The 72,089-nt window shown below is 46.9% G+C and overlaps 2 protein-coding genes across 2 annotated transcripts; both read right to left on the reverse strand.

Moving 5' to 3' along the window:
• Positions 1-15,134: 15,134 nt before the first annotated feature.
• LOC130406572 (alpha-2-macroglobulin-like protein 1) lies at positions 15,135-46,270 on the reverse strand. Its single transcript, XM_056612239.1, is given in 34 exon segments — positions 15,135-16,113; positions 16,321-16,362; positions 16,458-16,563; positions 16,646-16,714; positions 16,922-17,012; positions 17,692-17,810; positions 18,560-18,775; positions 18,975-19,160; positions 19,162-19,171; positions 21,003-21,084; positions 21,592-21,768; positions 22,077-22,163; positions 23,192-23,243; positions 23,659-23,780; positions 27,211-27,337; positions 27,868-28,096; positions 28,665-28,782; positions 28,914-29,034; positions 29,583-29,720; positions 31,662-31,811; positions 32,089-32,234; positions 32,607-32,670; positions 32,789-33,025; positions 33,324-33,488; positions 33,713-33,828; positions 33,914-34,028; positions 34,341-34,464; positions 34,585-34,669; positions 34,821-34,989; positions 35,250-35,270; positions 35,637-35,689; positions 43,896-44,052; positions 44,673-44,853; positions 46,121-46,270. Coding segments are annotated over 34 exon segments (4,032 nt in total). The 5' UTR covers positions 46,198-46,270; the 3' UTR covers positions 15,135-16,033.
• A 7,558-nt stretch (positions 46,271-53,828) lies between these two features.
• On the reverse strand, positions 53,829-56,647 carry LOC130405662 (uncharacterized). Its single transcript, XM_056610835.1, is given in 3 exon segments — positions 53,829-54,189; positions 54,191-55,885; positions 55,980-56,647. Coding segments are annotated over 3 exon segments (2,724 nt in total).
• Between the last annotated feature and the right edge of the window lie 15,442 nt (positions 56,648-72,089).

Here is a 72,089-nt window from a genome sequence, read left to right on the forward strand (position 1 = left end):
CCGGGTCACTTCAGGCATGAATGCCCCAATGCCTCCCAATCTCCAGCTGTGTCGACAAGCCGTCCTTCCAGCGCACCTTTAAACTAGCCAGCCCACGTAGAGAGAGGGATAGCGTGGGCAGTGATGGAGTAACCCTCATTGGAGAACGAGATTTGCAATCTGTCTATGTAAATAGTTGCAGCCAGCTTTCTGAGGACAAGACGGTCATAATGGTGGGGTCGCAGAGAGTGGACAGAGCTAGTGAGTTGTTTTATGCTCCAGTGTCAGTCGGTGGCCAGTCTATATTGAAAGGAATGTTAGATTCGGGCAGCATGTCATGCACGCTTAATGAGGAGGCAGAATCCAAATTGAGAGCTGCCGGTGTTCTCCCTTGTCCTCATCCTGTGCCTGGTAATGTGGTGCTGATCGGTTGTGGTGGCCTCACTACACGGCCAAAGTGTATCTACGATCTGGATGTTGATGTCTATGGATTTAAGTTCATTGTGCCGTCATTCGTTGTTCCTGGACAGAGAGATGAGTTCATACTTGGGAGCAATGTAATCAGACCTATCATACAGGAGATGAAGTCCACTGAGAGGTACTGGGAGCTCATCTCCTCCAGTAGCAGTGACCCAGAGTGTGAGCAATTCCTCCAGCTCCTGAGCTGCGTTTCACGGTGGTCGGGCCCTGAGCTGCCGAGTAAGATAGGCACAGTGAGGCTGAGGCAGGCCGTCACTCTCCTTCCTCAGCAGGAATATGTGGTCTGGGGGAAGTTGCCGAGCAACGCTCCTGTGTCCCCAGGGAGCACTGTGATTGTGGAGCCCACCTCGGCGCGGTCAACCCCAAAGAACATTCTGGTGGGGCGTCTCGTGACACCCATGTGGGGGGATCGTTGGATTCCTGTCAAGGTCCTGAACCCCACACACAGCCCTGTGACGCTCCGCCGCAATGCCAAGCTGGCTGACGTCTCTCCCTGTCTGGCTGTGGAGGACCTGCCCATCACTCAAGGTCTGTGCGAGACACAGTCTGATGTTTGTGGTTCTCCTACTCCTTCGAAGTCCATGCTTGATCCTGTGCAGCTGCTGAAGGATCATGGGTTAGCAGACATAGACATTGGTGGCTGTGAAGTGTCTGCTGATTGGAAGAAGGAGCTGGCTGAGCTGTTGTTAAAATTTCAGGATGTCTTTTCCAAGGGCAAGCTAGACTGTGGGGAGGCAAAAGACTTCGTCCACCGTATCCACCTTTCTGACGACCGCCCCTTCCGACTGCCCTACCGTAGAGTCCCTCCTGCTCATTACCACCACCTGAGAGAAGTACTGTCTGAGATGGAGATGAAAGGTATCATCAGCAAGTCTCTGAGTGAGTACGCCTCTCCACTAGTCATGGTGTGGAAGAAGAACGGGGACCTGAAAATCTGCACTGACTTTCGCTTGCTCAATGCAAAGACCGTCAAGGACGCCCACCCACTGCCCCATCAGGGTGACTGCCTTGCCGCCCTTGGGGGAAATGCCTTTTTCAGTACCATGGATCTGACATCAGGGTTCTATAACGTCCCTCTCCATGAGTCTGACAGGAGATTCACAGCCTTTACGACACCTCTGGGCTTGTATGAATACAATAGGCTCCCCCAGGGCCTGTGCAACAGTCCAGCGTCCTTCATGCGGATGATGCTTAGCATCTTCGGGGACCTGAACTTCTCCAGCCTCCTTTGTTACCTGGATGACCTGTTAGTCGTTGCTCCCTCTGAAGGCGAGGCCCTGAGTCGTCTGGGGGAGGTCTTCTCCCGGCTGAGGGCCAACAATCTGAAGCTGGCTCAAAAGAAGTGTCACTTTCTAAGGAAGTCTGTGAAATTTCTTGGCCATATGGTGGACAGCAGTGGCGTCTCAGTTGACCAGGAGAAAGTCAGAGTTATCTCTGGTTTCAGTAGGGAAGATCTGATGAAAGCTGATGGCTGCACACCATCACAGAAGAGGGTGAGATCTTTCCTCGGAATGGTCTTGTACTACCAACACTTCATCCCTGGGTGTTCCTCCATCGCAAAGCCCCTTTTTGCCCTGACAGCGGGCCAGAAACGCAAGGGGAGAGGCACTGGTGGTACCAGGAGAGCTGGCACCTTCCGTGAGCTGACTCCACAGGACTGGACCCCTGTCTGTGAGAAGGCGTTTGATGATTTGAAGAGGGTGCTCCTCGATTGTGTGGTGTTGGCTCACCCAGATTTCGATAGGCCATTCATCCTCTCCACCGATGCTTCATTGGATGGCCTAGGTGCAGTCCTTTCGCAAGTTCCTGCTGGCGAGGAGAAGGCCAGGCCCATAGCGTTTGCCAGCAAGTCCCTCAGTCGCAGCCAAGCAAATTATCCTGCCCATCGACTAGAATTCTTGGCTCTGAAGTGGTCTGTGTGTGACAAGTTCAGCCACTGGCTCAAAGGTCACAAGTTCACTGTCTGGACTGATAACAATCCTCTCACGTACATCATGACCAAACCGAAGCTAGACGCCTGCGAGCAGCGCTGGGTCTCTAAGCTTGCACCATACTCTTTCGAGATCAAACATATTCCAGGGAGACTGAATGTGGTGGCTGATGCCCTCAGCAGGGACCCCTTTGTGAAGCCTCTGAGCCAACGTCTTCTGTCTGAGCCATACTCCGGGCTGCTGGAACAGGTGTGTGAAGTGGAGGAGGGATGTGTGCAGGACTCATTCCGCCTGACATGTCAGCCTCAATCATTAGGGAGCGTTGCTCCTAGTGCGGCCGTCGATGTGTCCATGTCAGAGGATGACGTCTCCTCTCTCCTCTCCTCTTGTGATGACTGGGACTCAGCACCGAGGCAGAGGGCTGCTTCTATGAGTGACCGCTTGAGCTCATTGATCCCTCCTGGCCAGGATTTGTTCTCCTCTCTCTCACTGGCAGACCTGCAAAACCATCAGCAGCAGGATTCGGTCGTTTCGAGAGTATTCAGCTATGTAGATAGGAAGCAGAGACCCTCCAGGCGTGAGCGCTGCAACGAGAGCCAGTGTACTCTGAGGGTTCTGAAACAGTGGGAAAAGCTCACTATACTGCATGGAGTCCTCTACAGGGTTACCAGGGATCCACTGACAAAACACAAGAGGTTCCAATACATCCTGCCTGAGTCCCTGAAGTCACAGGCATTGTCTGGTGTTCATGACCTGGCTGGTCACCAGGGTCAGCCTCGTTCTCTCTCTCTCGCCCGTCAAAGGTTCTTCTGGGGTAATATGGAGAAGGATGTACGCGATCATGTCCGTAACTGCCACAGATGTGTTCTCAGCAAAACCCCGGAGCCCGCAGCAAGAGCCCCTCTGGAGAGCATTAAGACCACTGCCCCTCTAGAGCTTGTTTGCATTGACTTCTGGTCAGCCGAGGACAGTAACAACAAGTCTGTGGATGTGCTAGTGGTCACTGACCATTTCACCAAATTAGCACATGCTTTCCCCTGCAAGGACCAGACGGCGAGGAAAGTGGCGAAGAAGCTCTGGGACAACTTCTTCTGTGTCTACGGCTTCCCTCAGCGTCTCCACTCTGACCAGGGTGCGAACTTTGAGAGCGAGCTCATCGCTGAGCTTCTGGAGCTGGCTGGTGTCAACAAGTCTCGGACCTCCCCATACCATCCCATGGGGAACGGCGGCACAGAGAGGTTCAACCGCACTCTGGGCAACATGCTACGGTCTCTCCCTCCCAGATCCAAACAGAAGTGGCCCCAAATGGTCCAGACGATGACGTTTGTCTATAATTGCACAGCACATGAGACAACTGGCTTTGCGCCATTCTATTTGATGTTTGGGAGGGTCCCCCGGCTGCCGGTTGACCTCCTGTTCAAGAATGTCCTCCGTGACGAGACAGTCTGTGACTATGATGCCTATGTGAAGTCTCTGGCGAGCGACCTCCACTCTGCTATACTCCTGGCTCAGAAGAACTCTGCTATTGAGCAGAAACACCAGTCTGACCAGTATAACAAAAAGGTTAAGGGTCTGCCTCTCTCCGTCGGTGACCAGGTTCTTGTAGCAAACAAGGGTGGCAGAGGGAAGCGTAAGCTTGCTGACATATGGGAGCCGGTTGTTCACACGGTTGTGGCCTCCAAGCCTTCTCTCCACGTCTATAAGATCAGGGATCGAGTCGGACATGAGAGGGTGGTGCACCGGAATCTCCTGCTCCAGGTCAGCTTCCTCCCCTTGGATGAGAGTCTGGATGCCCTGGGCGTCGGCAGTCTGAATGATGGCTGCCCCAAGTCAGACTTACCTGAGTGTGAGGAATCAGCAATTGAGACGGACTGTGGTGCAGCTGATCCCACTATGGCTGATTCGCTCTCCTGGGTCAGTGACGGTAGTGATGACCGTACAGCTTCGTGGGTCCGTGAACAGTCCCCAGTCAGGGATGAGGATGACAATGGCAGTCGTGACTTAACCATTCTGATGGTCCCTCCTGCATTGGATGGGCTTGCTGGTGCTGTTGGTGTTACCCCGTTGTCATCCCCCTCCTCTGAGCCCCATGTGTCTCCGGTAATTGATGCTCATCCTCAGGGTTCTCAGACAAGTGATCGCCTCACTTCAAGATTTGGGAGAGTTATCAAGCCGGTCTTTAGGTTGATAGAGTCCATGGCACAACTGGAAACGATTCTGGGTGTTCGGCCAGTATCCACTGTGATCCATGTTTGAGCTTATGTGACAGGTGTCTCCTGGTATTACTCATGGCGAGTGAATTATTAGTGTTTTTATTTATTTGTTTATTTGTTTTATTTGTTATTATTTGCCCGGTCCGAGTATGGCCTATGTATGTGTGGTGTAAATGGCACTTCACGTTGTCTATAGTGTTCCCAGGGGCTTAGCTAACCTCTGGGTGCTCTTAACTCTTTATTGGGTGGCACCTATTGCCGAAGTCGTGGTTTTCTGGTGGTCGGTTTACAGTCCGGTCTGGGCAAGTTTTATTTATGGTTCAAATGTTTGTGTAATTCTGGGGGGTGAGTGTAACAGGGTGTGTTATATCCTTTAAATTATAATTACACAATTGCCTTTGTTTTTCTGTATTACCTGAAGTTTAGCTTTCCATGCCGCCTTAAGCTCTATTTTATTTATTTATTTGATTTGGCTCCACTTCCTTCTATACTCCCGCCCACATTCCAGAGTACCCGATAAGTTTCCCGCGCCCCCTGCCCTCTTCCCTTTGTTTGCGATACCCTTGGGAAGAGGTGTGTACATTTATATTGTAATCAAATCTTTGACCATCTTATAATTTATCATTATTTATATTAGTTATTTTGATTATAGATTGTTTAATTGGAAGTCTGGGGTATATATCTATCCATAGTTATTAGATAGATTTCAGTGTTTTGGGGAACTTTGTGTTTTGTTGCGATGTCCTAGCATACACCTGACCCTCGTGTAGTCATGCTAGTTCCCCTTCCCCCCCTGTGTGTTTCGTAGAGGAGTTGGAGTAAGGGCACAAGTGCTAAGAGGAAGCTATTTGTACATGTGTGTATTCAGGTATGTCTTTTATTCCTTTTATTTCAATCATTTCTGTTGTAATATTGTATGTAGGGCCTTTGTTTGCGATACCCTTGGGAAGAGAGGAGTTGGAGTAAGGGCACAAGTGCTAAGAGGAAGCTATTTGTACATGTGTGTATTCAGATCGAATAAATGGACGTCGGAGTGCCCGAGTCCAGACACATCGTGGGTCACGTCATTCATTGCTAGAAAGAAACACAACGCAGAACGAACCGGTCACACCCAGTTACAGCCGCGATTAATACTTCAGCCGACATTTTGTTCAGTGAGTGAATAAAGGTAGGTAGGAACCAAAGTGCCTGCCGATGTTCCCTGGGATCCACGCAAGCGAAGAGCGTCTACATTCCGATTGGCTGTCAGTGTTTGGTCGCTGAAGCGAATAATAGTCATTTGCATAAAGTTAAAAAGTTTTCAACTTCTTTTTGACGCTCTGGTCGCTCAACTTTGGCCGCTGGTAGCGTTGGTCGCTCTGGTCGCTCTTGCCCATAGAAAGTGAATGACTTCCGGCGATTTGGTCGCTCAATTCGCTTCTGGTGTGGACGGACAGGCGTGTAAGAACCTTGCCCCGTGAAAGCCACCTAACTTCAGAATGGAAAAGAAGGGATTCGTGTGAAGACCCCATTTCCTGACAGAGAAGGGTGAAGAGTCTAGTATTGAGTGGGCGAGATTTTATGAAATTCACCATTTGAATTGCTGTCTGGAGAACATTGTTAAGCTCGGGCTCAAGTGTCTTGGATGCCAGGGCTTCTCTGTGGATAATGCAATGGGTGAACTTGGCATGTGGTGCAACGCTAAGGACCTTTGCTTTCAGCCCTTTATTTTTCCCCAACATAGCTGCCGCACCGTCTGTGCATATGCTTACTGTCCGTCCACACCAGAAGCGAATTGAGCGACCAAATCGCCGGAAGTCATTCACTTTCTATGGGCAAGAGTGACCAGAGCGACCAAAGCGACCAACGCTACCAGCGGCCAAAGTTGAGCGACCAGAGCGTCAAAAAGAAGTTGAAAACGTTTTAACTTTATGCAAATGACTATTATTCGCTTCAGCGACCAAACACTGACAGCCAATCGGAATGTAGACGCTTTTCGCTTGCGTGGATCCCAGGGAACATCGGCAGGCACTTTGGTTCCTACCTACCTTTATTCACTCACTGAACAAAATGTCGGCTGAAGTATTAATCGCGGCTGTAACTGGGCACCCGGTGTTGTACGAACCCACCCTTTTTCAGTTCAGAGATCGAAACGCCATAGTGGTTTGGATATCAAGTGATGATAAGCGGGAGTATTTATAGGCTACATCTAGAACGTTCGTATTTAAGCGGGAATCATTATAATTTGCTCTACATGCCACCAATCTAACCAACCAATCGCGTGTAGCATGCTTTAAACAAAACCAAAAAAGTATTTGAAATCGTCACATAAACAAACTAATCGACAAGACGAGGGATAAATGACAAGGGATATATCTCTTGTCTTTTATCCCTCTATTCCCCACTATTCACGGAGCCTGAGGTGAATAATTTTTAATTAAATAGTCTAGATAGATAGATAGTCAAGTCTTTATTAATACCAAACGACACAAATCGTCGGGAATCCATTTAGGTGGTTCGTCCCACACAGGACAGTAGCCTACAATACCACACAGAACAAGTCTGACTGGATAATACACACAATACATCACATTAAAACTAGACACGCGTTGATAGATAGATAGACAGAAAGGCCTAGATAGATAGATAGATATGTTCCATTATTTGCCTTGCGGAGCCAACCAGTCCTGTGCACGTATGCAAATGAGCCATGTGTCCCAATGTCTATTTGTTTTGAATGCGACGAATGAGTGCAGATCATGAATTGCAGATCCAGATCAGTGAAACATATTTTAACTACTACAGCACGCAGGGTTTTTTGTTCTCGGTTGTAATTAGCCTACATTTTAGGATTTTTTTTATATTGGGGGAATCACTGTCCTACTTGTTGTCGAAGCACTTTATCGAACAAGCAAAACCGTCTCGGCAATATGGCCAAGGTGTATGGGAGAGTTCACTATTTGATATGGCTGTCTGTAGGGCCTACTAAACGCATACGGCTCCTTTAAATGCGTCTGCATAATTGAATTGTACGTCATGAGCGACTTGAGCGACCAAAGCGAACTGAAAAATTCGCAGCGAAACTTTGTGAGCGACCAGAGCGTCTTTGACGCTTTGGTCGCTCCTGGTGTGGACGTACAGTTAGGCAGTTGGCCCATTGCAGCCCTGCGTCTTCCATCCAACCATTGAGACAATTAAAAATGTCACTGCCGGTACACCTTCCTTCCATCGGAGAGCAGAACAGCATGTCTTCGTGAAGTTTTCCTTCATAACTGTAGCGAACAAACACCAACAATTGTGCGACACTTGTCACGTCAGTAGACTCATCTAACTGTAAAGAAAACATGCCGTTTTTTACTCTCTCGATTATCTGACATTTCATGTCATTAGCGATCTCGATAATGCGCTTGGACACTGTGTCATTGGAGAGGGGTATTTGCTTGAGCGCACTTGCAATCTTTTCACCATGCATTGCGGTGGTCATCGCAATTGCTGCAGGGAGGATGAGGCTTTCGGCAATTGTGTGTGGCTTCTGTGCTTTTGCCACAAGGTGGGCCACTTCGTAGGAAGCTGCCAAGGCTTGGCGGGCAAGGTTGCTTGCTCATGCACTGCGGTCTTCTGACCTTGCAGGGCAGCTTCTTTTCGCAGAAAGAAAGTCATTTGTTTCGTAGCTTCCTCGGGATGGCGGGTTTCGAGATGTCGTTTCAGTTTGACAGGTTTTAAGCTCTCATTCGCCAGAACATCGCCGCAAATCACGCATTGTGGGTGGTCGAGGTTACCTTTTACTTGGCAAGTGAATCCATATTTCAGAAATTCTTTCTGATAATGCCGACGCCACGTTTGTTCCTTTTTATTCTCACCGGCCTGTAGACTTGTCCCAGGCCGGTGGGACAAGCGATCCTCCTCCGAGGATCGCGGAGGAGTAGACGCACTGGTAGATGGCACTTCCGAGCTTTTGTTCGATTTATTAAGCAGCCACCTCTCCATTTTGGCATGTAGGCTACCTATGTGTTTTTATTTTGTTCTACTTCAAATGGCGGCGGGAGCAGGTAGTTAAATAGTTTCTATCAGCGGAGTAGCCCATTGGCTGAACCAGATTTAAAAGACGAAAGACTGTTGAAAGACGAAAACATATTTTCTCTCTTCTCGACTTAACTGCGTGTAAAGAGGAAAAGTGTAAGAAAAAGGCCGATTTTTTTTCAGGATTATTATTTTCGGGAAAATATTATTTTCCTTTGTTTCACCTGGCAAATTAATAATTTGGGTCATAATAATTGGCGACCCCACGGAAGTTTTTCGGGACCCCATTTGGGGTCGCGAAAAACTACTTTGTTTCCATTGGCGACTTTGTATCAGAATCAACCAACGTGACATGTGGAGTCCCACAAGGTTCGATCTTAGGACCCTCTTTATTCAACATCTACATGCTTCCACTAGGGCAAATCATGCAAAATAACAATATTGACCATCATTGCTATGCTGATGACACGCAAATCTATGTATCGCTATCACCAAATGACTATCGGCCCATAGATCTGCTGTGCCAGTGCATTGAGCAAGTGAAGGAATGGATGTGCCGAAATTTCCTTCAACTAAATGAGGACAAAACAGAGATAATTGTATTTGGTTCTAAAACGGAAAGGCTTAAAGTAACCCAACACCTTCACTCTCTGTCCCTGAAAACCTCAATCAAAGCCAGAAATCTAGGGGTTATCATGGATTCAGATTTACATTTTGACAGTCACATCAAATCAGTTACAAAATCGGCATATTATCACCTTAAAAATGTAGCAAGACTTAGAGGGCTCATGTCCACCGAAGACTTACAAAAACTTGTACATGCCTTTATCACTAGTAAGCTTGATTACTGCAATGGTCTCCTCACGTGTCTCCCAAAACAAACTCTGAGGAAGCTTCAGCTTGTTCAGAATGCTGCTGCTAGAGTTCTAACAAAGACCAAAAAATTTGATCATATTACACCAATTGTGAAATCGTTACATTGGCTTCCTGTAGGTCAGAGAATTGATTTTAAAATCATGTTGCTAACCTATAAATCCCTACATGGTTTAGGCCCAAAATATTTGACTGATATGCTTCCACTACATCAGCCTTCTAGACCACTAAGATCCTCTGAGACCAATCTGTTAATTATCCCAAAACAGTAAACACAAAACATGGGAAAGCAGGATTTAGTTACTATGCAACAAATTGCTGGAATAAACTCCCAGAGGATTTAAGACTTGCCCCAACTCTGAGCACCTTTAAAACAAGACTGAAGACTTTTATGTTTGCTATAGCTTTCTGCTAAAATCTTAAATACATTGCACTTTCTAAAAAGCTTTTTTAACTTTGCCTTTATTTTCTATTTTAATACTAAAATGCCTTTTTCTATTTTACCCATTTCTTTGCATATGTTTTTCTTTTACTTATCTATTATTTTATTTTATTGTATAACAATGTTTATATGTGAAGCACTTTGAGTCTGCCTTGTGTATGAAAAGTGCTATATAAATAAAGTTGCCTTGCCTTGCCTTGCCTACCTATACTATCTTCACTACAACACTTTTTTATTCTGCAGATACCTAGCCACTGGGGACTCCTACAGGACCATCGCAAATAGTTTCCGTGTTGGGATCACCACTGTCTCCAGCATTGTCCCTAATGTTGCCACTGCAATCTGGGACTCTCTGGTGGAGGAGTTCATGGCTGTGCCCAGCACAGATGAGTGGAGGTCCATTGCAGGGAGGTTTTAGGAGTGGTGAAATTTTCCTCTTTGCTGTGGAGCATTGGATGGGAAGCATGTGGTCATCAAAGCCCCTGCTCACTCAGGATCCCAGTTCTACAACTACAAGGGAACTTTCTCTCTTGTTCTCTTGGCGGTTGTAGACGCGGAATATTGTTTCCGGGTGATTGATGTCGGGGGCTACGAAAGAACCAGCGATGGTGGGATTCTGGCCAACTCTGCTTTTGGTGCAGCTCTTCAGTCTGGCATCCTCCAACTGCCTGCCGACCTGCCACTACCAGGAGCTGACCACCGAGGACCACATCCGCTTGTCTTTGTGGCTGATGAGGCCATTCCCAGGGAATGAGGCCATTCCCTGGTCGCAACCTGGCAAGAGAGCGCCGGGTTTTCAATTACCGTCTGTCCCGAGCTCGGATGGTTGTGGAGAATGCCTTTGGGATCCTTTTTTCCCAGTGGAGGGTCTACAGGCGTGCCTTCGAGGTCAACGTTGAAGTTGCGGAGAAGTGTGTGAAGGCTACCTGTGTTCTCCACAACTTCATGCGGAGGACCACCCCCCCAAGTGCATTGAGGGGGAACATTCCAGTTGAGAGAGGTGGACCCACTGCCAGGTCTACGAAGAGTTGCTGCCAACAACTCAGCGAGGGAAGCCATCAGGATTCGGGAGGCCTTCAAGTCCTACTTCTCTGCTGAGGGAACCGTCCCATGGCAAGACAACGTGTAGCGCACCAGCACACCCAAAACGGCTCTTTTAAGAGCCACCCACACATTACTATTGAGCAAACTTCCTGAAATTACGATATTGACAGTGATCTTCTGACTTAATGAAGAATGTCTCCTTAACATACAACAGTAATATGCCATTATTAACTAAGTTTGTTAATGTTAAAGTTAGTTTATATTTTGTAATCAGGTAACTGTGACAGTCCTGAGCCGTCTTGCTTCCCTTCTGCTGGCCTCTGTTCTTCTTCCAGGGAAGCTGATTGGCTGGCCACCTCATTGAGGGATTGAACTCACCTGCAGGAAGCCGAAGAAGCAGAAGATGGGGGAAATCCAACATGGCGCTCTCGCTCTCCCACCTGGAAGGCTGTTGCTGCCTGGCAACCAACTGGGTTTTGTTTGGGGTTGTTATTCTAGCCCTTTAGCCTTCGTTTGCATACTCATAGTTTAGTTTGTAAACACCACACAACACTACAGAATACTGATTTTTTTTTTGGTTACTAAATAAATGTAACGTACATTTAACTGTCGCTGTGTGGACCTCCCGTTCTTGGTTGTGCTCTTCAACGAGTAGGGCACAACATAACTGACAACAATACCTTAAGCAAAGTTGCTTAGACCCTAAAATCTGTGGCACAAAATAATTTGCAACATTTCCCTCAAGCATGGCCATTCAATAAAGAATCTGAAGCCATCTTTTGAATAAAAATAATCCTTTATTGGGGCGTGTGTGTGTGTGTGCGTGAGTGTAAACAAAAAAAAATGGGCATGGATCATTCCCTGCAGCGATTGTCACCCCAGTGAACCTATTCAGCGAATGGTTCAAATTGAGAGTCCAAATTGAGCACTCCTGGATTATAGAAATTGTTAGCGTCATGCAATAATTTATAAATTTGAAATTGTATGTGTTCTTTGGCATGGTGTGGCAATCGTTGCAGGGAAGGAATTATCCCTTTAAAATTTTTTTCGTCCTCGGAGAGAGGCGCTGGAGGAGGAGGAGGCGCTGGAGCAGGTGGAGGCGGCCTCCTCAACACCTCCAGGAGGCACTTCTCTATCTGTCCCTCCCTCTCCCTCCCCCCCACTCTCCCTCTTTTCTGTGTCCTCCTCACTGTTTCAAATGGCAACAACATTTTTGAGTCAGGTAACAGACAAAAATACATTCAACATAAAAGGCTATGAGTACTTAACTGTCATACTCATAACATACCATTCACGCATAGGGACCCTCATGACCACATAAACGAAGTGTAGCATAAAATAAATGTAATTTCACTCATGTTAAATGACATACCTGGGGCAATAGGAGGAGTGGTGACCGCAGCAGTTGGCGGTGGTGGTGGTGGAATGGGTTCAGAGGCAGCAGCAGCCTCCGGCTCCTCACAGCTTGTACAGGGATCTTCTGAGGTGACAAGAGGTAGTTATCAATCTATAGAACAAATCATGCTGTGTATGGGCGTGTGTGTGTGTCTTCCCTTATCGACCAACCTCCTAGGTCACTCGCTGTCCCTGCTGCTGCCTCTGAACCGTGGTCCTCGACTGCGTACTCTGCAATCCCGTCTACCTCGACCCCCAGCACCATATTGCTACTGGTCTCCCTCTGAGTAACAAATGGGCCGAGGAAAGACAGGATTGCAGAGTACTTCCACGTCTTCAACGGGCCTGCTGCTGTCCCACTCCTCTTTCCTGCCTCCTGCCTGCGTCTCTCCCTGAGGTAGGTGTCCCTCAGGACCATCCACTATCGTCGGCATTCCTCCTCTGACAAGAAAAAAGCCTACGCTGTGTAATTCGAACTGAACTGTTGAATGCTAACTGCTCACTAACTAGCTTGGTTCAATTGACAGCAGTAATAAAGTAACTTTTAAAGTAAAGTAAATTAAAAAAGACTTACCATTTAGCCCGACCTCCTTGCTCACCCTCGGCCAAGCCTTGGCCTTGACCGTCCGGTCCTTACTGGCCAAGGTGGTGTTGAAGATCTCCGGGAATGCGGAGACTGAAATTATGAGCTTTTCCTCCATTTTAGCGGTTTGATCTGGATCAGGTAGTGAACTCTAGGTCACTCCGACCCTGCGTTCACACCAAAAGATGCAAAAAGTTGCCGCGCCGCACGATCCCATTCAAAGTGAATGTAGAGACGCGTTGCGGGTTTGCTGCCGGAGCACTTGCTGCCGAGAAAACCGGCAGCAAAATTTGATTTGCGGCGCGGCCAAATTTGATTTGCAGCGCAGCACGCCCGTTCACGTATTTTGCGGCGCGACAAATGCTGCCCGAGTTTTTCGGCAGGAAACGCGTGATGACAGCCAATCAGCGTTCAACAGCGTTGCCACTGAGGCGTTGCCACTGAGTGACATGCCGTAACAGCCAATCAGTGTTACTCCCTTGGAGTGACCTACCGAGTTCACTACCGTTACATTTATTTAGCAACTCGAAAACCCCCACAAATCAGCATTCTGTAGTGTAGTTGTGTTTACAGTTAAACTAAACTATGAGTATGCTAAAGGGCTAGAATAACAACCCCAAACAAAACCCAGTTGGGTGCCAGGCAGCAACAGCCTTCCAGGCTCCGAATGGTCTCATAAACCCATTAACGACGGGCATTCCGACGTCTCTCCCTCTTCCACAACTGGTAAAGACATGCAATGCTCGTAATTTCGGCCGTGGTTGTGAATGAATTCAGAAGCACTGCGGGCAAAACTTGCCGTGCCGCGAAACTTCCCGCGCCGCAAAACTTCGGCGTCAACGCGTTCGGGCAGCAAATGCATCTTTTGGTGTGAACGTAACACTGTTTGGCTGTTACGGCATTTCACTCAGTGGCAACGCTGTTGAACGCTGATTGGCTGTCATCACGCGTTTGCTGCCGAAGGCTGAAATATTTCAACTCGAGCAGCATTTGTCGCGGCGCAGCAAAGGTTTTGCGGCGCAGCAAAGGTTTTGCGGCGCAGCAAAGTTTCTCCTCCCCTGGCCAGGCATTTGGCTCAGCTCAGTGACACACACACACACACACACACCCAACCCAAACAAAACCAGCAAAAACATGATACGGCAACATTGCCCAACGCTTCACACGCACAAACAGACAGACAGACAGACAGACAGACAGACAGACAGACAGACAGACAGACAGACAGACAGACAGACAGACAGACAGACAGACAGACAGACAGACAGGCATCACTGAAGACTACACACATGATTCTATGAATAGATCTACTCTCTAGACCAGGGGTCCTCAAAGTTTTCCAGGCCAAGGACCCCCATACTGATGGAGGCACTATTTCTTTGCTGATCGCTTATTTTCCCGGTAATGACCGGCGTCCTGTACATGATCCCTTACTCAACAGCACTCTCTCTCTCTCCCAACAGTCTTCGCTGCGCACTCTCATCCAAATACGTATTGTTTGCTGCGGAGGAGGGGGTAGATATAAAGACCGGACGAGAAACTGATGTCGCTGTGCTGTCCTTCTCGTTAATGGAAGGAGCAGGCAGAGAAAAGCTCTCGACTGCTGGGCTTTCATTAAAATCAAATACATAAAAATGTCGCAGACAGTCCAGATGTGTCAGGTGTGCGTGAGAGACCGTATTAGTATTCTTGGTGAATAGGCCCCTTTACCTAGTAGGCTACTAATGGAGGTTTAATGTGTCTTAGTATTCCCCGTGTTTGTGTGTGGCCTCATGAGGATAACCATGTGTTTCCAGAGCCCCAACCCCTCCCTCACCTTCTGCGTGAAGACCCACGACCACCTCTACTACATGGTGGCCCCCTCGCCCGAGGCTATGCGCATCTGGATGGACGTGATCGTCACCGGGGCGGAGGGCTACACCCAGTTCCTGAACTGATGTCTCCTACATAGCCCTGGACACACAGGGCCGCCCGCTGCCTTCTTCATGGAACTCTGGCTCATAGTGGACCCCCCTCTCCTCACTCCAAACGCCCACTCCGTCTCACTCTCTGCCCCCACCCCAGCCACACCCACGCCCGCTCCGTCTCACTCTCCTCTTCACTCCGCCTACGCCAAGTGTCAGCGCCGGAAGGCACTGGACCTGAACCCGGACCTGAGCCTCGACCTAGACCTGGTGCTGCCAGACTATATTTGAAGCTCCTCTTTCTCAAAACAATGGATGCCACCTTACAACCTTTTTATTATATATGGATTAACAGTCCGATACATACATTGATCCATTACTTCCTGTCTTCAGTGTCTGGCTCAAGTGGTACTTTCACTTTTGTTTCATTAATTGGTCATCAAGGCTCAAATGTTGTTGGTGTTTCTCTGGTATGATTGACAGGTCAGTTACGCTCGTGTAATTAGAAAGTTATGAAAAACTACATTTCACATGTATTTTATTAAGAGGTTTAGTATGTAAGGGTTGGATAATTAATTTCTACATGTTCTACTTGTTTTTTTGTATTTAAAAAGGGAGCCAACAGAGGACACACAAACACATTTTATATAAACCAAAATGGATCCAAACTTTCTAAAAAAGATGGGTTCCATTGAAAATCAAACAGTGTTGTACGAGGGAAACAGATATTTGTATTTTGTCATTTAAAGATATTATTGTGGCGAAATTTAAACTATGGTAGTGATGAATTAATATAATATGTTAGAAAGAGAATAAAATGTAGAGCAAGGCACACTACATGAAATCACAATCACAATTCACCTGTAATCACCCAGCCTGTGCAGACAAACTTCTACCTAAGCTGTTTTGTAATATTGGTTTGTTTCCGTCGTTCGGATCCATTCAATCCCAGTCGACTGTTAGACCATTATTGTGTTTACGGTACCTTGTTTCATAGCTCACTGTCACGCCAATGGAAACGATGGATTATCTTTATCGATTAAAAGACAGAATTGTAATTGAATAAACATTGGCTTTCTTGAATGCATGTCATCTTGGCAATTTCCTCTTTTTTAAAGTGTATATGTTGAAATTAAATCTCATGTCATTCAAAGAATTCACTGGCTACAATTAACAATGTAGCACAACCATTAGTCCGGCTTTAATTTGATTGATGTGCTTCTTGTTGGTGGCTCCAATCGTTCCAATAGTAGATCATTCACATCATCACCTACAAGATTAAAGAAGGTTATTATTTGCAATTCTCAAGTTGTAATTAAAGTATTTTTGGTTTTTAGTTTTTGCTTAAAACCAAAAAGAGGCACAGCAGGATCTACACTTTAATAAATAACAAAACAGCAAGCTGGAATGTGAGGTCCACATTAGGCAGGGACCTTGGCAAGCTTCAGCTGGGCGTGGTTAAACTGGGTGTACTTACGCTCCGCACAAGGGGAGGAGTAGTCTGCCACTGCCTCGTCACCTTGGAAACAACACAAAGGACAATCAAATGAAGAGCACTCCTCCTAACTCCTCCTCACACGAGTCCTAAGAAGTGGGCCTGCGGGGGGGTCATACTTGTCTGGTAGTAGTCGTACACCTTCACCACGGCCGGCCTCAGCTTCCTGACGGCCTCCTCCTCCTCCAGGGTCACGCTGTAGCTCCTCAACACCTCCTTCTTCAGCTGCACACAGAAGAACAGTGAGGGGAGGAGCACAGGAATGTAAACACAAGCATGATGGGAACAGGGCTCCCCTGGTACGTACGCCGTCGAGGTAGATGTTGATGTAGCCCTCTTCAAAGTCCACACGCTTCACACTGCTCTCTCTCTTCAGCTGAGAGGGAAGAACACAGAACGCTTGCTGACAACAGTCTTCATGTTGAAAAAGAAATATGAATACAAAACAGAGCAGCGCATCTAAACTCACTTAAATGGCTACACACACACCAGTGCATCTAATCTCACTTAAAGGGCTACACATAGACCAGTGCATCTAAACTCACTTAAAGGGCTACACACAGACCATTGCATCTAAACTCACCTCCTGCAGAGTGCTCTGCTGAAGGCCATAGCCTGACAGGAGCTTGAGGTTGATGATCACCATGTTGGTCTCCTCTCTCCTACCTTGGTACCTGAGCAACACGGGCAGAAAACCTTCTCAGATGGCCATTCAGTTAACAAGTTCACCTTCCAGAAGACTGTCTTAAAGGAAACCCAACACAGAATTTGAGGTTGTCTGAGCCAACGAGCAACATCTTAAAAAGTTCTTTGTATGGTGGACTCTTTGATTCAGAACCTCAGTGACGTTACCAAGCGACACAAAATGGCCAGTAACAGGTAATTCAAGCAATGACGAGCAATTTGAGTCCATATAAACATCTGAATTTGAATGGAGATTTGAACAAGGATCAAACCATTGCATTATGATGTAGTCCACTAGATCCCATTTCATCTAAGATAAGTTGTTTTAGGGGTTTGGTTTGCTAGCCATCTATACAGGGCTATGGAACCTTTAGGACTGGAGAGCCAGTGGGCAGATTTTAGTGACAAAACAAAAAATCAGTGCGTCTCATTAAAAAATGTACTGGTTAAGTCCACAGTGTACCCTTTAGTCTAGAATTCATTCCTAGACTCAATTTGTGTTTGATGTTCTGTTGTTGGTGGATCCTATGGTTGTATACTGTACATTCACTAAGCCAGTGACAGCACACAGCCGGTTCCCCCGTCTATCTGGTAGGTATCGTTGTGGTCTATCTGCTGAGGTCTCCACCCCCCCTCTCTCAACAGTCTGGCCTTTTGCCATAACCTTACCTGAGGTCCACTCTGATGGTCAGTGTGGGCCGGGTGCTGTTACACACAGCGGTCGTTGTTGCGGCGATGTGGAAGGAACTGAAGTCACCAGGAGGGGGGATGTTGTAACGCATGGCGATCTGGTTGGTGACAACAAGGTGAACCAACATCGGGGTGGAATTACTTGTTGAATTAGATTTTAAGTGCCATCCCCCTCCAGGAATATTGAATCGGGGGCTTACCCCGATCTTGGGGGTACCGTCACCGTACAAAAACAAAAACCAGGAGCCTACAAAGTCCAAAAATCTCTCCATATGCCAATATATATTTTAAGGCTGAAACTGAACTACCGGTTAATTATTAGTATCAAACAGATTATATGCGTTTGTAGGAACCATGAAATCATAGGCTATACTAGCTCATCTATGTATTAAGGAAAGTTGGGAAGTTCGATACAAAATATTTATACACAGACTTAGTAGTACTAAATTGATAGAAGACTTTCAACATGCCTATCCTTTAGACCATGGTTGACATATTTTAAGGACTATTAATGAATGTTATTCTAAGATAAGACTTTATACAAGGAAAGCCTTTATACCTTCCAATGGATGAACACAAATAATAAGAGCTGCTGCCTGGCACCCATAAAGCGGCAGTTGACCAGAGATGTGTCATGGGGCAACCAAGAGAGACGCTCAGGCTTCAGTGACTAGTATCAACCCATGAGGTGGGAACCCCTTCTTGGCTTCTTGGAAACCCCTCCTTCCTCCTCCACCCCTGGTCCCGGACACAGCCCTGGTCCCGGACACAGCCCTGGTCCCGGACACAGCCCTGGTCCCGGACACAGCCCGGTGCCTGTACATAGTCCTGCCCCTGGGGGTCCCACCTGTGCCTGGACACAGCCCTGCCCCTGGGCCGTGATGCGGTAGTCCCCGGGCAGGCGGTCCAGCGCCTGCTCCTGGTACAGCAGCCGTGTGCTCTGGTCCACGGTGAACTGCCAGCTGGCCCCGCCCAGCGAGCTCAGCCCCACCACGCAGGCGCCCTCCGAGCTGTAGGTGGCAGCGCCGTAGCGGGCCAGGGCCTGGAGGGCCACCACCGTGTCCTGACGGGGTCCAACGGGGTTTACACGTTGCACCGGGCGTCACAACCAGACATCTCCTCAGTTCATTTAAAATCAAACTGCGGTTAGACAGGACAGATTGAATGAGATTCTGGAACGTGAAAGCTTGCGTGTGTGGGTGGACGTTAATGCTGGGGGCCATTTAGTATCACACAGTGTACATTGGTGTGTGTCCTCCGACCTGCGTAGAGGCGAAGCCGCCGTAGGGGTTCTGCTGTTGGATGAGCCAGCGTGTGATGCTGGAGGCATAGTCTAGGTCGAAGCCCGGCACCGGGGGTCCGGAGAGAACCGCAAGCAGTACGTAGGCCGTCATCTCAACCTCCAGGGAGTCCAGAACCTTCTCAGAGGCCTCCGCCTGCTTCCAGTGGCGCGTGCCCCCTAGAAGAGCAGAGATAGTGAGGGGCTTTTGTGAGAACTACACTTGAACTACTGCAGTACTTCAAGGTTTATCTTTATTACTTGAATATGAAGCCACATGTATTGAAAACAGTCATGCCTGGCTTAAATACTGTCTTTAACACATATACAGGATACATCTGGGGCCGTATTCACAAAGCATTTTATCTTACCGCTAGGAGTGCTCCTAACTCGCGCTAAAACATTTTACGTAGGAGTTTTTTCTTAAAAGTTATTCACAAAGCCGCTGAGACCTACTCTTACTAAGGATAAATCACAAAGAGTGAACTAAGAGTGACGCGCCGTTGCTATGGATTACGTCAATTCTCGTGCAAGAGTTTAGAAGCGGTCAGTTCGGTGATTGGTTGTTCAGACGAGCCCACTGAATCACCGAAAAACAAGGAAATAGCCTAGGCTAGAAATGAATTCCTATTAAGTAGTTATAGTGCAGTTAGCAGAATACACGCATGATGACAATTTTGTGCAGACCACGATAATGACGTTGTAGCCTGCACGTTCAAGAGAGAGAGAAAGCAAACAATAAAAATACGTAAAATCTAAAAGAAAATAAATGTTACGAACTACCCAAGTGTTGACTGATTTGTGCCAAGGTGTTTACCTAAAATGTGTTTTCAAAGTGATCCCTAAATGCCAGTCCACTCGGTTCCACACGGCCAAATTCCTTGTAATGTTGATCGCCATCATCATCATCATCATCATCATCATCATCATCATCATCATCATCGTCTGGCTGTGGAATGTTCCTCCGCTTGCAAAGGTTGTGTAGAATGGCACATACAGTGATTACTGTGCTTGCCCTCTCTGGGGTGAAGTATTTCGCCGTGGAGGACATGAAACCGACGTTTCATCTGCCCAATTCCTCTCTCCACAACATTTCGTGTATGTTTGTGCGCTCGCAAAGAGCCAATACGATGTGTTTTACGCATAGGACTAAGCGTAATCTGCGTAATCACTTACATGTTACACTTTAACTGTGCTCCCGGTTGTGGATTAAGGTAGGGTGTCTAGAGCCACGTCTTGCATGGATAGTCACTGTCACCCAGCAAGTGACACCCAACTCCTACATCTCAAAAAGCTGCCTCAGACCGCTCACCATTAAAATGCGCGAATCATGGGTAGCTGAAGATCCAGGCCACTTTGCAACAACATCCAGTAGGCTATGTTAAAATTTGCATCAAAAACAACCTGCGTGTTGATGGAATGCACTTTCTTCCTATTGACGAACACGTCCTCGTCTTTTGATGGCGCAATTATTTTTATTTTTTATAAGTTATATATATTTTTTTATAATTTATAATTTTTATAACATTTTATTTCGGGACTAATCTGATTATTCCTGTTAGTCGGGGATGTTATTGCATCGCTCATTAACTCCACAATAAGTTGAATACCCTAACATTTCGTCTCGCAGGCATTTTAAGATTCTTTGTGAATAGGTCTTACTGAGTTAGGAGTCCTCTTGAGGACTTTTAAGCTCTCCTAGACTTAGGTGCTACTTTTAGTCCTAAAATACTTTGTGAATTGCTCTTAGTGAAAAAAGTTAGGAGTCCTAAATTTAAGAGTGACACGCCCATTATTTTTAGGAGTTTCTCCTAAATTCGCCAGTTAGGACCTACTTTTAGCCCTAAGATCCTTTGTGAATACGGCCCCTGAACTGGTGGTACAATAGGGGCCTTTTAAGGGATTTTTTTTTAAATGTGCCCTGTACCAGAAGGAAACCCATGTACATGGCGGGATGGCCCACCCGGTTACCATGCCAACTACGAAGAGAAGCCCCAGCTGACGTACTCACCAGGTGTTTCCAGACGCGTCGCTCTTGCCAAAAGCACTGTAGGAGCCATCGTCATGCCGGTAGGTGAGCTCTCTCTGGTAGCCTGCACATGAATGCATAGGATGCTCAGATTGTAGATTTGCATTTGATACATGCAAAAACATATCTAAATTATAATTTAATTTGTGATTCCTATGGCTGCTCTGCGCTCTGCCCAGTTGTTTTCTAATCTAGGTTCTTCTTTCTTAACCTCTTCATCAATAGGTCTCTTCCTCAGGTTTTTGCCCAAAAAGATAAAACCCAAAGCAGTAGCAAGCAGTGACTTTTGAGGCGATGTATGCTGGGGACCGCCCCCGGTCCCCCGATGTGTGTCCTAGCTGAGCCACTAGGGGGCTGTGTCACGTGACCTCGAAGCTGATGTGAATTCAGCTCACAAACTCAGAGCTTTGAGCCCCTCCCCTCTGAGTAAGGGAGCGTTGACATGGAGCGCATGGTGAGATCTGCTGAACACTGGCCCCACCACGAGCGTTTCAGAGTGGAGACCTTCTGGTGGGACTGTGTATAATGTTGGGCGATAATAGTGCTGTCTGGTGCTCTCTGCAGGCCTCACCGCTCTCCAGGAAGCGCGTGGACCGCTCCTTGATGGCGTGTGTCAGCTGTGCGGTGCTGGTCAGGTAGTTGAGGATGTAGATGTTTGGGGCGAATAGGATCATGTTCTGCTCCCCGCAGCCGTACGGCATGGCCAGCAGTTTGTCCAGGTTCTTCATGGCCCGGCCCATCAGGTCCCCTGGCCAGCACAACACACACACACACACACACACACACACACACACACACACACACACACACACACACACACACACACACACACACACACACACACACACACACACACACACACACACACACACACACACACACTTCATATGGGAGATGTAACAAAATACGAAAAACAAATGTACCCTCTTCAAATATTTAAAAATATATATATTTATTTAATTATAATTATTTTTCATTGCTTTATTAACAATTTTCAATAATTCTATACTATGATTGCATTATTAAACCCTTGTTGGATATCTTTAAGGTACTGACCCAACACAGAGAAAGAGGCCCTGGCAGAACCAGCCACAAACAGGTCTGGCAGCAGGAGAGAGATGTTCTTCTCTGCTGGCTTCTCTGCTGGGGAATAAAAAAACAAACTAATGAAGAGAGAAAATGTTACAAAGTACGATTGACTTCCATCAATCCATCGTCTACATCGTTTAAAATAAATGAGTAGGGAGCATTGTAAATTATCTAAAGAAATAATGATTTACTATTATAAAAATGATTAATTATTGTAATTATGACGCAAGATACGGTAGACATTGTGTGTCTATTTGTACGGTTTTCATCCAGTCATTTATCTTTGTGGGGCGTGTTGAAAATGTACAAAATCATCCATTTTAAATGAAGAGTTATCTGTAATCGGACAAATTCAAATCCATGTAATGATGAATATTATAGTTCAGTTTAGAAATCTCTGGATTGTTATGGTCTTCATATATTTCAAACTATATAAATCTAGAATAATATTATTGTTATTAACAGTCCTTTGAGCATTTAATAAATCAATGTTGGTAAAATGGAAAACATATTGGTAGCCTTGCACATTTAGAACTTATTCTCTTTAACCCTTAGGTCTGGTGTTGGTTCTGTCTATATAATAATAATATTATATTATAATATATAATAATAATATATTATATTATTATTAATATCTCAAGGAAAAACTGGAGATGAGCTCGCAATATTTGGGCTTGCTTCGCTGGTCAGTCTGACTCTGTATTTATGTGATTTCGTTTTTCTTCTCCACCTCTCCACCAGATGTCCTTCACCCGAGCTTCCCTGTCCTATCTTCCCCCTGCACCTCATTCCCCGATCAGTCTCCCCAATATAAACAAGTTCACTTCCTTTGTCCCTCGTCAGTTGGTTGTATGTTTCACATCCCTTTGTCATTGTGGTCTCTAGTTACTATTTGTCATGCATTTGAACCTTATCCCTTTTGGTTCCTGCTGCCCTGCCAGCCTGGCCCTGCTTCAGGCTGCATGTGTTGTAGAATGACCCTAGACCAGTCTTGCCGCTGTAGTCCTTAACATAGAGTTGTTGACCCTTTTTCAGTGAGGAAACCCAAAGTAGGTTGAGTAAACAAATGGGAACCAACTGACCTCCAGGACAGAGGAGTACATTGTGGGTAACAGCCACTGGGGTGCCTTCTGCCTGGAAGGGAGAAGAACGGCACACTTTCACTATGAGGATTAACATCTGCTATATTCCTAGAATGCTAAAAACACAATTACGTCAACTCTAGTTTACAACCCCCATCATGTTGCTCTGGGGTCTCTATGGTCCTTCAGAACCGGCCCATTGAGTCCTCTAGCAGGGCTTTGACCTGATGGTTCACTGAACATTATCACGGCTTTCTGTGTGGGAACTTATCATCTAGGTTTAGCTTGAGCGTTTCAAGACCTTTATGATTAACACAGAAAATATAAGATTTAGGATTAACACAGAGCGACAACATGTTGGGACTTAAAGAGATGTTGGCTTTTCTTTTACACATGTGAGGACCCGTGTGGGGCAGAGTACGAGGTGGGCAACGTGTGTGTGTGCCATCCATGAGCGCGAACCTCACCTCCACCAGTAGTTTGCGCACCACTGTGTCCACCCGGCCCACCGTGGGCGGGGGCGCCACCTCGTTCCCACACAGTTGCTCCGTGTGCAGCGCCTCGGCCCGGACCTCCAGGGTCACCTCCCCTAAACACACACACACACACACACACACACACACACACGATCATTGCTAATCGATCAACCTTTTTATTTGCACCCTCGTCACTTGATTTGCGTTCACAAGGCTTTCTCCAGCCGTCTTAGACTTGACCCCCCCACACATCCACCTCATTAACATGACTGTAACATCTCTCCCCTCCTCAACATTACCAAAGCCCTCCAATCAAAACAAAAAGGTGTCTCTCACACCCCTCCCTCAGGGAGAGGTTTCTGGCTGTTTCGTTAGAGGGACTACCTGACTTGTTAGCATTCTTCAAAGGAATGGGGAGTGTGTGTGTGTGTGTGTGTGTGTGTGTGTGTGTGTGTGTGTGTGTGTGTGTGTGTGTGTGTGTGTGTGTGTGTGTGTGTGTGTGTCATCACTGCTGATGTGGGATGGCAGGCCATCGCTGGTTCACTGACAGGAGAGGAGGTGGGCCGTCTCTGGCAGCAGCACTGCCTCCACTTTTAGAATAGCCTCCTCACTATAGTGGAGTTAGAATGGCCTCCTCACTATAGTGGAGTTAGAATGGCCTCCTCACTACAGTGGAGTTAGAATGGCCTCCTCACTATAGTGGAGTTAGAATGGCCTCCTCACTATAGCGGAGTTAGAATGGCCTCCTCACTATAGCGGAGTTAGAATGGCCTCCTCACTACAGTGGAGTTAGAATGGCCTCCTCACTATAGTGGAGTTAGAATGGCCTCCTCATTATAGTAGAGTTAGAATGGCCTCCTCACTATAGTGGAGTTAGAATGGCCTCCTCACTATAGTGGAGTTAGAATGGCCTCCTCATTATAGTAGAGTTAGAATGGCCTCCTCACTATAGCGGAGTTAGAATGGCCTCCTCACTATAGTGGAGTTAGAATGGCCTCCTCACTACAGTGGAGTTAGAATGGCCTCCTCACTAAAGTGGAGTTAGAGTAGCCTCCTCACTATAGTGGAGTTAGAATGGCCTCCTCACTATAGTGGAGTTAGAATAGCCTCCTCACTATAGTGGAGTTAGAATGGCCTCCTCACTATAGTGGAGTTAGAATGGCCTCCTCACTATAGTGGAGTTAGAATGGCCTCCTCACTATAGTGGAGTTAGAATGGCCTCCTCACTATAGTGGAGTTAGAATGGCCTCCTCACTATAGTGGAGTTAGAATGGCCTCCTCACTATAGCGGAGTTAGAATGGCCTCCTCACTATAGTGGAGTTAGAATGGCCTCCTCACTACAGTGGAGTTAGAATGGCCTCCTCACTATAGTGGAGTTAGAATGGCCTCCTCATTATAGTAGAGTTAGAATGGCCTCCTCACTATAGCGGAGTTAGAATGGCCTCCTCACTATAGTGGAGTTAGAATGGCCTCCTCACTACAGTGGAGTTAGAATGGCCTCCTCACTATAGTGGAGTTAGAGTAGCCTCCTCACTATAGTGGAGTTAGAATGGCCCCCTCACTATAGTGGAGTTAGAGTAGCCTCCTCACTATAGTGGAGTTAGAATGGCCTCCTCACTATAGTGGAGTTAGAATAGCCTCCTCACTATAGTGGAGTTAGAATGGCCTCCTCACTATAGTGGAGTTAGAATGGCCTCCTCACTATAGTGGAGTTAGAATGGCCTCCTCACTATAGTGGAGTTAGAATGGCCTCCTCACTATAGTGGAGTTAAAATGGCCTCCTCACTATAGTGGAGTTAGAATGGCCTCCTCATTATAGTGGAGTTAGAATGGCCTCCTCACTATAGTGGAGTTAGAATAGCCTCCTCATTATAGTAGAGTTAGAATGGCCTCCTCACTATAGCGGAGTTAGAATGGCCTCCTCACAATAGTAGAGTTAGAATGGCCTCCTCACTATAGTGGAGTTAGAATGGCCTCCTCACTATAGTGGAGTTAGAATGGCCTCCTCACTATAGTGGAGTTAGAATAGCCTCCTCACTACAGTGGAGTTAGAATGGCCTCCTCACTATAGTGGAGTTAGAATAGCCCCCTCACTATAGTGGAGTTAGAATGGCCTCCTCACTATAGTGGAATTAGAATAGCCTCCTCACTATAGTGGAGTTAGAGTAGCCTCCTCACTATAGTGAAGTTAGAATAGCCTCCTCACTATAGTGGAGTTAGAATGGCCTCCTCACTATAGTGGAATTAGAATAGCCTCCTCACTATAGTGGAGTTAGAGTAGCCTCCTCACTATAGTGGAGTTAGAATAGCCTCCTCACTATTGTAGTGTTAGAATAGCCTCCTCACTATAGTGGAGTTAGAATGGCCTCCTCACTATAGTAGAGTTAGAATGGCCTCCTCACTATAGTGGAGTTAGAATAGCCTCCTCACTATAGTAGAGTTAGAATGGCCTCCTCACTATAGTGGAGTTAGAATAGCCTCCTCACTATAGTAGAGTTAGAATGGCCTCCTCACTATAGTGGAGTTAGAATAGCCTCCTCACTATAGTGGAGTTAGAATAGCCTCCTCATTATAGTGGAGTTAGAATAGCCTCCTCACTATAGTGGAGTTAGAATAGCCTCCTCACTATAGTAGAGTTAGAATAGCCTCCTCACTATAGTGGAGTTAGAATAGCCTCCTCACTATAGTGGAGTTAGAATAGCCTCCTCACTATAGTGGAGTTAGAATAGCCTCCTCACTATAGTGGAGTTAGAATAGCCTCCTCACTATAGTGGAGTTAGAATAGCCTCCTCACTATAGTAGAGTTAGAGTAGCCTCCTCACTTTAGTAGACATGCTGCAGCAGATTGACTCAGTGGAGTCACCGTTTTTTAACATCTTTCAAAATGACAGTTTATGATATGGAACTTGGCAAAAAGTGAGGATTATCTCCATCGCCGACTGCTCTCCCTAGACACTTAAATCAGGCGCATGCTCCAGTACCAATATAATGCCCTCCTCAACAATATTCAAATCCAAAGCACTTTAATCAGCTGCACAATGCGCGGAAAGATCGCTACCATCATGATCAGGCTCAGTGAGAACTGCTATGTGACAGTCCTCTCATCCCTAAGACCAAAGTGCTATAGTGCTGTCGTTGCTCTACGCCATTTAGTAGAATTAGTACACAGAAGTGATTTTTACAAATGTTATTGGTGACGGATGTTTAGTGAAGCCACAAGGGACGCTTGTGGTGCTTTGATCACCAGACTGGGGATGTTCTTCAGAGACGCAGTGGCAGATCCTTTCCTGTGATTTATCTACAATGTGCGAATGGGCCTGTGACGTTACAGTGAAGAAGACTTCTGACATTTACAGCGAGGAACGGAGCGCACTCAGAACTGAAATGGAGAGAAAATAAAAAGAGATTCATTTTAAGAGCTGCTGCCGCTACTCTTCTGGACTGGGATCAATAAATTGTATTATATTGATATGATTGTCCTTCCATGAAGGAGGAGTTTCCTGCGGTGTTAAGGGCATAAGGAGCAGGTCATTAGGTCCTACCAAGGGAGGAGGGGCTGACCTCCCACTGGAAAACCCTGCTCTCCTCTGCACACACACACATGGTGTACTGGCAGTCCGCACACTCTCTGAGGGAGAAGTGGGACGAGTTGCTCAGCTGGACCCTGACCTGCAGAGAGGGAGCTCAGAGTCAACACACATACTACATCATGCATCCTATACTACACACTAGACTGCATCCTATACTACAAACTAGACTGCATCCTATACTACAAACTAGACTGCATCCTATACTACAAACTAGACTGCATCCTATACTACAAACTAGACTGCATAATGCTATACTGCATCCTATACTACAAACTAGACTGCATAATACTATACTGCATACTATGCTACATACTATATCCCATACTACAATATACTACATACTATATCCCATACTACATACTACACAACTTAATACTATACTGCATAATATACTGCATATTATGCTACATACTATACTACACTACATCGTATACTTCATAATACTATACTACACTACATGATACTATACACAATGCGTTGAGATTCTTGGATGCAAGAGGTGTAAAAAGGATCTCTTCCTTTCTGAGTAGCTTCTAATGAATGGAGAGCGTCCTCGTCTCCCCTCAGCCCACCGGGGGGCCGGGGGACACGCAGCACGGAGAGGCCCACCATGATGCAGCTAGGGAGGTAGTTGAAGACGGTGGCTCTGAGCTTGAACACCTCCCCTCGGACCACCGAGTAGGGCAGCGTCAGGCTGACGAAGAAGGGCTGGAAGGCCACCAGCGCCTTGTCCCGGGACAGGCCGAAGCCCAGGGAGGAGGAGGTGCAGAAGGCCTGGGCCCGCCAGCTGGTGATGGTGTCAGGGAGCGTCTTCACCACGCTCACCGACCCGCTGTCTCTGCAGATGGAGAGGGTCACCACGTCAAATAAGGACCTCCAGTGTGTTAAGGGGGTGTGGTTGAGATTCAACCGCTCACTTAACCACCGTCATTAATCAGAAATGGCACAGCCATCAGCCAGAGATGACAATACACTGAGGATATCCTTTCAAGATGACTAGGCCGGCCTTGCCGATAGTATAAGACCATATGTCCATTTAAGACGGCTCAAACCTGATGGGAGTGCTCATGACCAATCAGGACATCTCTTCCCTGATAGGTCGGGGGATCCCAGGCTCTTCTGAGGGGTGGGAGATGTTATTTTTACTGAAATGGTTTCAGTTCCATTTTAAATGAGATACTTGTAACACTTGCCAATAATCGTACTTCTGCAGACATCCTGCCCATTATTTCAATTTAGCAACATAGTTCCAATTAGTGTAGGTTTAACCTGAAGAGTAGAGCACTAACCAAACTGGATCAGATCCCAGCACTAACCAAACGGGATCAGATCCCAGCACTAACCCAACAGGGATCAGATCCCAGCACTAACCCAGCAGATCCAGGTTTCAGGAGTAGAGCACTAACCCGACAGCGATCAGCTCCCAGATCCAGGTGTCAGGGAAGTAGCTTCTCACAGTTTCTATTTTTTCCCGTTTTTTTTTCATGGGCTTCAAGTGCATCGATGAGTCGGATTCTTGAACAACTGACAAAAAGAATGTGTCAGAGTACATTACATTGAACAATATCCTTGAATGGAGGTGATTTTCAGTGTCAGGCATGTCAATTAGACATTGCTTAACATCCTCAAAGATCCGCCGATATCAAGGAACCTACCGCCATGAGACATCATAAATTCGAATTCATCATAATTCATAGGAAAATGCTGATATTCAGGGTACAAACAGGCGGCTGGTTTCTTCACCTCAGAGTTGGTCACAAGTTTTATTCCAATTTCCTAATAGTGTGAGTAAAAAAAAAAATGGAAAATGTTGTTTGTCATCGCCAGTTAGGAATTAGGACGATGCATAAATATTGTGGCAGACGGCAGGGAGGAGTGAGGGGAGTAGTATGTTTGGAGGAGAGGGGGTTACAACAAATTGTATCAATAAGAACATCGTTAACATCAGGGGTTGATTATGAGAGAGAGAGAGAGCGAGACTTTATTGATCATCTGGACCATCTGACTACCCCCCTGTATACAGACCGCTTTGTTTGAGGGCCCTCCCGGTGACATCTCCTGGATACGGATTACCCTTTTCCCCACCCTGGTGACAGTTATTTTCCCTGTAAATAAATCACCCCTTTGAACTGCTCTGTGTGTTGTATGGTTTTATCTGTTCAACTTGGTGGCTTGGAAACCCCACACCCACTGGCCTGCTACAATATATAAATAACATTACAAAAGGGCAATTTACATGTCAATATGCATAAGGCATCATGGTCCAAATATTATATTTGACATAATTATTGATGTATTTCCACATGCCATCACTCATATCTTACTTTAAAAACCTTGTAGACGTCGTCCTTCGCGGTGGATTCCTCCATCTCTTGCCCGGACTGTGAGCAGGGATCCGGCTCACGGTCCTCCACTTGGTAGCTGAAGCCACTCAGCTTCTGCACAGGCAGCTTGTTGAACACCTTCAGATACCCCGGATGAAAGAGCGTTGGGACTGAGCAGGTGCAGCAGTCTGACATGACGATGTGTGAGAGGGCTGTTCCCGAGTCTGAGGTGAACCGTGTTCAGTGGGCTTAAAGTGGGGCTCTCCAATGGAGGCCACGTAAGACAAGAGAAAGCCCTACTAAATAGATTTAGCTCAACATTTATATGCGTATAATACTGGATTTTATTGTATTCAATGCATAGCCTTTAGATACAGGGTTTTTTTAACAAAAAAATTATACTCTTTGAATTGATTTCCTTTTGAAATGTGTCATAGCCAACTATGGTTTTAGTCATTAATTTGTGTTTTTTTGTTATAAAGGCCTGGGCTAGAATCCTGGGAATGTTCAAATAAAATAAGCATATGTAGACCGGAAGTACTGATGTCTCCAAAACCTAAAAGGTGCGCCCCCACCCGTTCTAAAAAAATATATCTGAAACTTGGTTTTTGGGCACTATTCTTTGCCAAATGGACCCATAATGTCCGCCTGGAAAGTTTTTCTACATATTGAAAGTTTAAGTAAACCTGAAAAAATAAAATCCTGGTAAAACTGGTAAACCCAAATTAACAAAAATTTGGGTCCCGGATTTATGGGATTATTTTCCAGATGATTGTGTTAAAAAATTATCCAAAGATATATTTATGCAAATGAGACGCCATTATTCAATCAATCTCAAATCCACAATTGTTTTCATCATAGTTAGTTAACATATCACCGTATCCTTAAGGAAGTCTTCCGTACATTTTGCTCAAACATTGCATTAAGTGTTACATAACAATATCCTGTTAGCCCTAAGCAGTCTTAACAGTAGCCAACTGTCAGCTTCTTGTGCTGCTCAGTTCAGAAAAGTAAACAGTCGACAGACTGCTGTTCACTTTTGGATGCAAACCCCATGGTTTACGAAATGGGATTGCCCTAAAAGCCCTTTTGCATAGTACCCTATTTTCGCACTATAAGGCGCACCGGAGTATAAGCCGCAGCAGCTAAATTGAATGATGTGTACATATATAAGCCGCACTGGACTATAAACCGCAGGTGTTTTAATGTTTAATTACCATTAGGGCTGGCCCGAATGCCATTTTTCAGGCTTTGAATACTCGTTGGTTTTTCCGAGCGAATATTCGAATACTCGTTCCAGAAAAAAACACCATCAAAAACATTAATAATCCCTATATACTCCCTGGAACCAATTTTGACAGTATCTGCATATTTTGTTGAAGATTTAATAGCTTTTGAACGTTAATTAGTAGGCCTAAGTAGGTTGAAGTTCCTTCGTTTTTTCCCGTGAAAGCGAACAGCTGTTGTTCCGTTCCAAATCAGCTGTCCTCTGCCATCTCAGCCCTTACGGGAGCTTTTCAATTCATCCTGGAACGTGCATCTTCTCAGGGAATTTTTACAATAAATCCATAACAAATACCGAATATTGATTGTCTTATGTGTCCATATTATATCCATTATATTGTCCGGGTATTACCAAGACGCTCACGATCTGCAGCAAGCCAGTCACAGTTGATTGGCGCGGCGCTGTACAGCGAACGTAAACAAACAACTAAGCTAAGGTTAGCATTTCGCTAAGTATTACTTTTCCTCCCGAGATCCCGCTAATAGTTTGCCTCCCTCGCTCTGGTAACGTCACGTACGTGAAAAAACAACAACAAAGCTCCGAATACTGATTTAAGCTTTGAATACTAATTTTCCGAGTGGCCATTAGCTGTAAAAATCCATAGATAAGCCGCACCGTTATATAAGCCGCAGAATCAAATAATGGGGAAAAAAGGCGCGGCTTATACTCCAAAAATCACAGTACCTTAAATAGAAAAAACGATATCTGACCCTTATTTATCAACCTTTGAGCTGGGTCATCACTGGTTGTCCTGGGATGGATTCTATGTCTTTGGTAAGAGTGTGAGAACGTACATAAGAAGCGCTGAGCTCCTGATCCGGCTGCAGCAGAAGGACGCTCTGGTCCACCGCCCTGACGGAGCACAAGGATCCTGGCTTGCCCTCCAGGCGAAACGAGGTCTCTCCTCCAGGCAGCTCTCGATCTGCTGAGAACTCCAGCTTCACCTGGAGATGGCAACACAAAAAAGGGTTGCAGTAACATACCATGCATTAATGGCCATTCTGATCAGTTCCTATTGCTGTCTTTATGTATGCTCATTTAGAAACCACACCTTGCATTGTCATGTTAAATTATTTTCATTGGGTTTGTCTTGGCATAACGTTACACTTTAAAGGGCACAGTAAAGTCACCATGAAATTCAATTTGACAATTTTTTTCTACCATGTCAATCAAACTCAAAGCTTTGTCAGCCATTTCAGATTGATGTTTAGCCTGTCACACCCTATTCTCGAAGCACTGGTCCACTGGGAAGTTCTTGTTATCCGCCAACACCTCCCCACTTGGCATCAAAGTGTACACCACCACTTGGGCATATGGGCTGAGGGCAGCTTTTCCAAGCAGGGGGATGGATAGCACTCCTTTGTTGACTAGATCGGAGGGAAGGGGAAGAATAGGCATGGAGAGGGTTGTAGCAGCAATATAAAAAAAGGTCTACTGAAGAAAAAAAATCAGAAAGCTTTGCAGTAATAATATTTCAAATGATAAATGTTATGGCACATCCTTGATTCATTCTTCTAAAATAGTTTTGAATTATTTGAAAGGCCAAAGTCTTAACAGCTTTAGAAAGGCTGTGTTTCATACAAGTGGTGCGGGGGTGTTATTAAACGTTTCCAAAACGCCCTTCACGATATCAAGCAAGGGAGTGGAGCCAATAGGAGAGGTCCTCTCTGGAAGAGAAGCTTCATTAGCGGGACTTGCACATTAATTATTATTTCAATATCTATAGAAGGATATTTTACCGATTCCTTCTTTTACAGCAACTGGAAGATGCCCGTGCCTCATTATTGCACCCTTGGACATCACCTAATCGAAAGAGGGAGGGAGAAAGCGCTAACGTCAGAGATATCCAAATTACAATTTTTTTTATAAATAAAGCAAAGCGTTGAATTGTTTGTGTAAAGTGTTTAAAACGCTGACTCACAGTGTAGTAGAAGGGCAGTTCCTCCTGCCCCGGCCTAAGCTCCTCGCCCTGGATGATGTACTGGGCGCCCACCTGGGACTCCCCCTCACAGAGGCTCTTGTAGCCGTTGGCTGAGATCTTCACAAAGCTCTTGCTCTTAGAGTAGAACGGCCCCATAGTCAGTTCTGCCGAGGGGTATGCAGGCAGGCGTTCCCCATGCACAAATGACTGCCGTTCTTCCTTGGGTCTAGAGCTTGCCTAAAGGAGGAGATATTACAACACATGTCAACTTTAAAATAAAAAAAAAAGTTATTTAAATACAGAAAGCATTGAGTGTCCCCCTTGTAATTTTTTTTTCTGATTGAACAGCTTCTCTGGGAGGTCCACTGACAGGGCCTTGACCCCACAGAGGTGTTGGTGTTGGAGGTTACTGGCTCACCCAGGGGAAACCCAGGTGAACACGTGGAGAACATACAAAACCAGGACCCAGATGCTTTTGCACCCAGGACCTTCTTGCCGCAAGTCAACGATACAACATACAGACACAAGGACAAACCGTAAGAACCACGCTGTTCTTCCACAGGGAGGTGTCCAGGGAGAAAGAAGCCATGCCGTTGTCTTGGGTCAGAAGTGTGAGGTTGTACGACGCTGCATTGACGTCCACGTATAGATATACCACCTCGTCCCCCACCGCCTTCCTGTCTATTCCAGTCAGCTTGACCTGGAACCCAAGGAAGGAAACGTACACACACAAGTTTTAAATATTTATAAAACAAACAAAGATAAAAAACATTATACACACACACACACACACACACACACACACACACACACACACACACACACACACACACACACACACACACACACACACACACACACACACACACACACACACACACACACACAGATTGAATTTGATGGCTCATGGCCAATATCCGTTACCTTGCCCTCGAATGGGATCCCTGGCTTATAGGCAGTATTATCTGCAACATTCTCAAATGTGAGTTCTCTGACATTAACAGAGAAGGGCGTTTGGCCACTGGCTTGAATGACCACCCCTACAAAATATACAGGCAACGGTCATTATTTGACACCAACACTGACAATGTCTAGCCTAACTAATTATTTCATTCATAAACCTACCAGTGCCATACTCCTCCATTTCAGCCGTCACCTCAAACATGTCCCGGTACGTTTGATCTCTTGGGCCAAATGCTGATACCCTAATGAAGTGCGTTGCACAGCCCGTTCTGTCCGTCTGGGAGATAGAACGAAAAAGTGGTGCAAAGGTTAGCCAACACCTTCTGAAACCAAATAGATCAAGATCTAGAACACATATAAGCAGCATTAATATATATGAGGCAAATGACAGATAAGAGGAGTAATATTTATATGAGTGATAATTTATGTAAATGTTCGACTTACCTAACCCAAAATAACCCCAACACTACCCCATGCATCGGATGATATTTAAAAAATTCTAGAATAAGTCGGGTTCATGTAGGAAGTATTTACGAGTCAAATAACTGCCAGCCAACCCCCTAGGCTGCAAGGTCTAGTTGCCACTTGCCTGCAGTTGTGATGTCACACAGATGTCTTCTTGCTTTTCAGAATAATGCCATGAAAAAAGGCCCTGGCCCTCTCTACAACCTACCACCTTGATGGACCCAAGGACAGGCTTTCCATAGGTGTATCTGTCAGAAGGAGCGCCTCGCAAGGCATTGGTGGATTAACAGTGGGAGGAAGCAATGATGACCACAGGCATGATGGGACTCAAGGGCATTTTCCATGAATTCTGCATTGTGGACACTCACCTTCCACAAATTTGTATGGGTACTTCTTGGTGTAAAATATTTATGACATTAGGTAGTCTAATGTTGACGGCATATTTTGGCAAAACTGAAAGGACAAGACTAAGTATCATTATCCAAGCATGAAAAACCACCTAATAAAATCCATCAGATTCAAATTGTTTCTAAAACAACGTTTACTGTGTAGTACCAGTACGTGTGTGCACGTGTGTGTGTATTTGTTGCAGTCGGGGGCAGACCGTATTCCTTGATGTCAAAGGAGCGAGAGGTGCTCTCTCCTTTCTCCGTCCAGGCGGTGATGGTGTAGGGTCCCTGGGCGGCCTCTGGACTCATGGGGTGAGAGAGGTCCAGGATGCCACTGACGGCGGCCCTATCCAGCCACTGCGCGATGCGGTTTCTGTTGGGGTCCTTGGCATCAAGTGAAAGACATGGAGACATGTACCAAATCACTGCGAATCGAGCAGGTATTGCTGTACTTACAGATGCAACTGATTATTTAAAACCCCCAAGATTACTCCATTTCCCTCCTATGCAAAGTCCATGTGATTTGCAGTGGTGTGTAATACCTTTTTATTAAAGGTTGGAATGAAACTATTGAAATATATTGAAATATATGTACACCAAAATGTAGAAAAAATTATTATGTACTACATTTGAAGAGTTCTTACCTGAAGCTCAACTGTTTTATACTGCAAATAAACGGGAAGGACGTTTTTAGACATTTTATATTTATTTTCATAAATACATTTCCAGATTTGTATGGCCTTATCATACTATTTGTATTTTCTATTCTTTACTCACAAAAGTATTTTCCTTCATATTATCTTTAGCTGAGTAATTATAATCAATAAAGACCTTTTTATATGACATATCAAAAGGGAAATTCTTACATAATGACACCAAAAGAATAGTAGTATGGAAGGTAATGGAGAGAGCACCAGAGAGCTCAGCCTCCACCCCCCGTCTGGAGGGCGGCTGGGGTCAGTTTGACAGACAGGAACAATTCATGGCCCTCCAGTTTGATGAAGGATTGTAAATAAGAGGACATCACGTACCAGCTCATTGAAAGGGATGAAGCCAGCGTCCATGGAGACGATCCGGAACTGGACTACAAATAAATAAATTCAGGTGTATTCAAATATATATTCAAGTCTGGACATTCAGAATGTACATGAGTCAAAGGTGATCACAAACAATCAAAAGGACAGCCTTATTTTCAAATAAAACAATAATCAAAAGTAGAACAATTTGGTTTCAAGTGGTACGTATTTTAAGCACATAAGCTGCCCCCACGTAGCCATTAGGAAGCAGGACCGAACATATAAGCCGTAAATACTGTACATAGCCACAAGGGGAGCAGGACATTACTGAAGGCTGCAATAGCTACTCCATCAACAGAAGGCAGCACCTCAGACAAGTGAGGAAGCCGAGGCTAATACGTCACATATGCCACGCCCACTTCACATAGGCCACGCCCACATGACGGGCAATAACGCGTGATTCAAGTGGAGAGGACAGAGACATAGGTAACCTCGGAGAGAACCGGGCTTAAAGGAGCATTTCACCGGTGCAGACATGAATATGTATTGAAATTGGGTCCTATATGTAGTCGAATAATAAAATAAAATTCTAATTTGGTGCCGTCTTGACCGAGAAAAGGCAGAAAGTGACTTTTTGGCGCTTGTGGATTGAAGACAACAACTCCCACCATGCACAGCTTCGCTGGCGGCCACTCCCGCTGATCATCTCCGCCTATCGGACACCTCCTTGTTCCATCTACTGTTCTGGTGACCTTGGGTGTTTTGAAAGGCGCCTCTAAATTAAATGTATTATTATTATTATTATTATTATTACTAATGGAACAAATCAGCGTGGAGCTTGAACCGGGGTCACTAGAGTAGTGACGCTGGCACAGAAGCATACGGCCGACATCTTTCCTTATTCTGGGTGGAAATAGTAACATAGTTACGTCATTAAATGCGTTTATGTAAACATTTTTAGCGAGAAATGTGCATTTTAATGTCATAATGTTCGCTCGTTGAATTTGAAGGATGTTTGGTTTGATAGTTATGACGAAGAGGGAACGCTCCATTCACTTGCATGGACAGCGTCTCTCAGGGACGTGCACAAGAATTTTGAGGGGCAGTTGCTCTGACCTGAAAAAAGCCCCCCCCCCCCCCCCCCCCCAAAAAAAAACTTGTAGGCTATATGAAGTACTGAGAATAACAGCGTCTTTATTAATATATAATTACAAATAAGTAAAACACTGAAATAACTACTACTAACGATAATGCAGAAAAACATGACTTGAAGAAGAAGAACATAACATGAACACAAACATAATTAAACAACATCCTATCAAGTCACTGATAAGTTTCTCCAAATTGACATTTTAAAAATGCAAAGCTTCAAAAGAGAAGCCTTCAGAACCTCTTCTTTGTCGATTGGTATGTCCTTCTCTATGGACAGCAGGAGGAGGTCAGACAGCCGCTCTTGACCACACTGATTTCGGATTTTTTTCGGAGCACATCACTACCCTGTAGTAATGTGCTCCTCTTAGCTGCCTCCTTTAGTTGTCTCTCTCTCTCTCCTGAATCCTCCTCTTTTCACTGGGCATTTCGGCTTCACTTAACAATAACAAACAATAGGCTACCCAAAATAGTGATAAGATTTAGGCATGAACCATTTTGAATGAAAGAATTCATGTGATGTATTACTTCCATCATTTATTCTTCTTGTTAAAAGGAAATGTTAGAAACTAACTATCAGCAGACATGTAGTTTAGTTTGCCTAAGAATGTGTAGACTATGTGATAACGGGCTGCTTGTCTGCAAGCTAGCTAGCTGTCTGATTATTTAGGCTAAACGTTACGTGGCAAACTGAGCCTGGATTTATGAAGATTGTAATTAATTTCATAAAACGTGATGATGATTGTTTGTTTGTTATACATCTCAAATTCACCTTTTCCGAGAACATCAAGGCAGTCGTCTCACAGGTGCCGGTGTAAGTACCACATTGGCTCGGCTACCAGATCGGCTCGGGGTCCGTCGTCTGCTGATTACGTTACACAATATCATTGGCTGTACGCTTGAATGGGCGTAGGCTACATTGTGATTGGCTGCTAAGGGACAGTTGTGATTGGCTGTTATGTGTTGTAGCTCTGGCTGTCGTCATAGCAACCACAGCGAGCACATGTGTGAGCGCGAGTAGGTCTGTCTAGTTTCGGTTTGTGTTGCCAGATTGGGCATATGTCCCGTTTTTCCAGCATAACGTGATTCAAAGTAGCCAAATCAGGCTGAAAATGTGCCCAATCTGGCAACACGGACGGCTTATCTTAACAGCCAAGATGATTCCGAGGGACGTTTTGTTTTTAGAAGAAAACTATCCATACAGATAGGTTGGGAATGGTCTATGTTCAAAATGAAAGATCATTACAGGCTCTTTAATTTAAGCCATAAAATACCTTATTGCTGTAGATAGCGTATTGTGTGACGTAATCAGCAGACGACGGACCCCGAGCCGATCTGGTAGCCGAGCCAATATGGCACTTACACCGGTGTTCCGGTCGCGTGCAGCGCTGCTCACACGACGCGCCCGCGCGGCAACTCGCCGCCTCCATTAATTTCAATGGGGGAAGGGCGGCAGAGGGGCGGCGGCAAAAGCGGTTGTTGCCGCGCGGCAGAGTTTGCCCTCCCCCAACTGACTTTCACTCTCAGTGCCCGAACGGAATTGAATGAGGCAACGGATACTTTATGAAATGTTTCGAGTGGCGATTTTTATAGGCCTACATGAAATTCTGCATCCATTAAATGATTAAAAAAAAAAAAACTTTTTTTTTTTTTCCTCGGAAGGGCAACCTGAGTCGAGGAGGGCATATGGGCAGTTGCCCAAGCAACCTGAGCAACCCCCCTGTGCACGTCCCTGGCTGGTTGCTAAGCAACCTCAACGTTTTGGCGGACTATATTATTGTTATTTATATCCGAGATTATTTAATCTAACCCGATCTAAACTCTATCATGCACCCAAACATGGCGGCGTTTGGGTTTCCTACCTCGGACTCCTAAATCCAGCGCAGCCACAGGCGCCTTGGCGCGTTGAACCAATTTTTGTGACACACAATGATCAAGCGACAAGTTAGGCACGTTACACGCGTTTGGTGTGGCCGTAGCCCGTGTCCACCAAAAGCGTTTTTTTATGCGGTTTCACCCAACAAATCGGCTTCGTGTGGACGGGGCCAAGAAGGCGAATACACGTCACCAAGACGGGGAGACAGCGCCAGGCGACTTACGACACTATCTGCCAATGGATCGTGGATGCCTGGGCTGATATAACAGTCTCCACTGTGGTCCAAGCTTTCACGAAGGCAGGAATAATCACTGAACTGCCAGGCAACAACAGCGACAATGACTCGGATAATGACGAGAGGAATCCGGGCATGTTGGATGCCGTAGGCCTACTCGCCCAACTGTTCAATTCGCACACACAAGAATTCGAGGAATTCGTAGACGGGGAATGAACTGAAAAGGTGATCTTATTGTTAAGAGATATTGATTGATATTGATATTGTTAATATGCACATTAACGTTTGAACATCGTTACCATGGCAGTGACCGGAGTTGTCAGAACGCTTAATAAAGTTTGACTTTATCTGACTGTTTTGTTGACATTCTCTATAGCACAGCTCGGTCTTGTCGATGCATAACGCAACCCCAGTCAAACGTTTGACTGCAGTATCTTCTATTCTATGCGCCTAATAATCCGGTGCGCCCTATATATGAAAACAATTCTAAAATAGGCCATTCATTAAAGGTGCGCCTTATAATCCGGTGTGCCTTATAGTACGAAAAATACGGTAGTCCTCGTTTGTATTTCTTTCGAAATGGTGAACTTTTGCATGGAGCCATCTTCTATGTCAGATCCAGTACCCTCCGCCAATGTACTTCAGTTTTATCAACAGCCTCTGTTATCTTAGCTTCAGACGCTGTGGATGTTAGTTTCTGCTGGTGAAGTCCCACCCACTGGCACTGCTCTAATAGGTCTGTAGCGTCAGTGGGTCCCACCCGCTAGAGGGGGGTGGGACTAGTGGTTGTAGTCTTACGAGAATCATCTCCTCTTACATTTCCTGTTTTCTTGTACGCAAAAATCGTCATATTGCGTCATAAAAAACAGGAAGTGTTGGAGATCGATACGGATCTCTCCAGTCTCTCCAGAAAATAAGGGAATGATGCTAGACCATTCAAAAATATGCGGGGGGTTCTAAAAATACAAAGCTTATGGTGCGTTCGAGTATTCTCTGCGAACCGACTCGGATCTCGGATCTGATGCCACGCCCACACTTCAAGCGTTTTATTATTTCGCTCGGTCGTTGGAGGAAAACATGGACGCCACCCGGAAAGCTGTTGTCGAGGTAGCATTGGCAGAGGACCAGGCGATCCAATATAAGTAGGCTATAGGCCATAGTCAAGTCAAGTCAAGTTTATTTATATAGTACATTTAAAACAACAGTAGTTGACCAAAGTGCTGTACACAAATACAATATATTTGTGTACATTGGCAGAGATACGGACGCAGTAAGGTATTGCAGTAATACGAGTGATTGAAATGACCATTTAAACTACCAAAGTGGTCCAAGCACAATGAAAACAGTTCATACTTCAAGTCACAATGGGCGCAGCCATCTTGAATTCTGTCTCGGAATTTCGCTCGGTCACCACTGAGTTCAACCGAGATGGCGAGATCGCCGTCCTCGGAAAAGGGGCGTGTTTGTGCGAGTCGCTAGGCAACGTCCTCGGACCTCCGAGACGGATGGATATTAAAACGCACCATTATGTGAAATGGGTGAAGTTTCCCTTTAAGCCCGGGGCTTGAAGCTCACGATATTGTCCCTCACACGCGTTAGATACAATTCCCTCCCTTAAGCTTCATAGTTACCATACCGAAACATGCCTACTTTAACAAATAAAGTGAGTTAAAAGCGACCAAGGATTGGACTACTTTCTTCCAGAAATAACGCAATACAAGGAAACCAAACCCATATGTATTTCAGATGAAACCCCTCTATCCATAAGTGATATGGATCAATCCTAGTCCAAAGTTCCCCTTAAAAGGTATTTCAGATGAAACATGAAGACGGTTACTAATGCCCCTTTTCCACCAACAGTACCAGCTCACCTCGCCATGACTTAGCGTGGCACAACTTGGTTTGGTTTCAGGCACGTTGTGTTTCCATCTAGAAAGTATCTCTTTAACGTGGGCTGGTCGTCATAGCACGCATGCACGAAACTGCGACATATTTGACCACGTGACACATTATCAGACAGGGTTACGCACAGAAGTGTCTCCACCTCTGTCACGGTCCACGGCGTGCTCTTGCGCGCTGATCCTGCCATGTTCAATAATCAATCACTATTTTTGACGCTGATGCTAGTATTTAAAGATGCCGGGTGTTGGTTGTCGGGTGTTGGTTGTCGGGTGTCGGGTGTCAGGCTCGGACGTCGCGCTCATCATTATTCGGCCAGTGGCGGAACTCTGGCCAATCAGTGGCCAGTAGGCTGTTTACGGCACACAAAAGTATGATCAGATCAGCTCTCTTGGAACCTCGACGAAGGTGAGACTGAAAAAGTACCAGATACCAGGGGCCTCATGTACTAAGGTTGCGTACGCACAAAAACGTGGCGTACGTCCTTTTCCACGCTCACGTTCAGATGTACAAAACGTGAAATGACCGTAAAAATGTGCGGTCCCCACGCCAGCTCCAGAGCTGTCGTACGCACGTTTCTACAGCTATTGTTCCTTTGGCGACACTTGGAGGTGACGCTGGGAAACTGGGAAAAAAGGTGAAAACAATGACTCAGAGTGATTTGCACATCAGAGACACACTAATGAACAATTAACACACCTTGCAATTATATGGGTGGCTATAAAAGCATGCGCAATGGATGAAGAAAATTGTTTTAAAAATGGCTGCGTTAGCGTTGTTAGAGGACATCGCAAATGGTCAAAATCGAAGGGAACGTATATTTAGGGAACGCGAGGACTTAGGCCTACTCGCAAATGATGATGATTGGCTCATGACCCGATTTCGTTTCCCCAGGCCAGTATTACTGGAGCTGCGCGCAGAGCTGCGGCCGGCCCTAGAGCGCCACACAGCCAGGAGCCAGGGGTTGTCCGTGCCCAGTAGGTGCTGACCACGCTGGGGTTCCTGGCAACAGGGGCCTTCCAGCGGGAGCTGGCCGATCGGTCAGGAGTGTGCCAGTCCACCCTGAGCCGAGCCATGCCAGCTGTGTGGGACGGAATCATCATATGAGATTAATATGAGTCCAGACCGGCCTCATATGCATTAATGCATTAATATGAGATAATTAATGCATTCAAAGCCGAGCCACGCCGCCTTGCCCTGTGAATTCAGTTGCAGCGCAAATATAGCAGCAAATACGTTACATTCTTAACCCAGCAGCGGTGTTGGTCAGATACTGATTAAATGGGTTTGTTAACCATGCGTAATAGTATGGCTCCATGAGTATGCGCACACGTTCTATGTGTTCTTCATCTCTGGGCACTGCGTCCCTTTATGTTTTGCAGCGGTTGCATTTGTTCTCTGTTAAAATACATGGTTAATGTATTATTTTGGAGTAAATAAATTTGAAAAAAAAAACAGGAACACCACTTTCTGGCTACGCCACTGGTGTCACCGATCAAAGCGGCCACTCTCAAATCGAAGGGGGAGAGTTTCAACCCGTATCATGCGTTAAATCCTAATTTGAATAATTTAAATCTACTGCGTTATTTCTCAGTTATTACTCCAGAAACATCTCCTTAGAATACAAATAAAAACAATTCTCTATATTTAATCCCGTCATTCCATACTGTCCACTGACGGCGCGACTGCATGGAATAAAGCATCTGTCCAACATGTGTCAATAACATAATATTTTTATGTGACACTGTAAACACATAATCAAATGTCAATTAAATCCCAAGTGTGGAAAACCAAGCCACACTCCTCATCACAAACGTTGTCCGTTACTCTTGATGCTTTTCATGACAAATCCCTATAAATACAGAGGTCTGCGCCGTGGTAATGCTGCACTATATGGCACTTCTGGCGGACCATGCAAATGGCAGGATTCGGAGGGAGAGGGTATTTAGGGTCCATAACACTAGGCTACATAAAAATATGTAACTCTATGTCAGACCACTTCTTTTTTAATTCTGGGACTGTGCGCTCCGTGCTACTGACAGAGTTCACTGCTGCAGCAACATGTTGCCACTCACTCTGCTTTTTGTTGTTGGCGATCCCAATCCCGTGACCGCCGAACAAAACTACCTTTCGGGCCTCCATCTCACCCACAAGTGTCTCCACTTCAACCTCCGTGAAATTTCGCTTTTTTGCTTTTCTCAGTACTTCTGCCATTGTTTCCGACAAGACATAATACTTGCATCTGAGTCTGTTTTTATATGCAGATCGAATTCATGAGGTCATTTGCATTGACCATTTATGGTTAAAAAGGGGCGTGTACAGGGCGGAACGTGAAGCTGATTCAGCTGCGCACACTTGTAGGCATTCTGTGATTTATAAAGCAAAGACGGCGTGCGTACGCAGGGTTTTATAAATCTGAATATTTTTTGGCGCACGCAAAACTTGGCTTTTGGGCGTACGTACACTTTTAGTAGCGATCCCACGCACAGTTTTATAAATGAGACCCCAGGTAACTTATTTTGGCGGACCGAGTCGTGGCAAGTTGAGCTGGTACTGTCGGTGGAAAAGGGGCATAAGCAATATGGAATTAATCCTGGTCCAAAGTTCCTTTCAGAGGAAACATGATGTAGTGGGTCGCTAAGTGATGGATTAATCCTGGTCCAAAGTTCCCCTTCAAAGGTATTTCTGATAAACACGATGCAGTGGGTTTCTACGTGATGTGGATTAATCCTGGTCCAAAGTTCCTGTTAAATACACAGCAGTTCTTATCATGCCCACCCCCCTCAGGTTGTTGTGGGTGGAGACGGTGAAAGGCTGAACAGCAACCACACACCATATGAAAGAATAAGAGTCTGCCAGAAGTGGTGAGGAGGCATTGTCTATGCATTGATGAAGGACGGGGACTAACTCAAACAGACTTTTGGTTTCCCTTTCACAACAGCTTGAGAACACAAATATCATTTCCAGGTTCACGGATGCCCAGAAGCCTACGCTTTGATCCAACCTTTTTATTGCAGTAAACAAAAAATGCAGAGCAAAATTTGTGACTACTGCAATACAGTGTTTCCCTCTCCCTGTAGGCTGGAGGCTTGTGACGGGGTGAGCACATGTGTACCAGTCTGTCCAGGCTTGTAGAGCGGCTTGTCCGTCACGATCAGATGAAGGAAGGCTGGAGGGGCGATGAGGACCTTGGTCTTCTTGCTCATGACGGCACTCTCCCCCTGGATGGTCACATTGACCGTGGCCACCGTGCTGCTGGTCACAATGGGAACCTGCAACACCACCCGCCCCATCATCAAGGGCTCAACGTAGCTTTGAGGTACAACAACGATGCACTGAGATACATTCTGCTGACGGACGAGGGGGGGGGGGGGGGGGGGGGGGGGGGGGGGTTTCATTCCGTTTATACACGGCACCTTCTCAACGAGCACCCTGAGATCGGTCGCCCAATGACAGACTCTCTCTACAGTCAGCTCGCGCAAGAAGGTGGAACGTAAGGGAGATACCATTTCCAGAACTTGGAAGGCCGTAATAACCATAGACATATACAATGGTAGTAACTAGTAGGTTATGTGAAAGACCCAGAAACACAAATATGCGACGAGCCAAAAAAAATAAAAATAATAATAATAACAATAATATATATATTTTTTTTTGCGACGAGGCAAAATACCGGACGTTTTTGGAATCCCTGCCGGACGCATTTTTTAGGTCTCGAAAAGAGGACATGTCCGGGAAAAAGAGGACGTCTGGTCACCCTAGGTTAGTAGGGGTAGTCGGGGGAGGTCTAGACTACTGATGATGAATGGGACTTTGGATAAAACCCTGCTCCGTTGAAATTAGTTTAAATAATGAAGTCATTTGTTGGTATTTCTCTACTAGAGGAGCAGACCTGAAAGGTGGAGCAGCCGTAGTAATCCGTGGAAACCGTCTCCTCCAGGATGACGGTGCTCCCGGACTGCGCCTCCAGAGTCACCCTGAGGGCCAGCGGCTCCGGGGGGGAAAGGACGTGGGCGCACAGCGTCTCAGATGCCCCTCCAGTCACCCTGGAGCTCACAGTCACGGCGTAGATGCTGACGAGAGGAGGAGGAGCGGGGATCGTGATGTCTGTGGTCAATATTAACGGGATTTCTCTTCATTGATGCTCCCATCTGATTAATATTACAACTGATTGTTTACGTATGAAATATAACTATATTATTTGATATGTTCGTGTGCTTAGATTTTTTGGTCTTTGTATTAATTGTACCAACTATTCTTGAGTCATTGTTATTTCTGTCCGGCAAAACTTTTAAACCCTGGTATAACCAAAAGCATATCCCTTGGTGGACTTGATTGCAAGCAATGTAAAGGAAAAAACACTCAAATGCTTCTATGTACAAACATTCCCTTGTAATGGCAGATTGGTTCACCAATACTAATGATGTGTTCAAAAACATTCCTGACAACCCTGATATTATTTTTCTGGCTAAAGATAGGAGGGAGGAGCTGTTGATGGAGGCAGGTTGTGTCTTTGACCTATATATGGACATAGCCTTTTATGACAAAATAACCAAATACCAGCCCATCAGTACAAGGATCAGAGACCTAGGTTATGAATGCAAATTGATAGCATTAATCTTTGGCAGTTTGGGGCAAGTCCACAAACTCACAGTCAGTGGGCTTGGACTGGCAGGGCTCTCAAAAACCAGAGGTAAAAAACTGCCCAATTCTGTTCTATTTCAGCTACAATAGGCAGCCTTGCTGTGTGGCACAGGTGATGTTTCTTGTATCCTTGAGTATCAAAGCTTGTTATCTTATTATCTAATATTTTAATCCTTTCTCTGTACTGAATGTAATTTGGTGGATTCAAATAAATTATTCAAATGTGTGTGCGTGCGTGATGTAAACCAACCTGCTTGGGAGTGCACAATTGCGTAACAGCATTTAGTGTTGTCCAAGTAGGGGCGGATCTACAGGGGGGGGCCCACTTTAGAGCCTTGCCACCCCAGCTGCCCCCCTAACCTTTTATTCTTAAAACTGTATTTGTAAAAATAAAATAAACCGCCTCTATGTCCACAAGCCTCTCAAAGCATTGAAACAAACTAGAAAATGAACTGAAGGTGAATATTTGGAAATGTAATCTTAGGCCCATTCCCCTCAAACGTAACCCCTTGCAACAAAAACCGGTGTTGTAGTACAAGTCCTGTCGGCCTACGTTTAAGGATTCTTCCCACGTACTGTCGTCTCATGCCCCCTTGCCGAGACCCTTTGCCACCCCATGTCTATGTTCCAGTTCCGCCAGTGTTGCCCCGTAATGGATTTTGAAACGAAATATCTTACTTAAGTGTGCATACTTACGTTTCGTTGAGGTGGGCGTGGGTTGGAGACCAGGCAAACGCTGTCCAAACCAGCACGCACAGCAGGACAGGTGCCATGATAATGCTTTCTGCGGAACACACCAACCAGAGTCTGACCACAGGAGGTCCATATGCTCAGAGTATTTTATCAGAGACTTTAATCAGGCTATTTATACCCCAACTATCCAGCCACTCTCACCGAAATCAGGCGGACCACTGCCTCCTCCCTAGTCCCTATGAGAAGTCGAATTTACGGGAAGTCCAAAAAAACAAAAAGCAAAAGTCCATTCCCCCCCTTAACACCCCCACCCCCAGTTTGAATCCATGCAGAAGCCAGTCAAGGCTTGCTTTGAGTAAATGTTTTTTTAAATGAGCAGGATTTCACAGGGATGAAGATGTACAGATTCTCTTAGTACATTAGAAAAAGCGTTTGCAATATGAATGAGCTATATGTAATGCGTGGTGGGATAGCAAATGGCAATGTGCCAGCGACCCTTCAACAGGAATGACCCTGAGTACGGGCCGCCTGCTCCTAGTAGCAGCCGACTGCAGTTCCAGCGGTGGTCAGTGGAGGGCAGCACCGCTGTCGGGCTGCAGGGATAGTTATTCATGTTTCTTATTTTTCTTTCTTCTATCTAGAGAGGATCTCATTAAAATCTGCCTTCCCAATTTGGGGTGATGAAATCTGTATTAAATCAATATTAACCCCCTCCTCCTCTTCCTCATTTTTTCATTGCCCCAGCAGAATTCATAGTAAACATGTATGGAGCACATTTCTAATCTACCATCTGTTGATTCCCCCTCCCCCCACCATCCCATCACAGACCCTAACCATGCAGGCATGCACACAATCATACTGTATGCATGTGGGAGCACCAGAGACCAAAAACAACACCCCAAATCCCAGGAAAAGTGTTGTGTTATGCAAAAAAGAGAACTCTCTTTTTCGCATAGGAAATTTCCTTTCCTATGGAGATGACGCGGAAGCACTTGGAGGAAAGGCGGTTCGAATTCTAAAAATGCTTACGAAAGGAGCCTCAATGCTTCTTTTAACCCTCCTTTAGCATAGTTTATTCCTGAGATTCCTTTGCGAGAGGAAAGGAGATAGTGGTATCCCATAATCCTTTACGGCGGCAATATTTAAAGCAACATTCCACTAACAAAGTTTACGGACTCTACGCGAAGAAACTAACCCTAAACATAATTATTTGAATATAAATGAATTCATTTATTGCTGGTTAGTAAGCATATCAATTACACCATAAGAAAATAAAATGCCAACTTCCCATTTAAGAAAGACTGCTGGGGGCAGTTAATTTCCACATCAACATAAGTTTAGCCTTTTTTTTTCCACATGTGAATTGGAATTCAAGTGGCCTAAAACATTCCCGTTGGCCAGGTCCGACCTAAGTGATTCTCACTGTTGGCGATAACCTGATTGAAATCAATACGACAAGAATGGATCAAAGAGCGCTTGTTTTAGTCAATCTTTGGAAAATTGTAGTTTCACACCAGGCCCCCAGGACCGGCGCATACTTCAGCAATCCACCAGTGCTCAGAGGCCAAGCCTGGTATTGCAGCTGTTTAAGCCATAGTTCAAGTTCAAGTTCAAGTTCAAGTGTTTTTATTTGTCACATACAATAAATTGAAGTGAAATGTTAAAGGGTCAATGCTCCACACTGTGCAAAAATAAATAAAAATATAAAATAAAATAAATTAGTTAATTTATTTAGATAAAATATATTTTTTTAAATAAAATCAAATTTAAAAATAAGGTATTGATGAGGTGATGGCGCTGTTGACGCTGAAGGGGTACACCATGTCTCCGTCCACCAGGCCGGGCGTGTCCACGAAGGTCAGCAGGCTGAACTTCTTCTGCTTGGAGCTGGAGACATCAGCGGACAGGTAGTCGGTCACACCTTTGAACTCAAGGAAGGGTCGGAAGTGGGGGTAGAGGTGCAAGGTGGCGTTGCCCGTCAGTGATTCTCTCTTGCGACCGCTTGTGATGAAGGTGAAGCCTTGAGTCTCAATAGCCACGCCGGTCTTCTGAATGTGCTCCTCAATATACCAGTTGATGAAGGAGCTCTTCCCTGCCGAGTGGTTTCCCATTTATCATCACGAAGATCTTCTCCCGTGGAGGTAGGAGATGCACGTCCACACTGCTGGCGATCTTCACCAGACCGTGTTCGCTGTCGACGTACAGATTGTGGCACTCCTTCAGAATGCGCTCCCCGGGTGCGGTCGTGGTGGTCTCCAAAGGATTCGCCACCGCGCGGGGCTTTCTGCTCGACATGGTGACAGCAGCGCGGAGCGGCGGCTGCTGCTCCATAGACATCTTATATGATAGACGGAGCATCGAATGCTACCGCCTACTGGCGCTGACGAGACGCGGGGCCGCCATCTTGGAGTGGTCATCCGCTCCACTCAGTGTAATCCGTTTGGCTGGAGCAATGATCTGTCAGCGCATTTAATTAATCATACCTCACTGAATACCACTGATTTTCATGCGTTTTTTTGTCATACGTGTAGCTATGATAAAGGCCACATGGTTTGGCGTGTTTTATTATTCAATACTAATTATACCAATAGTACGGTAATGTTAAATCTTGCTTGTGAAAAGTAATCCCACGATTCCTATTATGGATTGTCCGCCGATTTGAGCAGGAATACGCTGAACAACAGCCCGGCATCCTGTTTCTGCTGCTGTTGCTGCTCCCGGTTGACCACTCCAAGATGGCGGCCGTATTTCTCGCGTCCCAGGAGCCAATGCTCCGTCTATCTTAAGATGTCTATGGTTTAAGCTGGCTGTGGACGGGGGTCCGTCATTTCATGTGGCCCAGAAGTAGATATCGCCGTCCACTCCAATACAAGTGGGGAACAGGATTGTGTCTCCGCAAAAAATGTCTGGATATCAATCAAAGGCTCATAATTACCTTCATGCCATGTCCTAGAAAAAGTAAGTTTTTTCTTTCCAAAACGCCACCTCAAGCGTTTTATTAGCCGTTATCTCGCTGGGGAAGAGGGGTGTGCAGCTGAAAGGAGTCGTAGTGAAACAAATGGCATCCGAGAGGGCCTAGTTCAGTGCTCCGTTAACATGTCCGATTTTTGGACTGGTTCTTCTGCTGCTCAATAACTCTCACGGTCCTCTGCTTGCGATCATTGTGATTCATCATGTATTGATCCATTTATTCAAAAGATCCAAAGACAAAGAAGCGGTGCATTACGGTATCAGTTCTATATTTCTGCATCCGGTACGTCACAGACTAGGCCACGTGTCTTGGCCCCATAACGCGGAAGCAAATCGCTCCTGTATGTTACCCTGCGCCACTGAGCAGTTTGTATAGAAATGAATGGGCGGCCATTTTCCAGTCCCTGGTCCATCCTTTATTATGTCCATGTTTCACACGAGAGACGCTAGAGGTCCGCAATACCCGAAATGACGTCAGTTAATAAGAGTGGAGTCAAATTATTTTAAACAGTGCTGGTTTTTCCTATGTTCGAAAGGAAGCACCTTTTCATCTCTCCTTGACCCGATGACGTTTTCCACAAACGTTAAAGGCCCACTATGCAACTTTTTTAGCCAAAATTACATTAAGCATGCAGGTTGTGAGTTATGCTGATGGTTCTGCATCCATTTCTGGGTCGATTGGTGGGTGTGTGATTTACCCATGTCGCCTCTCCAGTGAAAAAGCGCATAGGCAACTTGCTCTGTTCGGACCGACACAATCCGGATGTGACGCAGCGGAAGTATCCTCGGAAATGTAGTCAGATTGTAGTTTCGAAAATGCTTTACAGCACAGACACACACCCAAACATGGCACCGGCTAGATATAAACAGCCAGTTGCGAGGCAATTGTTGCATTCATCATGGATCAATCGACTGATAAGGGACCCAAGAGGCGACCGTCGGTGGAACAAAAGAAGAATGGACCAGAAAAGAGATCAGACACGAGTGAAAGGGGAACTATGCAACTTTTTTGGCTTGATTTACCTTAATATAACAGGCGTTGCGAAAGAGTCATTGCGATGGTTCTATTATACATTTTTGTTCGATTGTTCGTTGTTTCGACTCACCCTTGCGCATCTTGGCGGAGAAAAGGAATATGTTTCTGCCGGCGACCCGCCGCCCACTCTCGCGGGATTCTCGGGTCTCGCGAAGTAACGAATTGCTTTACGGCACAGACCCCCAAACACGGAACCGGCTCGATATTAACACAAGTCACTAAGGGATTGTTATATTCATCATAGATCAGCCGACTAAAAAGAGACAGAGAAACCCAATGTCGGAGGAAGAAGAGAAAAGGGAGACTGACCGGCAGAGAGGCCAGACACGAGTAAACGTTGGGCAAGCTTTTCAGGAATAGCGTGAACTGAAAGAAAAAGAAGACTGCAAATCAGACGCCGACTCGGCCGTGTTGCTTTTGAAATTGAAAGTACCCTTGGGTGTCCTTTGTCTTCGTGGTATACTTGATGTTGATAGTCTCTGTACAAATGTGTTTGCTCAACCATTTTGTTGTGAGCCCTGTAAAAATTGTTTTCTCGACCGTTTTGTTGTGAGCCCTGTATGTTTCTAGCTTGCTTGGTTGCAACCATATAAACACCTTTGTTTCCATGGGTGTTTTGCTGTTCGTCTGTCTCGTCCCCCAGATACTGAATCCCCGAATCCAGGTTCTTGTTTATTTAGATTATTATGTTGGCCAAACCTCTTACACTGATTGTTCTGTTCAACCTAAGATAAAACAATTATAATCTAGGATATAAATTATCCGTCAACTATAAAAAAGGATGGATTTATGTTTATTGCAATACAAATACACCCTTTTAAAAATGTATAACCTTGCCTACACTTTATGAACATCTACTTCGGACATGGCTCCACGCATTCTCCGGCTTCTTTGAAAACAAATGCACATGGCTCGCGTAGAAGTGCATGGGGAAGGGTCGTCAACGAGTTGTTACGACAGTGTTGTGAAATATCTACTACGAAGCTGTAGGGGGCGCTGTGTAGAGAAATGTGCGTGCCAAAACCAAGAAAACAGCGAAGAAATGCCCGAAGTTGCATAGTGGGTCTTTAACTTTATTATGTCCATGGCCTTTAAGGAAAGGAGGTATAAAGGTTAGGAGATTTGACTATTTGTAGAGGTTCATGGCGATCTCTCTGCTCCACTCTATGGAGTGGCGAAGTCACGCCCTTTCCGGTAGGGCTCATGGGACCTATGAGATCGAAAAATATGAATGGGTGGCAATGGAGAGAAAATTATTATTTTCTGGTCCCGGTCTTTATATGCCCTGGATTACACATATGTTGTTTGTGGATTTAAATGATAATTTTTCATGCAAAGAGTTCAACCGTTTATTGTGCAATTGTTCGGATAAAGGCTGTAGAGAAAACACAACAAGAAAGACTACACGGCTCGTATGTGACGTCACGCTCCCTGCGACTGGCGTGGAGAAGACCGACAATCTTCCCATCGGCATAACTGAAACTCTGCACGTGCCCCGACTTATGATGGTTTTCACCTCTTTCGATGCTTTTATCCTCCCCTTGGAAACAGCGGTGAAGTGGGGCAGAGAGATCGCCATCTCTGTGCCGAGTTCCAAGTGCGGGTGTGGTGACGTATATCATATGCGTCGAGAGCAGCGAAGATCTGTAGTTCACAAAGCGGCCTCACATAAAACCTAAAATTATCAAACTTCTTCACGAAAATTTTTATTTTTCTTTGCATGAAAAATTATCATTTAAATCCACAAACAACATATGTGTAATCCAGGGCATATAAAGACTGGGACCAGAAAATAATTATTTTCTCTCCATTGACACCCATTCATATTTTTCGATCTCATAGGTCCCATGAGCTCTACCGGAAGGGGTGTGACTTCGCCACTCTATAGAGTTGCGAAGTTACGCCCCTTCCGGCAGAGCCCATGGGACCTATGAGATCGAAAAATATGAATGGGTTTCAATGGAGAGAAAGTAATTACGAGAGTCTGGTAGGCACAGGCTAAGAGTAGGACCTACTCTCGACAGTATGATATCAATTGCTGAGTACCCTGAAGTATTTTGAACATTTAATGTGTTGTCATTGTAATTCTGTATACAATGTGTTAATAGTTTAGATTTTTGGGTTATTGTTACCATTTGCATTGTTTTGAGATGATTTTGTGAATGAGGGTTGGACCAGATCGTCTAATAGGAACGGGCTCTGGTAAGAATACATAATTACATTGTGAAGTGACAGCCAGCCACCTACGTGTGACCCACCCATCTGCATTGTAAAGCGAGATAAACATTTTTTTAAATTGTGGGAAAAGTGGTAACTGTGTTATAAAAGTATGGAATCGGCGTTGGATAACGCAGAGTTACGTATGTAACTCCGGTTCTATGAATCCTGGATGACGGTGCATTAAGCACTGGATATATCCGTCTCGCGCATGCGCAGTTCGAGTACCTATACCAACAAGGTCACATGTGACCCTCGTGACACCGGATTGGCTATATAGCCCGGTGTCGACAGAGGATCTGTTCCCAGAATCTTCTCGCAAACCACGAGACTTCTGAGTGACCTGTAACTCTGGCGGTCATCCACGATTCATAGAACCGGAGTTACATACGTAACTCTGCGTTCTATTTCATCCTTACTGACTGGATGGCCAATACCAACAACGTCACGAAGAATCAAAGCGCTCACCCTACTGACCAGAGACAGCAGAGCTTGGCCTCAGGACCACGCCCATTGGATGGGGAGTGGCAACGTTGACCCGGTAGAACCTGGAGAATGTGCTAGGCGACGCCCATGACGCTGCGGCACAGATGGTCCCCAGGGGCACCCCTCTCAGGGCAGCCCATGATGTTGAGACGCTCCTGGTTGAGGGACACCTCACCCTGGATGGCGGGGGGCGGCCACTGGCCCCGTAGGCGTGCGTTATGGTTTCCACAATCCAGTGGGACAGCCTCTGCTTTGTTAAAGCACGACCCCTATTAGGGCCACCATGGCAAACAAAAAGCTGCTCCGACTGGCGAATACCGGCGGTAGCAGAAATATAAACCCTAAGGGCCCGCACCGGGCACAGCAGCTCGGACCCACCCTCCCCAGAAGGGGGGTCAAAGCGTGCTAACTGGATGGGCTGGTTAAGGTGATTGCCTGGCAGCACCTTTGGCAGGAAAGCAACATTCGACCATAGAGTGACACCCGAGCCATCAGAGTTCCACCTCAGGAATGTATCACTCACTGATAGGGCATGCAACTCCCCGACCCGCTTGGCAGAGGTTATGGCGAGTAAAAAGGCAGCCTTCATGGACAGCCACTTCAACCCCCCTTGACCCAAAGGCTCGAAGGGAGGCGATGGCAAGGCTTCCAGCACCAGCGGCAGGTCCCATGCTGGAGACCTCATGGCTGTAGGGGAACGCAGCCTCAAAGCCCCTCTAAGAAAGAGGGACACTAATCTGTGGCACCCTACCGTGGCGCTGTCAACCCTATCATGTAGGGAGGAGATGGCAGCGACATAGACCCTCAAGGTAGAGTGCGAGCGGCCACTATCCAGGAGGGACTGCAGAAATTCCAGCACCGTGGTCACAGCGCAATGCACTGGATCCACGGCCCTAGCCGCACACCAGTTGGAGAACAGCTTCCACTTGTTTGCGTACTGCAACCTGGTCGACGGTGCCCTGGCACTCATAACAGTACCCCTGACAGCCGCAGTGCACTCACTCAGCAGTGGGTCGGGCCCTGCAGTGGCCAAGCCCAGAGCTGTAGGCGAGAGGGGTCGGGATGCCAGATCTGACCCCCCAGCTGGGACAGGAGATCCCTCCTGTCTGGGAGGCGCCATGGCGAGCTGCAGCAGAGCCTGAGCAGCAGTGGATACCAGAGCCTCCCCGGCCAAAAGGGGGCCACCAGAAGGAGCCGGTGGCCCTGCAAAAGGACCCTCTGGAGTGTCGGCAGAACCAGAGGCAATGGTGGGTATGCATAAAGAGGCCTGTCCGGCCAATCGTGCGCCAGTGTGTCCTGCCCTAAAGGGCTGGACGCTTCTGCCCAGGAGAACCAGAGGGGGCAATGCGCCGACTCCTCAGAGGAAGAGGCCCCATATTGACTCCACCACCTCGGGGTGAAGCCGCCATTCCCCCGGTGGAGGCTTCCGTCGGGAGAGGAAGTCTGCCGCCCGATTCTGTGCCCCCGGCAAATAGACTGCCCGTAGGCTGGCCAGACGGGGAGAAGCCCAAGTCCACAGGCTCTGGGATACCCGGAGAAGTCGTGCCGACCTGGTGCCCCCCTGGTGGTTCACCTGGGAAACCGTGGCTATGTTGTCCGACCGGACCAGGACATGCCGGCCCGTCAAATGGGGCAGAAAGCTGGCTAGTGCCAGCTGCACAGCCCGCAGTTCCAGCACATTGATGTGTTGTGCCACGTCCCGGCCAGACCACCGTCCCTGCGCAGTCCTGCCCTGCCACACTGCGCCCCATCCCGAGAGGCAGGCGTCGGTTGTCACCAACTCCCGGCGTGCCGGAATTGCGCCCATGGGCATGCCTACCTCCAGATACGCTCTCTTTCTCCATGGAGCCAGAGAGACAAGACACTGCAGGGTCACCTTGACCCTCCTCTGCCTGTGCCACTTGGCATCTAGGTGCAGGCTGTTCAGCCACATTTGGAGTGGACGCAGGGACAGTAAGCCCAGAGGCACCACAGCTGAAGCAGCTGCCAGCTTGCCCAAAAGCTGAAGAAACTGAATAAAAAGCAGGCTCCTGCCGGCTCTGAAGAGGGGAAGGAGGCGGAGGATGTCGTTCACCCGTCGAGGTGAAAGGTAGGCCTTCATGGCGACAGAGTCCAGGACCAACCCCAGATAAGTAACCCGTTGGGAAGGGTCCAGGCAACTCTTTGATTGGTTCACCGTCAAGCCCAGCCAGGCGACGTGCGACAGCAGGCGGGCCGTGTCCTGGGCCACCTGGGACCTGGAGGGCGCACAGACCAGCCAGTCGTCCAGATACGGCAGGACCTTCATGCCCTGCGTCTGCAGGGGTGCGAGGGCTGCCGCCACAACCCTGGTGAAAACCCTCGGGGAGAGGGAAAGCCCGAAGGGAAGTACCCTGAATTTGTAATGCCTGCCCCGATAGGCAAACCTCAGGAACCGCCTGTGGTGTGGCGCAACCGGCACATGAAAATAGGCGTCCTTCAGGTCTATGGTCGTAAACCACTCCCCCCTGGCAACTACCCTCAGGGTGTCCGCCGAGGTGAGCATGTGGAATAGTAAAACTTTTAAAAACGTGTTCAGGCCCCTTAGGTCTAGAATGGGCCTGAATCCGCCGTCTTTCTTGGTTACCAGAAAGTACGCCGAGTAGAACCCCCCGGGTTGTAACTGAGGGTCCACTGGCTCGATCGCACCCTTGGCCAGGAGGGCGGATAGCTCCTGGGCCAGAGCTGCGGCCTGCGTTGGGTCGCGGACGACTGTCATCCTGACCCGGCCGAAGGCCTGGGGCCGGCGTCGGAACTGTAATTCGTACCCCCGGGTTAAGGTGGAAACCACCCAGGGGTCTATAGTACAGGCAGCCCAGTAACTGATCTGCTGCTGGGAAAAACAGCCGACGACCGGCCCCGTGGTCCTAGCGCCTGGCCCCCCGGCCTCTATCGGCTCTGGAGGGGTACCGGTGAGGCTCCGCGGCCCGAGGCTGCCCGGGCGATGGGCGGGCGGGGGCACGAAAGCTATCAGCGGGCTGCTGGGCGGGCCGCCGAGACCTACGTAGGCCCTCATCTCGCGCTGGGTAAGAGCATGGTGGCTGGTAGCGGCCCCGGGGGGCAACCGGGGGGGCTCTAGGCCTGCCAGGAGCGGACACACTCCTGTGAAGACCCGACAGCTGCAGGTTGGTTTGCCTAGCTTGGGCAGCTCGCTCCAGCGTCTCCAGGGCAGCTGACCCAAACAGCTCCCCCGGTACCACTGGCACGGCTCTCAGGGCCTTCCTGCATGCCTCCGTCAGGGGCGACTGAGCCAACCAAACCTGGCGGCGAGTCTGGACCAGGGTGGACATAACACGCCCCAATTCCCTGGACATGAGGGCAAAGGCCTGTAGGGACGCATCGCTCAGGTCCTGCGTAGACGGCTCAACTGCAGCTTGTTGCAGCGAGGTCGAGAGTGCCAGCATTAGGTGGGAGAGGGAATTGCCAATCCGCCCCATACGCGCTGCTGCGTCATAGGCCTTCGAGAGCAGGTCATCTGTGACCCTGCACTGGGGCCGAGGACACCTGGCATCCGGCCGCAAGGCCCGATCGGGGGTTAAAATGAGGGAGGCAATGGCGGGCTCAACGGGTGGCATGCGACCCAACCCATACTGCGCTGGATCCCGCGTGGCAGCCAAGGCCCGAGCACTGGAAGAAGGACGGGGGAGAGCCTTGGCATCCTTCCAGCAGACGTGCAGCTCCTTTAAATACTCCTCCGAAGGAGGGACAGAGAAAGGGGCTGTGGCAGGGCTGCGCCTGAAAAAGGCGCTAGGCTGAGCCAAGTCTGCCTGAGGAGCATCAAGCCCCAGGCGAGCCAGGGCCATACGGATGACGGCCCCGATGGGGTTACCCTCTGTGCTGTGCCCAGAGCTCTGAGCAGAGGAGCGGGAGGCCTCCCCAAAAGCGTTCTCGGGAGAGGACGCGAGAGCGCTGCCTTCACCGGTAAGTGACTGAAAAGAAACAAGTGTTACAGGGAGAGGGCGCGAGAGCGCTGCCTTCAGGGCTGTAGTGGAGGGTAAACGCACGTAAACGCCGTTTACGCACCTCTGGAATTTAGGAAATAGAGTTTACGCACCTCTAAATAGCGTTTACGCACCTCAAAGTTCCCTGTGCCTTGTATTCTGCCGTTGGAATAATCGGAAATAAATTCAGCATCATTTTAAAACACCTTCATATTGTTGAACAAATAAACGCTGTAATCTGAATCATTTTCATCTGCGCTGTAGGCCTATGCTATTATGGTCTGTGACCCTCCAATCAGTGCCTTGCGGCTGCGGCAGCGACACCAATCAGGATCCAGGAAAATATGTAAACAGGAAGTATGTAAACACATGGCCCTGCGCGTTGTGGATTATCATGCCTGCCTACCTGTCATTAATTAGCCATGGATATCAGGCGATTTTTGAAGAGACCTTCGAGTGCTCCCACTCCAACAGATGCCCGAAAAAGGCCTCAAGTACAAAGTAAGACTGAAGATGATCAATTCACATGAGTTATTTTTGTGATTTATAAATAAATTTTACTTGACAAACTATTAAGTGACTACGACGAGCATTCAGATTGGCCAATGCGTAGTCATGCTATCCGTGTACTGCCCACGTCAAAATGAGTGAAAGTCAGTCAGAGTTTTACTATCCATATTAAACTCCGGTTTCGGCGTATCAACTTCGCTATAGCTTGGTCGCTATGTTAAAGCCTCAATTTGGAGATGCAAGGTTGGCGGTTGCAGCCGTGGACTCCGCGGCTGAACCGTGGATCGGGCGGATGACGCGACAAAAAAATATATTTTAATTAAATTCGGGCGGTTGGCGGTTTAAACCAATAAAAATATAAATATTTATAAATATTTGTATTTTATATATTATAAATATTTTTATTTTATTATTTATTTTCTTTAAAGTTATTTTCCCAGCAAACTGGCCTGTTCCCTAGAGGAGCAGTATGGGGAAACCAAGTTGAAACAACTTGCCCAAAGGTTCAGACTTGATGACAGAAAAATTCTTGAAGGCTATAGGGATTTTAAGGATAACTCAAGCATCATTCCAGAAAACCTTGCACCACTCCTGAATATCGACCATCTCATTCCAGTTGGCACTGCTGAGTGTGAGAGGGGGTTCAGCTTAATGAACATCATAGTGTGCCCCCTGAGATGCAGTCTGCACTTGGTCACAGTGTCGTCCTTGATGTTTATTCAACTGAATGGCCCACCACTCAGCCACCACAAAGTTCAATCCAACACGTATGTGAAGTCCTGGCTGGTGAAGCACAGGGGAGCCATGAACTCCAGAACACGCCCCTGCAAGGCAGGACCTGACGTGGAGGACAAGGAGGCCCTCTGGGTACTACTGTGAAAAGCATGCATACTAATACACACACATACACACATGCCATAGATAGATAGTTCTTAATCTACACATACTTTTCTTTACTGTTGAAATTTGAATAACTTGAATAAACTACAAACACATTCATTGACTGTCATTGATTGATTTAATATGACTTTAATTGATAACATAATGGAATATAGCCAGGCTAGCCTTACAGAGTCGCAACACTTTGCGTTGCGTTGCGTTGTGTCGAGGTCGGTCTGATCAAAAAAATCATAGTTTACCCACCTCTAATTTGACCACTCCAGCCCTGCCGGTAAGTGACTGAAAAGTAAACCCCAACAGTGTTACAGGGAGAGGGCGCGAGAGCGCTGCCTTCACTGGTTAGTGACCGAAAGAAATACGCAACAGTGTTACAGGGAGAGGGCGCGAGAGCGCTGCCTTCACCGGTAAGTGACCGAAAGAAATACGCAACAGCTTTCCAGTATCGTCAGAGCCCGAGTCGCGTCACAGTGCTTAAATTTGCATACGCGATCTGATTGGATGACGGAACCGTCGCTGCCGAAAAAGTTGAACATTTTTCAACTTTCTAACGCCCCGTGCCCACTACCTCCGTCAGTTGTCCGTTGCCCATTGACTTTGAATGGGGACGGACGCGCAATGCATTGTGGATCCGTCCGTTCAGTTGGAGCGTTCGCCACCGTCACGCCCCGTGCCCACTACCTCCGTCAGTTGTCCGTTGCCCATTGACTTTGAATGGGGACGGACGCGCAATGCATTGTGGATCCGTCCGTTCAGTTGGAGCGTTCGCCACCGTCAGAAAGTTGAAAAATGTTCAACTTTTTCGGCAGCGACGGTTCCGTCATCCAATCAGATCGCGTATGCAAATTTAAGCACTGTGACGCGACTCGGGCTCTGACGATACTGGAAAGCGGGAAAGCGGGTCATCTTGCCTCGCAACAAGCAGGAAGAAGCGGGAAGAACCCGGCGAACCGATTTGATTGGCTGACGGATGCATCTGCTAAGACTACTCCCCCATCCGTCAGCCACGCCTTCCCACGTCCGTTGACTGACGGTGCAGTGGGCACGAGGCGTCAGAAAGTTGAAAAATGTTCAACTTTTTCGGCAGCGACGGTTCCGTCATCCAATCAGATCGCGTATGCAAATTTAAGCACTGTGACGCCGACGCGACTCGGGCTCTGACGATACTGGAAAGCGGGAAAGCGGGTCATCTTGCCTCGCAACAAGCAGGAAGAAGCGGGAAGAACCCGGCGAAGCGATTTGATTGGCTGACGGATGCCTCTGCAAAGACTACTCCCCCATCTGTCAGCCACGCCTTCCCACGTCCGTTGACTGACGGTGCAGTGGGCACGAGGCGTGACGCCCCGTGCCCACTACCTCCGTCAGTTGTCCGTTGCCCATTGACTTTGAATGGGGACGGTCGCGCAATGCATTGTGGATCCGTCCGTTGACTTGGAGCGTTCGCCACCGTCAAAAAGTTGAAAAATGTTCAACTTTTTCGGCAGCGACGGTTCCGTCATCCAATCAGATCCCGTATGCAAATTTAAGCACTGTGACGCGACTCGGGCTCTGACGATACTGGAAAGCGGGAAAGCGGGTCTTCTTGCCTCGCAACAAGCAGGAAGAAGCGGGAAGAACCTGGCGAAGCGATTTGATTGGCTGACGGTTGCCTCTGCAAAGACTACTCCCCCATCCGTCAGCCACGCCTTCCCACGTCCGTTGACTGACGGTGCAGTGGGCACGAGGCGTGACGGTGGCGAACGCTCCAACTGAACGGACGGATCCACAATGCATTGCGCGTCCGTCCCCATTCAAAGTCAATGGGCAACGGACAACTGACGGAGGTAGTGGGCACGGGGTGTTACGCTCCGTGCCCACTACATGCGACCGTTGACTGATGTGGGAAGGCGTGGCTGACTGATGGGGGAGTAGTCTTTGCAGAGGCATCCGTCAGCCAATCAAATCGCTTCGCCGGGTTCTTCCCGCTACTTCCTGCTTGTTGCGATGCAAGATGACCCGCTTTCCATGCAGTATCGTCAGAGGCCGAGTCGCGTCACAGTGCTTAAATTTGCATACGCGATTGTTACGTACCCCGCTAGGGGAAGGGGTGGCAACATAAAACCAGATGTCTTTGGTTAACTGGAAGTTGTTTATTTGTTTATTTAGCCCAGAGCATGGGATAAGTTCCCGTGTAGCAATTAACAAGAACCTCGATCAACCAACAAATAACCATTCGAAGACCCAATATGGCAAGCTTCATATCCAAGGCCAGCTGCCGAGGATGTTGAGCTCGCCCGTGCTTTATCCTCCCGGATCCTCGGCCCTCCGATGCAGCAGCCAATCACGTCCGGGGACCGGCACATCAAAATTAACATAATGGTCAACAAATCACACGCGGGGAAAAACACATGATCATTAGCATGAGCATCGACAAACTGAGGATTTTACCCATGAGGGCGCGGTGTCAATCAGCAACCGTACAGCGATCTGATTGGATGACGGATCCGTCGCTGCCAAAAAGTTGAACATTTTTCAACTTTCTGACGGAGCCGAAGGCTCCAACGGAACATACGGATCCACAATGCATTGCGCGTCCGTCCCCATTAAAGTCAATGGGGATCACGCAACGGACGCATGTAGTGGGCACGGGGCGTTACAGGGAGAGGACGCGAGAACGCTGACTTCACCGGTAAGTGACTGACCGGAATTATTTTTTCTTTTTTTTTAAACAAAAGTGTTACCAAACAAATTTGGTAACCCAGAACACAGCCGAGCTGTTTCTATCAGAGAGCTATCAAGTAGGGAGCGAACTGTACAATGTAGCCAGTAGTGAAAATAATAAGAGCAGTGTTGCCGGGAGAGGACGCGAGAGCGCTGCCTTCACCGGTAAGTGACTGAACGATCATATATATATTCTTCTAACAAAAGTGTTACTAACAAAACTTGGAAGCTTCTACTCAAAGGAAGCCTTTCAGCGCTGTACAGACAAACAGCCCCTGGAGGACGAGTTCACCCGTTGCTCCGACCCTTGGTCGCGAGGCTGCACACAGTCTGGAGCGCGATCCTTTCCAAAAAGCGAATACGCTATCCGCAAGCGGTACTGCTACATGCGTCTTTGCGAGAAGATGAAAGGAACAGATCCTCTGTCGACACCGGGCTATATAGCCAATCCGGTGTCACGAGGGTCACATGTGACCTTGTTGGTATAGGTACTCGAACTGCGCATGCGCGAGACGGATAAATCCAGTGCTTAATGCACCGCCTCTGGCGGTCAGTAAGGATGAAATAGAACTCGTGTTGTCTCCTTCTGTTAACTACACGGCAGATGTGAGTAGTCGCGAAGCTAAACCAAACTTGCCTTAGCCCACCCTATTGATTCGTCCTCAAATCTAATATTCTACCTTTAAGTTTACACAAGCAATGAGAGGATGGATGTTATATACTAATGAACAGGCTCAAAAGGGCTTTGAAATCGAGCACAATCTTCCTGCAGGAATCTCTTACCTCTGATTGTTAGGTGGGCGTCTCCTGCAAAACCAAAAATGAAGCATGAGCGCATCTAACATAGTTTCTGCTGTTTCGTCTGTCAAAGAGGCTAGCTAGTCTTTATCAGAAAATCCACGATTTCCAGCTGTGTTATAACATGACCAGGAAATAATCTGTCAGATGTCTATTAAATGACCACTTTATTTATTTTTTATTAAGTTGACCACAAGGTGATTCTATCTATGCCTCTTCTTGAATTGCTTCATGTTTTAGTCAGCAAAGGCTTATAATGGTGTGCATCACTCTCAACATGTCTGGACTCTGTTGGGAGTGATGTTCTTGAGAAAATAGATCCTGAACGATAGATTGATTGATTTGCCTCCCTGAAAGTGAGGGCGACATAGTTTAGTGCTCCCGAAATAGTGAACTGTTTCTCATAATATTAGTCTAGTATATGATGTACTTATTGATTTTTTTGCATCACAAGTTTTATAAAAATGAATGTTGATGCAATATTCGGATTTCAATAAAACAATTATTTTTTGAAGTTCGCATTTTACTTTGTCTTCACATTTTTTGTATCCATTTTCCATGTTTACCATGTATAGTTTACTTTGAAAACCAATGTGTTTCAGTAACTGTGAAAATATGGTAATTTTGGTCCATCATTTTGGTCATCGAGTGAAAATTTCCCAAAGGAAATTGAACTAGAACTGCAAGCAGTTATGCAGGGGTCCAAGAAGTGTGCATTTCGCCGGCACAACGCGAAGCATGTGTTCAAAAATTGAGAAACAGCGTATGCCAAAAGATGCAGCTGACTCCAGTGAATCTGTGGATATAAAGGTTTTGACTGTGGGAGCTTCGGTGTGGGAGTTATAGCCCAAAACGCGTTTTCAGAACATTCCATTGCCCAGTTAGGAGATATATTATTTCGTCGTTTATTTGCGACCCCTTGTGGCGAAATTTTCCAAAGACAATTTTCCTTTGCCAAATAACTCCCGCCCACATTAATAATTCTTGGCCATATTTTTTATATAGACTCAGGTTTGCCCCTTGATGGTTTCCTTTGAGTTTGAAGAACATTCCTTTGGCCAATAAGAAGATATACAATTTCCTCGTTTATTGCGCCCCCTAATGGCGAAATATTCCAAAAATTTTATTGAACGACATTAAGGTTAGCACCAACATGTCTGTAAAATTTGGACTCGTTCCGATGTCTACTTTTGGATTTTTCTGGATTTTTGATTTTCCACGTCTAATTTAGCTAATATACCAATATTCAAAACGCTACCGTTTCGTCGTCGACGGTCGGATCAAAAAACTGTCCGATAATTTCTTTGCGTGTGCGTCTGAAGATGTCGTGTGCAAAGTTTGGTGTTGATTGGTCAAAAAATGTGGGAGGAGTAGGGAAAAAACTGTTTTGCGGTTTTTGCGATTTTGCGAAAAATATTCATAGACGCAAATGGGCGTGGCCTATGCCAAAAGATGCAGCAGACTCCAGTGAATATGTGGGTACAAGTTTTTGACTGTGGGAGGTTCGGTGTGGGAGTTATAGCCCCAAACGCGTATTCCTTGGTATAGCGCCACCTAGTGACCGGCGTGTCTGGATTTTGTCGTCTGCTTAGTCCGAACAGATCTGGATCTAGTCATGCAATTCGCGTGTCGGCACCATTTACGGTTTGGGCTGTGGTCCCACTTTTAGGGGGGTAAGAATAATAGGAACTAGAACTGCAAGCAGTTATGCAGGGGTCCAAGAAGTGTGCATTTCGCCGGCACAACGCGACAAGAAATGTGCATTTCGCCGGAAAAACGCGAAGCATGTGTTCAAAACGCTACCCTGAACCTGTGGAGTAGCGAGAAGTCAGTGTAGCGTTTTCGCGGCGAAATTTTTGTAGAAGATATACAATTTCCTCGTTTATTGCGCCCCCTAATGGCGAAATTTTCCGAAATTTTTATCGAAGGTCAATAAGGTTAGCACCAACATGTGTCTAAAATTTGGACTCGATCCGATGTCTAATTTTGGAATTTTTTGGTTTTTTAATTTTCCACGTCTAATTTAGCTAATAAAAGAATATTCAAAACTCTACCGTTTCGTCGTCGAAGGTCGGATCAAAAAACTGTATATGATTTCTTTGCGTGTGCGTCTGAAGATGCCGTGTGCAAAGTTTGGTGTTGATTGGTCAAGAAATGTGCGAGGAGTAGCGAAAAAACAGTTTTGCGGTTTTCGCGATTTAGCGAAAAATATTCATAGACGCAAATGGGCGTGGCCTATACCAAAAGATGCAGCAGACTCCAGTGAATCTGTGTGTACAAGGTTTTGAATGTGGGAGGTTCGGTGTGGGAGTTATAGCCCCAAACGTGTCTTTCCTTGGTATAGCGCCACCTAGTGGCCGGCATGTCTGGATTTGGTTATCTGAGTAGCGGTGCCGGTACTGGTTCTAGTCATGCAATTGGCGCGTGTGCACCATTTACGGTTTGGGCTGTAGTCCAACAAGTACGGGGGGAAGAATAATAATAGGAAAAATCCTTACAAAAACAATAGGGATCCAACCTGTTGGCTTGGACCCCTAATAATAATCCTTACAAAAACAATAGGGATCCAACCTGTTGGCTTGGACCCCTAATAAACCTCAAATTGTTATTACAGTTCACGTACCTTTGATTATTCCTTCATCCAGACAGTTTTCTTTCCTTTCACCACTTTAGTGGTTCAGAACTTTATTATTTAGCTCACACTGCCATCTATTGGCTAAGACATGCAACAGCATAGTAACTAAGAAAATAAAAGTCACAGAATCCTGGGGCCTCATGTACTAAGGTTGCGTACGCACAAAAACGTGGCGTACGTCCTTTTCCACGCTCACGTTCAGATGTACAAAACGTGAAATGACCGTAAAAATGTGCGGTCCCCACGCCAGCTCCAGAGCTGTCGTACGCACGTTTCTACAGCTATAGTTCCTTTGGCGACACTTAGAGGTGACGCTGGGAAACTGGGGAAAAAGGTGAAAACAATGACTCAGAGTGATTTGCACATCAGAGACACACTAATGAACAATTAACACACCTTGCAATTATATGGGTGGCTATAAAAGCATGCGCAATGGATGAAGATTTTTTTTTTTTAAATGGCTGCGTTAGCGTTGTTAGAGGACATCGCAAATGGTCAAATCCGAAGGGCGCTGGAGACGCCGGGACCGACGGAGGAGACGCCGGGGCCGACGGAGCAATCCGTGCCCTCTCCTTGCTTGTCTATTCAAAAATAAAAAATTTAAGTTAATAAACACGAGTCAAAGTCTTTAATATCCTGGCATCTTTACGCACGACTTATGTGTATTGCAAGCAGCCAATTGTATGATCAGTATAATTACAGCATTTATGACTTCAGCATATTTACCTTGGGGATGATCGGCGTCCCCTTCATTGGCTCCCACCACTCCGGTGAGAGCTGTGTCACCGATCAAAGCGGCCACTCTCAAATCGAAGGGGGAGAGTTCCCCCACTCCCGTCCCCCCACCTGTTGCGGTCACGCTTCGGCGGTGGGCAGAAACCCTCCGCTTCACCTCCACCTTGAGGTCTGACCACTTTTTTTTAATTTCAGAGTGTGTGCGCTGCTGAGACCCCACTGCATTGACGGCCTCGCAAACACACTCCCACTCACTTCTCTTTTGTTTTGCATTTATCCCTGTTGACAGGGTTCCAATAGCATATGCTTGCGCATTTCTACCTCGTGGAGCAAAATCTCGAGCTCAGACTCCGTGAAGTTTCGTTTTTTGCCTCTGTTCATGGTGCCAGGTGATCGGATTAAGAGGTGAATCTCAGGTCCAGAGGCCTATTTAAATGAAATTGCATATTTAAATGAGGGCGTGGACAGGGAGGAGTTTGGCACCTCGGCATGTGCGCTCAATTCCACGTTGATCGAGATGTACAAAAGAAACGTGCTTGGATCCATGCGTTCGCACACTTTGATACATCTGAATTTATTTGTGCGTAAGACAGTTTCTGGGTTTTGGCGTACGCCAAGTTTCAGTATGAAATCCACGCAAGTCTTAGTACATGAGGCCCCTGGGGTCTCATTTATAAAACTGTGCGTGGGATCGTTACTAAAAATGTGCGTACGCCCAGAAGCCAAGTTTTGCGTGCGCCAAAAAAATATTCGGATTTATAAAACACTGCGTACGCACACCTGTACGCAATCTTTGCTTTATAAATCACATACTGACTACAAGTGTGCGCAGCTGAATCAGCTTCACGTTCCGCCCTGTACACGCCCCTTTTTAACCATAAATGGTGAATGCAAATGACCTCATGAATGCGATCTGCATATAAAACAGACTCAGATGCAAGTATTAGGCTATGTCTTGTCGGAAACAATGGCAGAAGTACTGAGAAAAGCAAAAAAGCGAAATTTCACGGAGGCTGAAGTGGAGACACTTGTGGGTGAAATGGAGGCCCGAGAAGTAGTTTTGTTCGGCGGTCACGGATGGGATCGCCAACGACAAAAAGCAGAGTGAGCGGCAACATGTTGCTGCAGCAGTGAACTCTGTCAGTAGCACGGAGCGCACAGTCCCAGAATTAAAAAAGAAGTGGACTCATCTGACATAAAGGTACATATTTTTATGTAGCCTACCAATAAATCGTTATGGTCCCTAAAGACCCTCTCCCTCCGAATCCTGCCATTTGCATGGTCCGCCAGAAGTGCCATATGGTGCAGCATTACCACGGCGCTCACCTCTGTATTTATAGGGTTACGGTAGACTGACCGAGAACACTTAATGAAAAGCATCAAGAGTAACGGACAACGATTGTGATGAGTGTGGCTTGGTTTTCCACACTTGTGATTTAATTGACATTTGATTATGTGTTTACAGTGTCACATAAAAATATTATGTTATTGACACATGTTGGACGGATGCTTTATTCCATGCAGTCGCGCCGTCAGTGGACAGTATGGAGTGACGGGATTAAATATAGAGATTTATTTTTAATTCTATTCTAAGGAGATGTTTCTGGAGTCATAACTGAGAAATAACGCAGTTGACTTAAATTATTCTGATTACGTAGATTTAACGCATGATACGGCTCGAAATTAAATTTATGAAGGGCGATGATAAAACATTATCGTTCTTCTCACTCTACAATTCTTCTGTCTGACTTCAGTTCACCACCACACCATCTGTGTCGCCATTTCTCATTTTCCTCCAAACCATGCGTACGCATGGGTCAGAGTTTGCTTAGGGCTGCGCACATTCTCCCGTCAAGTCGGTTTTTTATAGACAACAACCTTGGCGTGGAAAGTCACGTACGCAAATTTCAGCCCCGTTTTGTGCGTACGCAACGGTTATAAATGAGACCCCTGGGGCCTCATGTACTATGGTTGCGTGGATTTCATACTGAAACTTGGCGTACGCCAAAACCCAGAAACTGTCTTACGCACAAATAAATTCAGATGTATCAAAGTGTGCGAACGCATGGATCCAAGCACGTTTCTTTTGTACATCTCGATCAACGTGGAATTGAGCGCACATGCCGAGGTGCCAAACTCCTCCCTGTCCACGCCCTCATTTAAATATGCAATTTAATTTAAATAGGCCTCTGGACCTGAGATTCACCTCTTAATCCGATCACTTGGCACCATGAACAGAGGCAAAAAACGAAACTTCACGGAGTCTGAGCTCGAGATTTTGCTCCACGAGGTAGAAATGCGCAATCATATGCTATTGGAACCCTGTCAACAGGGATAAATGCAAAACAAAAGAGAAGTGAGTGGGAGTGTGTTTGCGAGGCCGTCAATGCAGTGGGGTCTCAGCAGCGCACACACTCTGAAATGAAAAAAAAGTGGTCAGACCTCAAGGTGGAGGTGAAGCGGAGGGTTTCTGCCCACCGCCGAAGCGTGACCGCAACAGGTGGGGGGACGGGAGTGGGGGAACTCTCCCCCTTCGATTTGAGAGTGGCCGCTTTCAAAGCCCATGAAGGGGACGCCGATCATCCCCAAGGTAAATATGCTGAAGTCATAAATGCTGTAATTATACTGGTCATACAATTGGCTGCTTGCAATACACATAAGTCGTGCGTAAAGATGCCAGGATATTAAAGACTTTGACTCGTGTTTATTAACTTAATTTTTTTATTTTTGAATAGACAAGCAAGGAGAGGGCACGGATTGCTCCGTCGGCCCCGGCGTCTCCTCCGTCGGCCCCGGCGTCACCAGCGCCCTTCGGATTTGACCATTTGCGATGTCCTCTAACAACGCTAACGCAGCCATTTTTAAAACAATTTTCTTCATCCATTGCGCATGCTTTTATAGCCACCCATATAATTGCAAGGTGTGTTAATTGTTCATTAGTGTGTCTCTGATGTGCAAATCACTCTGAGTCATTGTTTTCACCTTTTTTCCCAGTTTCCCAGCGTCACCAAGTGTCGCCAAAGGAACAATATGTGGCATAATGGAGAGAAGGGGGGGGAAAGTTGCTCGACAACGCCACCTGGGGAATTGCACCCCAGGAAATACAACCTTGGCCCTGTACTTTGGCCAACCAGAGGTCACACAGTTGGTCACACAGTTCGTTGCACGTTTGGTATAAAGGACGAGAGACGGACTTACAAAAGATGTAATTTTATTTATCTACGGTAAGCAGAATTAAAAGAGCTCAGGGACCTCAACAACCAATGAAGTGTCAAGTCAAAGTAGAAATAAATACAACAGGCACAGAGCTAGGCGGTAGCGAGGCGGTCAGACTAAATAAACTCAAAACCACAAAAGAACCACTACAAACCAAATCAAAGCCTGCCGCCCGCTACACCAGCTCCTGTCCTGGAAACACAAGAAAGAAACACAAAATTACACTACTGTTGTGGCGAGACACTCAGGTTGTTACGACAATCATTTAAAACAGAGGACTATAATAAAACACACACATACACAAACCCAACAGCTATGTTAAACTAAACAGAAAATAATCCGTTGAACCCCAAAGCAATAGATCAGAAATAATAAGAAAATATTGATATGCTTAACCCCAAATGGGTCAACAAAACGCAACACAAAAATATATGTATGTATAGGATTTAACCCAAACAAATAAACTAAAGAACACAAACACACAAAGATGAAAGGAAAAGCAGACAATTAACCAAACCGATAAGAATTGTGGTGGGACTGAAAACTTAGCGCTGCGTGGGAATGCAACCGCCACATCGGACTGTGTGGAAAAAGGCAACTGTGCCGGAGCAGCCGAAGATGATGAAGACGACGGAGTGGATGGAGAAGACGGAGCGGCTGGCGAAGACAGAGCGGCCGCCCCAGGACCAGAGGCCGTGGATGGTTTACGTTTGGGGATCGCCAGGTGTAGGCTACGTCACAGAGCCGTGCAGGGCAGCTTCACCAGAGCACAGGAGGAGGAAGAAAAGCAAAAGCACCGCTGCGGCTCCAACAGCCGAACGAAGAGAGCTTTACGCCCCCGAAACTGATCACCGGCTGCGGCAACAGTACAGAGCGGATGCCACACTCCCCTCACTCTTCACAATGCCGCCCCCGAACAACACGGCCACAACGCTTCAAGTGACTGAAGCACGGCACACCAACCGACAACAAACCAACAACTAACAGACGCCACACCGAGTCCTCGCCACGAGTGCCAGGCAGCAGTGTGAGCGCCAGAGAAGGCGCAGCACTTATACAGGTGAAACCACTCTGCAATCTGCCCACCAGAAATCACCTGAGTGGAGGAGGAGCAACACTCAACCTGCCACATTCCACCCCCACTCTCTGCGTCGTCGCCCCGACGGCAGACTATTTGTTAACCAAACCACCTAGGACCAAGGCCTAAACAGAACAGACTGTGCATTTACCACAGGACCTGCAAATTCAAGTACCCCATTACCCCTGATGCCCACCGGTTGGGGAAGACGATGAAGGTTGGAATGTTGACCGGCGGTGGAACGGCCAGTACGACGCCGAGTTGGCTGAGAAGAGCTAGGCTGACCACTAGAGGGCGGAGCCACAGAATGAACACGCTCTGGCTCCGCACTTGGGCCTGGACCTGGGTCAGGCCCAGCGCCTGCTAGAGTCATAGTAACAGGTCCCGTAGGGCAAGGTCGAGCTAGTGCCTCAATGGCGGAAGGTGCAGAACTGTCACGGGCCAGCAGCCATAGTTCCCCATCTTCAGGTGAGTCAGGGAAACCTATGGGCGCCGTCGGAGCGGGTGGAGGAAGCACCCTGGGAGGGCATGCACTGGACACAACCTGAGCCTTCAGCATATTCCGATGCACCTGCCGAGCCTTGTGGAGCTCCTCAGCAGGGGCAATGGTGTAAACTGCTCCACTGCCGGATGGGGCTTTCAGCACCTGGTAGAGCACTGGGCTCCACTTGTCGTGAAGCTTGTGTCGACCCCTGACACCAAGGTCTCGGAGATAGACCAGCCAGCCCACCTGCAAAGGGGCCTCTCGAACATGCCGATCATGTCGTTCCTTCCGTTGACCTGCAGCGGCCAACAACCTACCACGAGCATTCTCAAATGCCACTCTGAGCCTTGCCTGATGCTCGGTCATCCAGTTCTGTACGTCCCCTGGCTCAGGGTCCTGGACCCGGCCCAAAAGAAAGTCCACAGGGAGCCTGGGCTCTCGACCAAACATCAGGAAGAAAGGTGACTCCCCTGTACTTTGATGTGGCGTAGTGTTATAACAAAACAACACATGAGGAAGACAAGAAACCCAATCCCGCTTCCGGGAGACTGGCAAGGTTCGCAATAAGTCATGGAGCGTCCGATTAAAGCGTTCGACCTGTCCGTTGCCGGCTGGAAGGTAAGGAGTGGTTCGCGATTTGTCAACCTCGTACAAGCGGCAGAGCTGGTGGATCAGGGAACTCTCAAAGCTCCGACCCTGGTCGGAGTGAATGCGGCTTGGAACGCCGAACTGGAAAAACCATTCGGTCAGCAAGACCTGGGCAACCGTCACAGCACGCTGGTCCCGGGTTGGGACTGCCACAGTGTATTTACTAAACACATCGGTCATCACTAAAACGTTCTCCAACCCGTTCTGTGATGGTTCTAGCAATGTAAAGTCGATGGCGACAATCTCGTTCGGCCGGGACGCTAGCACGTGACCCATAAAGCTGTGGGGCACCGACCCTGAATCTTTGGCAACTTGGCAGCGTTCGCAGGTCTGGACCCACTCCTTGATGTCAGCAGACATTCTCGGCCAGTAACAGCGCTGTCGTACCAGTTCTGTGGTGCGCTCGATACCTTGGTGACCATGGTCTTGATGCAACTGGGTCAGGGTCTCCTTCTTAAGGACAGCAGGCAGAACAAGCTGGAAACACCCTTCCCCCCCATCTGAACGGAAAGCCCGGCGGTACAGTACACCACCTTGTTCGACCAAACGGTCCCATTCTCTCAGGAGCGTCAAAGCTAAGGCAGGGAGTTGTTGCCTCTCCTCTTGAGTCGGTTTAACCCGCCTCCGCCAAAAGCGCAGAAAGTTGTCACCCAAGAGAGAATCTGCCTCCTGTAAGGAACGAAGGTCAGATGGAGAATGGCCCCGGAAGACAGACACCGCGGCCTGGGCTGCAGGTACCAATGGAGCCGAGACTGAAGCTGACTGGGGGAGCAGTGGGATCGAAGTGCCAGGTAGCACCCGTTCAGCCAGACTGGACCCTGACAGATACTGCCGGGAGAGGGCATCAGCATTCCTATTGGCGCGTCCCGAACGATACTTGATCTCGAAATCAAAGACAGCCAATTGGGAGGCCCACCGCTGTTCTACGGCCCCCAACTTGGCAGAATTTAGGTAACTCAACGGGTTGTTGTCCGTGAAGACCACACTTTTATGCCCCAACAAATACTCCCGGAGCTTCTCTCCCATCGCCCACTTGAGTGCAAGGAACTCCAGTTTCATCGAACTGTAATTTTCCATGTTGCGCTCCGTGGGTCGAAGCCCTCTGCTTGCGTACGCCACTAGCCGAACACCATCGTCAGTCTCCTGTGAAAGGACAGCTCCCAGGCCACTGTGACTTGCATCGATTTCCAAGATAAACGGGCGTGCAAAATCTGCATAGGCCAGCACTGAGGCCGAGACCAACTTCGCCTTCAAAGCTTCGAAGCTTTGCTCACACTGGGGTGTCCATGCAGAGCCCAAATCCCGCCCAGAGCCTCGCTTGGACCGGGTACCTGCATGCTCTGCCACCAACTTATGCAGGGGGCCTGCCAGCTTAGCGAACCCCTCCACGAACAATGGGGGAAGCAAAAGGGCTATTGCTTTCCCGGATCACCTTAGCTTCAAGTAACTGGTCAATGTGAGCCTTCACCTCCTCGTACTCCGAAGGTGGTATCCGTCGGTACCGCTGTCTCACCGGAATCTCGTCCAGCAAGGGAATCTCGTGAGAGATAAGGTTGGTACAACCCAAGTCACCGTCGTGAGTCGAGAAAATTGTCTGGTATTT

This window comes from Gadus chalcogrammus, chromosome 16, assembly GCF_026213295.1.
Source record: "Gadus chalcogrammus isolate NIFS_2021 chromosome 16, NIFS_Gcha_1.0, whole genome shotgun sequence".
NCBI lineage: Eukaryota > Metazoa > Chordata > Actinopteri > Gadiformes > Gadidae > Gadus > Gadus chalcogrammus.